Source organism: the organism of the source record quoted next, unplaced genomic scaffold, assembly GCF_019419815.1.
Source record: "Pyrus x bretschneideri cultivar Hongxiangsu unplaced genomic scaffold, Pyrus_bretschneideri_v1 Contig55, whole genome shotgun sequence".
NCBI lineage: Eukaryota > Viridiplantae > Streptophyta > Magnoliopsida > Rosales > Rosaceae > Pyrus > Pyrus x bretschneideri.
In genome coordinates, this window is record NW_025999793.1 from 447,921 (window position 1) to 503,267 (window position 55,347).

The 55,347-nt window shown below is 38.8% G+C and overlaps 4 protein-coding genes across 4 annotated transcripts; 1 reads left to right on the plus strand and 3 right to left on the minus strand.

The window, feature by feature from the left end:
- Positions 1-4,301: 4,301 nt before the first annotated feature.
- Positions 4,302-8,646, minus strand: LOC103927779 (receptor protein kinase-like protein At4g34220). The gene is made up of 3 exons (XM_009336726.3): positions 7,055-8,646; positions 5,826-6,284; positions 4,302-5,194 (listed from the first exon to the last, which is right to left on the minus strand). Exons 1-3 carry the CDS (start codon positions 8,247-8,249, stop codon positions 4,509-4,511), a joined length of 2,340 nt encoding a protein of 779 aa, XP_009335001.2. The 5' UTR covers positions 8,250-8,646; the 3' UTR covers positions 4,302-4,508.
- Positions 8,647-21,221: 12,575 nt separating this feature from the next.
- LOC125470987 (protein TIC 21, chloroplastic-like) lies at positions 21,222-23,275 on the plus strand. Its single transcript, XM_048570839.1, has 4 exons — positions 21,222-21,539; positions 21,750-22,007; positions 22,622-22,822; positions 22,939-23,275. The coding sequence occupies exons 1-4, from the start codon at positions 21,237-21,239 to the stop codon at positions 23,044-23,046; spliced, it is 870 nt and encodes a 289-aa protein (XP_048426796.1). The 5' UTR covers positions 21,222-21,236; the 3' UTR covers positions 23,047-23,275.
- A 344-nt stretch (positions 23,276-23,619) lies between these two features.
- On the minus strand, positions 23,620-27,007 carry LOC103928515 (reticulon-like protein B11). Its single transcript, XM_048570840.1, has 6 exons — positions 26,848-27,007; positions 26,403-26,583; positions 25,944-26,085; positions 25,754-25,823; positions 25,484-25,653; positions 23,620-23,918 (listed from the first exon to the last, which is right to left on the minus strand). Exons 1-5 carry the CDS (start codon positions 26,906-26,908, stop codon positions 25,484-25,486), a joined length of 624 nt encoding a protein of 207 aa, XP_048426797.1. The 5' UTR covers positions 26,909-27,007; the 3' UTR covers positions 23,620-23,918.
- A 2,304-nt stretch (positions 27,008-29,311) lies between these two features.
- On the minus strand, positions 29,312-31,647 carry LOC125470924 (PRKR-interacting protein 1-like). The gene is made up of 2 exons (XM_048570730.1): positions 31,172-31,647; positions 29,312-29,829 (listed from the first exon to the last, which is right to left on the minus strand). Exons 1-2 carry the CDS (start codon positions 31,442-31,444, stop codon positions 29,545-29,547), a joined length of 558 nt encoding a protein of 185 aa, XP_048426687.1. The 5' UTR covers positions 31,445-31,647; the 3' UTR covers positions 29,312-29,544.
- Positions 31,648-55,347: the final 23,700 nt, after the last annotated feature.

Below are 55,347 nucleotides of genomic sequence, written 5' to 3' on the forward strand. Positions count from 1 at the left end.
GAAACAAAAAACCATAAAGCCAAGATCTCTATAAAGCGAGGGAAAGAATACAGATGTACAGTAGAGAAGGAAGAAAGATGAATGATATGAGAGCTTAGATGGAATATGAACGAAGGATTGAAGCATCTGACTAGACTCGGGAAATAAATACCGAAAGAGCTTACCAGATGCACCATCGACCTCAGACAACTCGGTTAAGAAAATCCTGAATATGTTGACCTGAGTGCAATAAACGAACTTATATACTCTTTCCTCCCCTCTATTCCCCTTACATAAAAGGTGAGTAACAAAACCACTAACATTTGAGGGACGTACGAAACGTATACTGTCTCAAACGAATCTCTCTCTTAACATAACACCATTGGCTTTATTTCTGTCTGACTCGCAGAAAGAAAAAGTACACTAACTAGCGCGCTAGAACTAGCATCGCCTCAAACAACCACCCCGTCCTTTTTTGGTGGCTCTGCAGCCTGTGCCTGCCTCCATGAGCTCCAATTGCTTACAAAGCAACACCTAAAAACAATTAATATTTTTCTCACACCCAATGCTAAGAAACACATGGTCTAATTGGATTATCAGTCTCTGTGCTGATAGGGTGTTGGAAGATAGCTCATATGGTTAAAAAATTATGATTTAAGCCTATGTGATGAAATCTATTAGGATTTAGACCCAAAATTGAAAATTTTGTCACCTCTCCGTTAATTATTATATCTTCCGACTACCCTATCATCACGGGAACTAATAATCCAATTAAGCCAGAAAACATTGATATTCGAAGTCTCATGCAAGAAGTTCATTTTTATTTGGCGGGAAATTATGGTTAAAATTGTTAACAATCGTTCTTTATAAATGTGGAGCACATGTACTAAAGTTGTGAACATTTCCTAAAAACTTAATTTTACTGGGTTTGAAAATATTAAGTATTGGATTTTCAAATAATGATCCTCTCCCTGTGAGAGACTTTCTCACTGTTTGAGAGGTGTTCTCATCGATTGTGTGAGTTTTGCGTTCCTTTAGCCACCGGCCCTCGGTGTGGCCAAGGTCGGTGGTAGCAAACTTTCTTTTTCTCTTGCCTATCTTCTCTCTTCTATACGCTTGGCTCTTTTCTTGTTCTCTGACCCTTTTTTCTCTGTAATCCAACCCATATTGCTTCTGATCCAACTGTTCTTAGGCCTCAATTGGAAAGGCCTAATTCATACCTTCTTTTTTCCCTTTCTCCCTTCAGTTTTTTTCCATCCATGCCTTGACTCAATCTGTTTTCTACCTATCTCCAGTTCCAACCTCCCTCTATCTTATAATTTTTTAGATCTGTGATCAATTCTTTTCACCATGTTTCGTGGCCTTGTCGGAAGTTGTGTAGAGCTCTAGCTCCTGCTTGGTGCTCGGGTGGTCACACCACCACCTTCCATTTGTGTGTTATTGGCACTGTTGACGGTGGGAAGTATTTTCCATATTTTCCTTGCTCATTGCGGATTTGGGGTTTGTGGGGCTTGGTGGTGGAGGGTGGAACATTCTTCTTTTCCAATTTAGAGGCTTTGGTTAGACCTCTGGTGGCCACATATGGTGATGGTTCGTGGTCAACGACGGTAGAGTTACTGGCGTTTTTGGTTTATGTTTTGTCTACTTTGGGCTTAAACTTTCGGTTGGGCTCTTTTTTGGTGGTGCTTTGGGGTAAATTTTTAAGTTTTGTATTTTCATTGTAACTGGACATCAACCTGTGCATTTTTATTTTTAGGAGTTTCAACGAAAAAATCACGATGTTGTTCACTTTAACGAAAAATCATATTTTTACATTAAAAAGTCAATCTTAGTACTATTCACTTCATCCTTTATTTTGTCTTTATCATTAAAACTCAAAGTTTTCTAGCCCTTTTCATTAATTTTTTTTTTTAAATGAAATTTACCTTTGACAAAAAAAAACAAAAAGAATGACAACACTTGGAACCTGATTATTAAAATATTTAATGACTCCTAAGATTAATTTTTTGTAGCCAAACGACCAATTATCATTTTCATTCATGACATTTCCAATTCAACTAAGCAAATATATCGTAGGCTTATAAATGGTCGGTAGTGATGTTGCACTCCCAATTTATAAATGGTCGGTAGTGATGTTGCACTCCCAATTTAAGTTTTGACCGTTCAAATAGGACATTTTTATAATTTTTTTTTATGCTCACAAAAACAATTTTAAAAGTAAGAACGAAAATTTGATAATCATTAATTCAAACCACTGTTTTAAAAATCTTTGCCTAGAGCCATCTATGTCTCGTTAGGTGTTAGGTGGTTGGTCACCGCCCCAATTAGTCCCTACACATTTGAAAATTAAGAAAGTGTATCTAGATCCGCTTAGGCGCCCGCTTAGCCTGCCTAAACACGCCTAGGCACCCGACTGGGTAGTAACTCTCACTTAAATCGAAAATCGATTTATTTCATTTTGCATTTTATTTTTTCAATAAAATGTAAATTGAGTACTTGGAAAAACACTCACTATATGTTTGTTCCCCATGTTTTCATTATGTTCTAATATTTTATAATCTATAGGTCACTTTATTTTGTAATTTGTATACCATTGTGTGTTTTTTAAGTATAAATAGGCACTTATTTACACAACATACAATAAATTTACTTAAATTTGCCTAGTCCACCTAGGCCCCTACCTAAGCCCCGCCTAGCCACCTAGGTGTTAAGCCCCAGTCCGCCACCCGACTAGCGCCTAGCATCATTTAGAACCTTGATTTAAACTACCTATTAACAAAAAAATTCTATCACGAAATAAACTCATGGACAGTAATATAATTTTGCACAAGCTAAATTTTGTTTTTTTTTGTTTTTAACATCACCCATGTAACGTAGTGTGTGTGCTTCGTCTAGTATCAATTATGAAAGTCAGAACAATGAAGTATAATTTATGGGCTTTAGCTCTACTTTGGCTCAAAATGTGATCCATCCAAAACGATAGAACTTACTGGCAAAGACCATAACCTAACGTAGTGGCGAAGCCAGGATTTGCCAAGGGAAGGGGTGAAATTCAAAAGAGTGTAAGGTTCAATCGAAGCGATTACTTTCACATTGGAGAGTGCAAAGTTTTGAGTCAATATTCATAATAGAAAACAGTTTGTCCACCAAAACAGTTGTAAGCGGTAATATCAAAGCCATGTAAGAAGCTTAAATTGGTTAAGATTAGATTCTAAAAAAATGTTAGGCACTAGTCAGACAACGGATTAGGGCCTAGCAACTAGGCGCCTAGGCGAGATTTAGGCAGAAGCCTAGATGGATTTAAATGAATTTCTTTTATCGTAAAATAAGCATTAAACAATATTTACATTATTTTTTAAAAATTAATACAATATTTATAGATAATGTGAGAGTTTAAGATAAATACGCTGGGGGTCTTAAAAAGAGGGAAAAATACAAAAAAAGAAAAAGAAAAAGAAAAGAGAGAAATGGGTTAACAAGCCACAAAAAAGTGGGCTCTAAAGAGGAAAAAAGAGGTGGGAGGCGGGGAATGGGTAAACAAAGTGGGGCAGAAGGATCGGAAGAGAAGTGGTGGGTCAATATAGTCAGTTTTTAAGAGAGATAAAAGTAAACAAACGGTCAGCATTGCCAAACGACACCGTTTGGTATAGGGAATATCAAACTGATAAGCCTTCATCTTCTTCACAAGTTTTGCCGATCTGCAACTACTTTTTTTGTTTTTTGTTTTTTTTTTTTCAAATTTTGTTCTCCAAAATCTTAAAAAAAAAAAAATCCATCTCAACCAAATCACCGGAGCTGGAATTCTCATTTTCGACGAGAGCGGATGGATTGAACTAGCGCTCCTAGGCATGTTTTCTGGCGAAGGGAGGGGCGGCCGCCACTCCTCGCCCTCACGTAGCTTCGCCACTGACCTAACGTGTTGTTTCCTCTCCATTCACGATAGGCTATTTAGTACCACGGTCTAGGAGTATTCCTCTTCATTTGTAAATGAGAGGTCTTAAACTCTTATGTTTGATTCTCGCCAAATGTGAATTTGAACCATATTATTGCTAGCCCATTGTGTGGCTAAACCCACCGTCTTCCCTTTAGTGTAAGATAACATTGTTTGTTCAAAAAAGAAAAGAAATTGACCACCTTAAAAAGAGAGGAACAACAAAATTGAACAAGATGAAAAAGACATCTCTTGATTGCTGCTTGCTACTTACTGAGGAGAATGAACAATTGTACAAGTATTCAAAATTTATTTTTTTCCTGGAAACTTCTACAAGTATTCAATTTGACAAGCAAACAAGAATTCCGTCATCATCGTAGAACAAAGAACAAAACGTTAAACGATTTCAAATTACATTTATAAATTACATTGTGAATTACAATACTAGAAGAAATTTCGACGGAAACTTGGTACTTATTAAACTATCAACAATATTTCTAATGCTTTTCGTGCAACGTTCAACTCAACGGAAACAAACTAAAAGCAAAACGCATGCTTTAACATAACCAAAGCCACTTTTGTAGGACTCGATACATCATTAGTTTGAAGATGTGGAACAAGGACGAGTAGTTTTGTCTAGGGTTTGGAAGGCTTCTTTCATGGTTGGTCTTTTTAGTGGACTAAAACTAGCACAACTAAACCCTAATTTCAAACAAGCCAGCAAGGCATCTTCTCTCCCCTCCACCTCAGCCCTAATCGCCACGTCAACCATTACTAAAATCTGAATTTTCTCTTCCGTCAGCGAACCGGGTGTCCATTGGGCAATCAACTCTCGTTCTGAAGGTATCCTTCCCATGAGAAGCTCAAGCAAGACTATACCAAATGAATACACATCCCACTTGGGGTTTGGCTTCAAGTTCTTTAGGGACTCCGGCGCTTTATAAGGCGAAGATGCATTCCCCGCGGATGGCATTGCCACGGGGCTGCTGCCTATTGGGAGCGCGTCATGCCTACCTTCACAAGTGGCCGTGGATTTTAGGCTTCCAAAGTACCCCCGAGCTGACCCGCTAGCTTTATGACCAATCATGTTGCCTAACATCAGCTTATCAAGGCCGAAATCACTAATTATGGGCTCCATATCAGGATTTAAAAGAATGTTGCTGGGTTTGATGTTTCCATGCACAAGTTTCTTCTCATGGATGTAAGCAAGCCCCTTCGCAACCCCTCTTGCGATCTTCATCCGAGTTTCGACAGGTAGATGACACGGCGACAACCCTGCTCTTCCTACAAAATTTTCAAACATGTTTGAGATCAATGACACTTATATAAGAATTGACACACCGAAAACACAAGGCATAAGTAACACTAATTAAGCAAAGTTCCACACCGGAAACATATAACAATTGTACTATTGACTACATATACATAAATTTTTCAGTGTGACCATAAGACGTGAGTAATTGCTGCATTATCCACCTTGTATATAGTATGGTCCCTCTGGGCTCTACTAGTTCAACACTTTGTAGCAGGATTTCCATGAATCTTTGTATATCATGGTTCACTAATTTGGAAGTTGGAACTTGTGATTAAACAGAGTGTATGGTGATTAAGAAACTGATAACAGAGATTGATACAATTTTTTTTACTTTATTTTAATGAAATATTAGCTAATAAAGCTAGAAAATGGACATTGGATTTACATAAAACACCACAAAACAAGTTGATTAGTTTAGGAAAACAGAGGTACAACACAACAAAGAATCATGACAATTTATTTATATAAAATTGTTCTTATAAAACATTAAGTTGTGGCTTAATTTTCAATTAAACTTGGAAGGCAACTTGCTAGCTCCTAGCAAAACAATATATAATTTAACTAACATACGCCAAAAAACAGAGAGGAAACAGAGCTTACTGTTGGTGGTAGTGGCAAGGCTGCCATTGGAGACATAGTCATAGATAACAAGCTTCTCATCGTCACCCCAGTAAAACCCACGAACCCTAACCACATTCGGATGTCTCACCTTCGCAATGGCACGCACTTGGCTCTCGAAATCCCTCATCTTCAAAACCCTGCACTTTCCTATCCTCCTCACTGCAAGCTCAGTCTTGTTCTCCAGCACTGCCTTGTACACAATGCTTGGGCCGCTGGCTCCCAATATATAAGCTGATGCTTTCAGCAGTGTCTCGAGTTCCAGCTCCGGTTGGTCCCCGCCTTCTATGGTCACTAAGATGCCACTTTTCTGAGACTCCCCGTTCTGATTCTGCAGACAACCCATTTGTTCATTTTTATCATCATGGTCACTGTCTGAGCTTGTTGCCTCTGATGTTTCTTCCCCTTTGATTGTTAGGCATGACCATGCTGCGGATTTTGCTGCATTGTGTCAAACGTATTATGTAGCGGTGTTCACAGAACTATCGAGAGTTCGAAAATACAGAACTACACACAATATTGATTTGGAGAAAAATTAAAGGAAAATTTTGTGTAAAATGTACTAGATTGTATCCAAAATCGTATATTTCCATGTCAACAGAAATATCGACTATTTGAAGGGTTATGATATTCATATTATGTTTTTGTAACACATTTTCATATCATCTAAGGTGGCATTTGATGTGGACAACCACATCATTTAAATTAATCAGATTTTTAAACTTAGTTTATTATTTAATAAACTAATAATTAAGAAAAATTAGTTAATTAAATGATGATTGTGCTATACGATGAGTCTTTCTCCTTCATTTTCCTTAGGTTTTGCAAATTTTTCAAATGACGTGACTGTCTATTTCAGATGCCTCCTAAGATAGTATAAAAATGTGATATAAAAATATAATATCCTGTCTGAAAATACAAAAATGCGCAAAATATTGAAATGCACCAAATTATATCTAATATCGTAAATATTGATGTGAGGGGAAGGGAAGTGATTTTCGCACTGCTTTTTCTGCTCATGGTTTTTTTTTTTTTATCCTAGGCTTAATTTTCATAAATTAAAGGAGAAACCAAGAGTGTGACAATCACTACGCCTAACAAAAATATACAATATATCAAATATTGAGAGAAATCATATGAGAATATTGAGTAAAATGTACTAAATTAAATTGTATCTATCTAATATCAATTCCAAAACTGAAAGTGCATACCTTTTTCATCTGGGTCTAGTTTTGTGACAATTTCTGGCTTCTTTTCCAGGTCTTTGGCACTACCATCTTTTGACTTGAGACTTTTTCTCTTCCTGACTTGGTAGACATAGAGAATCACCAATCCTAGTACAGCTATTCCGGCCAAGTCTCCGACGGCAATGCCGGCGATCGTGCCAGGTTTCAACCCGCTCTGCGACTGATTCCGATTCCCATCTGCTCCCCCAGAAGTGTTCGTTTCCGGGCCGGTATCAAACGTTCTGGGAATGGCAGCAATCGCCGGAGAAGAACTGGTACTAGTTGTCATATTCGGCGGTGTGGACAGAGTAGAAGGAATGGGACAGAGGGTCTTCAATGGCTTCCCACAAAGCTCACTGTTTCCTGCAAACTGCTCTGTTTTCTGACTGAGCAGAGCCCGCGAGTCCGGTATCGGTCCGGTCAAATTGTTGAAGGAGAGATCAATAGTGGAGTTCTCCGAAACCCTTTTCGCGAAACCAACTGGAAATTTCCCAGAGATTTTGTTGTAGGAGAGGTTCAAGTAGCGCAAGTTTTCACCGCCGAAGTCGAGAGGTAGAGTCCCGTTGAGGAGGTTGGAGGAGAGATCCAAAACCTCAACGGACTTAAAACCAGTGGGTAGATTCCCAGAAAAGTAGTTACTCCTCAGAGAAATTACAGTGAGGTTTTGTAAAGAAGTGAGTGTTTCTGGGATTCTTCCGGCCAATGCATTGTCGGAGACGTTGAGAAACTGGAGGCCTTTGAGGCCGGAGACCAACTGATCCGGCAGGTCGCCGGAGATCACATTGCTGGAGAGAGAGAGGACCTGAAGCTCCGAGGCATTGAAGAAGGCGACAGGCAGAGACCCATTGAAGAAATTGTTGGAAAGATCGAGTCTTTGAAGGTGTTGGAGTGAACCCAGCTCGGGTGAGATTGAACCCAGCAGGTGGCTGTTGGGGAGGACTAAGCTGGTGACTCTGAACATGTCTGGGGTACCTGGGCTTCCCAGCTGGGTGCACGTGACGCCAGTCCAGGAACATGGGGTTTCGTCTTCGTAGTTCCAGGAGTCGAGGACTGAGAGCGGATCGCTGAGGATTGAGTATTTGAAGGAAAGCAGAAGAACCCCATCTGAGTTGAGAGCAAATGTTGCAGGAAGAAGAAGAAGAAGAAGAAGAAACTCGAAGGCAACCCTCCACCAGGTCATGATTGATTCTTGAGCTGGGTGAAGACGAGATGCTGGGTTTACAGGTTCATGGGGTAGAAAAAGGTTTAGAGAGAGAGAGAGAGATGGTGACCAACTACAGATTGTTGTTTTGGTGAACAAATCTAAAGGGAGTAATTAAGGAAGCTCAGAAGTTGGGTGTTTGAGAAGAAGAGACGGTTGCTTTCTGCCAACTCTGACTGAGGAGTTTAGGTGGAGTTCATGAAAATTGGAAATAATTAGGAAGGGAAAGGAGGGAGGGGGAATATTGTTTCTGGTAATTATGGGAGTGTGTAGGGCAGAGGACAAGGAAGTGAGTTGGAGCCCATAACGTGTTTTGCAGAGGCGTTAATTTCTACCATCCTGTTTGGGCATTCACATGGAAATTTGATCCGTCTGTACTGGCTTCCCACTTTTTAACTGAGAGAGGGATATCGAGAATAACTTATACGAAACGAGAATATTAAAGTGTTGTATTGTATTCACAACCAATCAGGTAAGTATTTTTTTTAAGAAATTTAAATTACATAATATCGTGTTATCAGTACAAAATGTCATGATGTTATCATAGTGCCGTCTAGTAAAGGAAAACGATAGCTACATCTGTTTAATTATGTCCATTGTTCTATTTAATTGTTTCAATACCAAAAATAAAAAAATTACGTCCGATGAGGAGAAAAATTGTGTGCGGTTATCATATCCGGTTAATAAATCCTTTTTGTGGGAAACTGATTTTATTGGGATTTCTTTTTTTTTTTTTTCTCTCTTTCTTGACCCTTTTTCTTTGTCTAGTTGTATTATTTTTGCAGTGTAGACTACTCTTGCAGTCTGGCTTGTCTGGTGACTTACCAAAAGCTTGTTGCACAATTTACGCACACTACATAAAAATCCATGAGTGACCACAGGGTACAACTTTAATATGACAGATGCTCAATGAATTATAAACTGTACTATTGAGGTCCGGTGTAGAACGAGAGAAAATCAGTTCTATCACCATATGTAACATTCATAAATCTCATCACATGATGAGAGAGATAAACTTATGAACATACACATTAGCGTATACAACGTGTAACATCAAATAATCTCTGGCAAAATTGACAAGAGGACAATTATTCACTATGAGAATGGACCCATATCACTGTTTTTTTTTAATTGGAGGGGATTGGTAGTAGCTAAGCTTTAAAAATGAGACTTGAGCCACTGCAACAAACCTTTGTTCTCACCAGAGATGTAGCATCCCAATCCCAATAGCTAATCCACTGCTCCCAACTTTTCCCTTTATTGACTGATCTACTCCTCTCATTCTCCAAGTTCCCTTTTAATAATAGGCTCACCTCACCTCATGTTTCCCCATTATTCTAATTATACATTGTTATTGGAAAAAGGTATATTTTTCGTACTTAATTCTAAATTAAACATAACAATGTACTTAATCCTAAAAAATCAGGCCAGACTGATCTGGTTTGTTGCTTTGTTGGGTCATATGACCTTGAAGCAAATCCTCTCCGGATCTATACGTTCGGAGTCTAATGATCAAATAATTATGATCTTAAAAATTTGATCTCACGGTCAAAAGTAGAGAATTTACTAAAAATTTTTGAAAGCTAGAATAATTTTTTACCATAACATTAAATTTTAAGGGCTAGAATTATTTGATCCTTGGGGTTCAGATGTTACTCATATGAGTCTGATATGACCTCTAAACTTATGTTACTCATATGCTCTTTTCATATACGCTTATATTAATTAAATAAATTATGAGGAAAGGCAGAAGAGACTCAATGTATTTATTTATTAATTAAAGAGTTTCTTATAGGGATGTTGTTTAAGAGGGAATAGTTAGTCAAACAAGGTCAGAAGGTGGCTCCTGCAAGTGTTTATGAAGTATTTTAGTTTCTCAAACAAAAAAAAAAAACAGTTTCATGTCACGCGTTAGAATAAGAGCATTCAATCTAAAATTAATTGATAATAGTAGAATATATGCTTAACATGATGCATGAGCTTCAATAGAGGATTGTAAACGAACCGAGTATAAAAAAAGTACACATAATTCTCTAAAAGAAAAATTTCAAACATGAATTTTCATTTCAAGCGAATAGAATCTAATTAGAGTTGTCTCGTGAAAAAATACCAACATGCAAGATTGGTTGTTTCTTTCATGAACCCTAACCCAACTGAACACAAGTTTTAATTGTTTTGAGCCGACTTACAATCCTGGGTTTTTGTTTTATATATACAAAAAATAGGCAAGCCGGGGATGCACCACTAAATGCATAGAGCGTTATAGTATAAGTGTTGAAGCGACTTAAGGAGCATACTCTATCAACCTAACAGAAAAACAAATATTCTCATAACTGTGAAAGCGCTTTCTAAATTTAGAACCACTAAACGCATTAGAGGCTAGAGATAACAAACATGGAACACAACGCGTTGGATGGTAATAGGGTTGTGAGATGATTGAATGGTCTTAGTTTTATAAACAATCTCAGTTGGCAACATATCATAACTGAAATAATAGATTGTTTATGCTTGTGCTGGCCCCAAACTTGTAGGACTCGCCGCACCACTCAGAGGCAGTTGTCCTTCCTTCTCCCTGTCAGCGTCAGATCCATGCATTGATCAATACACCATATGTAATGTTCAAAAGTTAGTTGGACTATTGGAAGTTGATTGATCAAACTCATGAGAGGTACACAAGAATATATGGGGCCATTGCAAATACTCTCAGGAGGGGACCCTAAACTTCAATTGTAATGCTTCCAGGAGCCAAAACAAGATACGTTCAAGGTAGTGTCAAATTTGATCCACCCAAACTGCTACTTGTTTCCCATTTTTGTTGTTTGCCTATTTATCTTGGGAATTTTAACCAAACACTCCCGATACTGTTCATTTTTAACGAAAATGACATTTTTACTCTAAAAAGTCATTCCTGGTACTATTCACTTACAACACATTTTTGTCATTTTGATTAAAACTCAAAGTTTTTAAACATTTTTCATTAGTTTTCCTATTTATTTATCTTAATAGTTTTTTACTCACTATTCCATATCAATCCACGCGTACATAACTTTGAAGACCTTGCAGAATAAGCCATCCATCCTTAAAATCATTCAGATTGATTACGAAAATAAAATTTATACGCATATGTCCGTCTGCAAGAAAGATAACTCGTTACATATGTGAGGAAGTATTTTCGAGAAAGAACTCAGAACCCCTCACCAGAAAAAGAGATGAAAAGAAAATGTCTAATAAAATGCTGATTGCCATTGCACTTTGTATTCCTTTTCCTCATATATCTTCTTTGTCAAAAGAATGGTCAGAGAGAAGTTGTAGAGTGAATCTACCTTTATACTATGAGAGTTCCACCTTATTCTCATTCGCGTTTCTCTTTAATTAAGCAAGCTTTCCTTTTGATTTACTTTATGAGTTCTGATGTTGATACCTTTGACAGATCCAACAAATAGGGGAAACTTATAACAAGACCATCAAGTTAATTAACCTGGTTTAGCTTAATTCAGTCTCATGTTTGGTATTGATCTCACCATAATCCCATGACCATGTGCCTTTTTTATTTCTAGTAAGAAAAAGTTGAGATACTTAATCCTACACATGGTGGAATCAACGTAGAGTTGAGTAAGACTAGAATACATGATGTTTCATGTTGTTGTAAAATTTTACAAATAGCATGATTGAACATCCTTACTCAAGTTTTCCCCTCATTCTCAAGATATGGTTGCTGAGAATAAAAACATGGTAGATTAGGTTTCAAGATTTCGAGATTATGATAGATTGAAAAAAAAGTTACATATGGAATTAAGCTCTACTCAGAAAAGCTGCACAGAGAATGCCATGCAATCCCTTTCAACCATGCGGGTAAGCATTAATCACTACTGTTCTGCGTGGGTGGGAGACTAAGGGTAAAACGGGCCCTCAACTCGCCGGTCGGGGCAAGTTCATGCACTAAGGGGCGGGTACATGGTGGGTCTAAAAATTCTAAACACAAAATGGGACGAGCGGGGCGGGTCCACTAAAATAGCGAGGCAGGGCAGTTCCAAAAATATGCGGACCATTTTCACCGTTGATTTAGTCTCACCTCCACATTTGAATCCCACTTGTATCACGCACTCTTTGTCCCTCTCTCTCTCTTAGTCTCAGACTCGCATCACATTTGCAGCGATGTAGCCAACTTCGTGTTCGTGACTTCATCAATCATTTCTCTCGCTCTGAAGTCCCAACTCAATCGAGCTACTTCCTTCATCTCCGTCTCTCCCAATCCCAAATAGATGTCTCTCTCTCGACTCCGACCACCACCATCTCCTCTCAATTCGAGGTCCCTCCCACCATCTTTGTCTCTATCCCAACTTAAGGTAATTTACTAACTTTTAAGGTATGCTAAACAGTCCATCTTCAGTTTTAGGGATTTATGAATGAAGAAAAAAAATTAGGGGTTTCTTTAGAGCAGTTCCACCGGAGGTGGACCTGCCCAGCACCAAGTCTAAAAAACAGGCCGGCACCCTGTCCAAAACCTCCAGCCCGCAAAACAGCCTAGCACCCAGCCCAAGCCAGGCAGCAGGCCAGCCCATTTCGGACAGACCCAGAAGCCGGTCCAAAAGGCTGGCGCGTGCACAACACTCGCGACTGGGCGCGAGTAGGCGACAGTGTTGCAGGCGGTGGGGACCGCGTTCAGGCCAACTTGCCTTCGAACAGCTAAGGGCTACGTGGCCCTCCTCAGAGTCGTTAGATTTCCAACGGCTAGTTTTTGTAGGCCGTTGGATTTCCAACGGTAAAAAAAATTTAAATTTGACTTTTAAATTGGATCGTCCGATCACAGATCAACGGTCCACGTTTTTTTCACCAAAAATAAAATTAAAAAAAAAAAAGGCCCAATGGTCAGAAATTTAACCGTTGGCTACATGGCAGCTGGTTGGCTGTTGGATTTGATTATTTTTCAAATCCAACGGTTCAGATTAATTACAACATTAAAATTTATTAAAAATTAATTAAAAATTGTGAAAATTTTTAAAAAAATACAGAAAAATTTTAAAAAATTAATTTTTTTTTCCTATAAATACCTAACCCTCATCTTCCACCTTACACCACATTTCAATATTTTCTGCACTTTCTACACTTTCTACATTTGAATATTTTGTACACTTTGAGAGAAAAAAAATGACTTCGTGGAAGCTCATTGAAGATGTTACGTTGTGTGAATATTGGGTTCGCACTACTCACCAAATAAACATTTAAAAAAAAAACACCAAATAAAATTACATAACCTCACCATTTAAACTTAAAAAAAAAAAAAAAAAACACTACATAAGATTACTTAAAAAACAATACACTTTATTCTTCAACCACAAGCCTTATTTTAATTATCTTCGCCTTCGTGCAATCTCCACTGATGGTCAATCAAGTCATTCTGGCGGGTTATGTGCTAGTATGGCTCTTGCAATGAAGTGTACCGTTGAACGATCAATTCATTGTAACGTCCATCCCGTTCCAACGACTCGTGTTGCACGGGATCTTCGGTCCGGTCATGAGCATAGTAGATTTGTGTTTTTGAGTTGTTCATCGGATTCGGCTCGTATTCATTGACGACATCATAATCATACTCGTCTTCAACAATCATGTTATGGAGAATAATACATGTCATCATGATGGATCGAAGAGCCTCGACATCAAACATTCTAGTTGCAGCCTTGACAATGGCCCAACGAGCTTGCAGGATACCAAAACAACGCTCGACATCCTTCCTACACCCTTCTTGACACTTTGCGAAGTGTTTCTCTTTTTCACTCTGCGGATGTGGCACTGTTTTGACAAATGTTGACCACTTTGGGTAAATACCATCTGCAAGGTAGTATGGTCCCTCGTATTTATTACCATTAACCCAATATGTGCATCTCGGCCCATTTCCTTGTAGCAGTTCGTCAAACACTGGAGATTGGGCAAAGACATTTAGGTCATTCTGAGCTCCTAGAACACCAAAAAAAGCATGCCAAATCCATGTATCAAAAGAAGCCACCGCTTCCAAAATGATGTTTTTGGCTTCTTTTCTGTCGCCATAAGCTCATTGCCACGCACTTGGACAGTTTTTCCATGTCCAGTGCATGCAGTCGATGCTTCCAATCATGCCAGGGAAGCCTCGCATCTCACCCTTCCTCAGAAGCCTTCGCATGTCCTTTGGCGTGGGTTGCCGAAAGTACTCATTGGTGTAGAGGGCTTTAATTGCAGAGCAAAACCGCATCAGGGACTCCAGAACTGTTGTTTTTCCCATCCTTGCGATCTCATCCACTTGATCTGCAGATGCTCCATATGCAAGCATTCGCAAGGCAGCCGTAATTTTTTGCTCAGGAAGAAGACCTAGAACATGAAAAACATCTTCTTTTTGCACAAAATATGGATCATGGTTGCAAACATCACTCATGATTTTATCGAACAAACTTCGTTGCATTCTAAAACGACGTCTAAAAACATGATCAGGGAAAACGCTGTTGGGAATAAAATAATATTCCAAGAGATCTTTACCTCGTCTTTCCCTTCTTCTATCGATGTTTGCCGCACGTTTGGGTTTGGCTATCTGACCCATAGCTTCCATGATACGGCGGGAATGTGAGGCCCTCCGCCTTCTATGGTGATAATCTTCATCCTCCTCCATTGCGAATGCCTCATCTCCACCTCCACCTTGGTCAAGATTGACCAATTCTTCCTGTTGTGCCAACAACCTTTTCTGCTTCTCTTGCAACTGTTTATACGCTCTACTTGAAGAAGACATTGTAAGAACTCAAGATTTGAAAATGATAAAGAAGAATTCTGAGCTAAAAAAAGGATTGAGTTTAGTGTGAGGATGAATGTAGGGATCTAGGGTTTATATGGACAAAAAATGAGAAGATGAGGTTCTGGACAATGCCACGTGGCACTACGTGATTGGTTGAAAATCTTATCGAAATCTTGGCTAAATTATTGTAAACAGGAAGTGACACGTGGGTTGTCGGGATTGGTTGAAAATCTTAGTGGAAATCTATTCAAAAAATAGTACGTTCGGATAATGACACGTGGCGTGACGAGATTGGTAAAAAATCCTATCCGAAATTAAAACTATTTTTTTTATTTATTATTTTATAAAAAAATTATTTAATATTTTAAATGGACTGGGTGCCAGCGCATTTTGTAGGGGTGGAGATCGTTTGTGCCAGCGCATTTTTAGACTGGGTGCCATCACATTTTTTTTGGGGTGGAGATGCTTTGGCCTATTACTGTTCATTAGGGTCTATTACTGTTCACTGAAGTGGATAAATGGGCTGGGTGCTGACGCAAAGTCTTTAGGGATGGAGTTGCTCTTAGGGATTAAGTTTTTTTTAGATTTAGATATTTATGGCGCGTTTACGTAATCGTAATCAAAATAGAGAAATTGGATTGAGGAGGAATTAAATTGTGGAGGAATTGGATTGAGAATGAGTTAGAATTGGATTCCTGTTGAAGCTGTTTACTTAAATGTTTTGGAATCGAAGTAAAAATGAAATGAAATTCATATCAGTTGTTTACTAATTCACCTGAATCGGAATAGAAATCAATATAATTACTAAAATGCCCTTAGTGCTTTATTTTTATTTCATCTATATTTATTTTTAATCACATTTTCATTAGTTACTTTAAAATGGACTCAGATCCAACGGCCAAATTATTTTCACCTCTTTCTCTCTCTCTCTCTCCCCGCTCAACTTTTCTCTTTCTCCCTCACTTGGAAGCACCCACCACCGCCTTCTCAATCTTCTTCAACCTCAGCCCACCCCAATTCAATTCCTTGTTTATTTTGTATTTCTTATCTTCGAATCTTTAATTTTTGTTGTATGTTTAGTGATATTTTTGTAGGTCCTTTGAATTGGGACTTTATTCAACACGAAGAGGAAGAATTTGCAGCATGGAAGGTTGGGGTGGGAGAGAGCCGAAAAAGGGTTGCTGGGTTGTGTAAGACGTGGAACTACAGTGGGAGGATGTCCAGAAAAAGATTTTGAAGTATTTATACATCTATTGGAGATTAACTTTAGAATTGGCTAAAATGGCTATTTCTTTAAGGGCTTGTAGAAGGATCCAACACTCGGTGGAAGACCATAGTCACGATCAGAATAAAAATGGAAGTTTTCTGGGGAAGTCTGGGATGCTAGTTCAAATTCATCTTCCCAGTTCCAACACTCGACGGTGCTGCGTCTGTCGAAGCATCTGCAAAGCCTCTTGATAAGAGGGCATAATAGGAAAGAAGAAATGCATTCCCATTCCTTCACCATCTCGGAATCCAAATACCTCACCCATGGAGGGAGTCCAATTCCTCCAATTTCAGGAATTGAATTCCATTTTATGTGTGGGTCCCACACACTGTTGATTCCTCTAAATTGTAGTAAACACAAGAGTTATCTGTAATCGGAATCAGATTCCTTATTTTCATTTCTATTACGGGTGCATAAACACACGCTTAGTGAATTTCTAGGAACCTTATTTTTCATTTCCGTCTTTTTTCTCTCATTTCCTTGTTTCTCGACTCCAGCGATCTTCAATCATTTATGACGATCTCTCCAAATAAGCACAAGTGTATCATGTCTCTCCTATTACAGAGACTCCTGGGCCTCGGAGCTTATCCGAGAGATGTTTTCTATTTACATTCACACCTTTTGGAAAAAGCCGCTAAATCAAGTTCTTGTTTAGGTGAAGGAAGTATGACTGCTTTACCAATAGTTAAGACCCAGTCAGAAAATGTTTCAGCTTATATTTCTACTAATATAATTTCCATTACAAATGGACAAATATTCTTATCTGCCGATTTATTCAATTTTGGAATCAGATCGGCCATCAATGTGGGTATTTCGGTTTGAAGAGTAGGATCCGCAGCTTCAATTAAAGCCATAAACCAAGTAGTTGGCAAATGGATTTTGGACAGCGAGACCTTCTCGATGCCCTGAACCTATATCTAAGGTTCGTTTGTTGAAACTCGATGCGATGATTTTGTTATTTAATTTTTAAGATAATTATACTGCCACTCATTTTTTGTAATTAAAAACAATCTGACCGTTGGATCCTTGTGCACTTTTGTTTGCGTGATAGTTATTGATTGTCGGACCTTTGAGAGCTTGTGGAGCGAAAAACTTCATTTGTATCTTCCGAATTGAAGAATCTAGTGTTGTTGACCTTAGTGGGGCTACTTTGACTGACGGTTGATTTTTTAGTCAACGTGCCTCGAATTGTTCTGGTGTCTCATAATTTATTGGATTCTAAAATACGACTTGTGTATTTTCATAGGTGTTGATCATGTCTAAGTACTTCGATCTTTGTGCTAGTTCATAGTAGTCTGGAAGGGCTAGTATGTATGTAAAGTTTGCAAATTGAAAGAAGCTCTTGTTGGATCCAATCCAGAAGAAATGGGTATGGATTTTGATCTCGATCTGGTCTACTGGTGCAATATTCACTTAGTCAACTCATGGTAGTGCTACTGATGTCGGTGTTGGACCCGGAATAGCTGCTAAACCAAGTTAATCGACAGGATCTACCCCTTCCAAATGGAATTGGTAGGAATGCTCGTTCCAACGGAATCGGAACAGTGACTCGCTTCAACTAGGACAACTAGTAGAGGACCATTACGTTGGAATACTTCTTTCTCGTTTCATGTGTAGATATGAATTTCTTTGAGTACTTCCTTTCTTTTTTATTCCATGGAGTGAGTCTAGAATCCTACTTCCTATATTTCTGTATCATTTCTATCTAATTCCATGATTGCGTCTAGAATGCAGAACATTGTACTTTGTGTTAGCCTACTAGCTATACTATTTTATTATATATGAAAGAGATGATTAAATGCATGTGTGGATTCAATTAAGTTTTGTGATTCAGGTTCTCTTTTATATGCAAAGGATTTGTGAAATGTTTTATAGATGAGATGGACTGACTTTATTAAATCACATATGTCGTATTATTGTCTCTCACGAGCTTCGCATCTTCTTTGGGTTTTTGTTTTGCTCAGTGCAACATTCTCTCGGTGTGGGACAATTTCTTGCATAGTACAGTTAGCGGTTAGAGAAGAGGATTTCAAGTGATTTAGCTGGTGTGGGCAGTACACTCAAGAGAGTAGGGTTGCCTACTTTTATTGTAATATTATTTCCACTGAACGTCTGAGCTATATTATGTATGATTGGAACGTTGACACATGTCAATTTTAGGTGTATCTAGGGCTCAGGGTGTGACAGGAGAATTTGGAGGGCACCATATTTCTTTACAGGAGAAGAAAAGTGATTAGGTGTGGTTACTTTGATTAATGGAGTCGACCCTCTCATTAATATTATGCTGTGGAAAGTACTTGGTACTAAACCAAATTATAATCATGGGTAAAGTACAAAAAACTACCTCAACTTTTGGTGTCACGACACTTTCATACCTCATCTTTTTAAATTGACAATGTCATACCTCATCTTTAGAATTTGTGCCAATGTTATACATTCTGTTAGCTTGGCCGTTTATTTTTCAGTTAAATACTGACGTGGCTTGATTCGGAGCCCACTTTCTATTAAAAAAATTAATAAAAATTTATTAAAAACTAAAAAAAAAATTATTTAATATTTTTTAAATATTAAAACAAAAGTTAAAAAAAAAAAAAAAAAAAAAAGCCCTCACTTTGTCCCTTCCCCTCCTCTCTCTCTCTCTCTCTCTCTCCTCTCTCTCTCTCTCTCTCTCTTCCTTCTCCCCCATCTTCATCTTCCTGCTTAATCTTCAACAAAAAAAAAAAAAAAAAATTGAAAACCCATCAACACCCCCCCCCCCCACCCGAAGAAGAAGAAGAAGAAAAGAAGGAAAAAAAAAATACGCAACCCAAAAAGAAGAAGAATAGGAAGAAGGAAAAAAAAAATCCCAAACCAAACACAGTTCGTCCCCCCCCCCCATCCCCAACAAACCCAACCCCTTGCAACCTAGAAAGAAGGAGGAAGAAGAAGGAAGGAAGAAAAAAAAAAAAAAAAAAAACCCAAACCAAACCCCTTGGCCGTTTATTGTTAACCAAATAATATTATATGGGTAATTGTACAGTTAACCATTTTTGTTTCTGCTAATAAATTGTTATAAAAACAGCCATTATTCGTCGGGACTTGTTTGTCCTGAATATGTTGGGAGAGATTAAAAAGAATCAAGTTTTTCATAGGACCAAAAATTAGACTCAAGTCAGTGGGAGCATTTTGTTTTGAAGTGACACGAGAGTTTGGACATTTCTTATGAGGACAAAACTTCTTTTGAGTGAATAAAAAGGTCGGCATTTCAAGTGCGGATTTGATTATTGGGGTTGCATGTGTGTCATGCGTCTTGTCCAAATAAAACTTTCCCGTGATTCAGTTACTGGAGCTGACTTGATTTGATTTTATTTTATAGTTTAAGCGATATTAGAGGACGAGGAAATTAAAAGCATAAGTAAATTCTTAATTACTTAAGCTCTTTTTTTTTTTTTGAACGCCTAATTACTTAAGTTCTTTGATAATTACTTGGCCACAAAATCTCGAGTTATTAAAAAATGAACTAACAATATATATCAAGCTAACATGTTGCCCAATCTTGAACGTAAAGAGACACGTTTAAAGTGCAACGGATTAAGTTCAGTTCTACCTTGTGTAAAATACCTGAAAGTATGTGAGGATGAGCATTTTGACCACATGATATCTTTGAATCAAAGACTCTGATAACATATTAATAAGATAAACACTAAATATTAAAAACTTAACACATGTTAGAGAGAGAATTACCTATCACACAAGTATATTTTCATGCCTATCTCACTCCTCCCTCGACGAGTGAAGCGCGCGCGCACACATTTATGCGAGGATATTTGCAGATGGAGTTTTTCCCTTTCCTTTAAGCGAACCCCCAATAAATCAATCACATTTGGTACACAGTTAGAAACTCATGATTGCTAGAAATCCATGCTCAACCTGCAGGCTCCTTAAATCTTAATATTATATATGCTCATGTTTCCTCCTGGTTCACAACATATATACACTTTAAAACGATCATTACAACTCCAGCGTTGTCTTTTATTATCATTCATGGCCACTTTTGTTATAATGCAAACTTCATTTTCATTTTACTTCACAGGATAATGTAAGAAATTTACAAGGGTAAGGTGGATCGTATATATATAACTATCTTATATTTCGGGTACATATGACGTATCAAGTGAATATCTACATTTCATTTGTTTAGTTTGGTTTGATTCTTTGAACCAAATAAAGTCTGTTTAGAACACAAAACCAAAGTGTTATGATGGACGAAAACCTTGTTTACCTGAGTTTACTTTTCCCTAAACCAATGTGTTTGTTCTTTAAACAGACCTTGTTTTAGCTTGATTTTCTTCAGCTTTGATTTGATTTATTGACATGATTGATTGCTTTAGGGTGTAAAATCATCATTTAGAACTTAATGTTTATTATCCTGGTCTCAAATTGGTTAATGAAGCTCTAAAGGGATATATGTACTCTAAATATTCAGTCAAGTCAATAAACATGATCAAAGTCGAACAAATTAATTATAAGTGAAATTTTCTTAAACGCTTGTCCTTCAACAACAAATATCGAAAGTCTGTGGAGCATCGTATATATTGAGGAGTAGAGTGCATGAGTTGCTAACTAAAGTACACTTTACCAAAAACTCTGGATAAATAACCACGATTACATGTCCGTCTTAACCGGAGGCCATAGCCTTCAACATAATTTCTTGTCTAATTATTGAGCTGAGCAATCCATCAACCTTGTTCAACATTTTCAACTTTTGGGCTCTTCTGCCCAAAGTTTTCGAAATTAGGATGTCAAATATTTATGGCCCAACACATGCCCCTTCAAGCCCAACAGAAAAGCCCATGACCATTAGTAGCCTCACTAGCAAGTAGCTCCCCAAACCAAAAGCTACCAGGTCACCAACGGAGCAAAAGTCACTTCCTCTCCCACTCTTTCTACTAACTGTTTAATTATGCAAACTTTACTATCGCCTGCGGCTCGCGCCGGCTACTTCACGGCGGCGCCACCTCCAGCTGTCACGACTCGGCCCCTAGCTTATCACCTTCCTCTTCGGTCAATCTCCGACCGCCACGTGCCCAGCCTCCCTCTTTCTTCTTCTTCTTCTTCGTTTTCTTCTCCGTCTCTTTCCTCTTACGCTGCTCCCACCCACAGAGGATCAAAGCTCTCCTTCAGCACCATAAGGGCTTCTTCCACTCCAATTTCTCAGACCTTCACCTCCCCAAACGACGACACCGAAAAGGCCAAGCTCCTTCAGGTTCTCCTTCAACTTTGCCCAATTTATTCTATTTTCTGTTTGGTTACCGAGAAAATGTAGGAAAATGTAAGAGCATGAATTGAAATTACAGCAATTGTTACTAAATTGACCCCAATTTGAATCCATTGATTTTGAAATTTCGAATTTTGCATTGCATTGTTGATGATTTGATTGAAAAGTGAAGTGCTTTGGGTGGTTTGTGCTGTGTAGGTAGCCAAAAGGTTAGAGAGCACAGCGAGGTATTTCAAGAGGTTGGGTAGTTTAGGCTTTTGGGGGCAGCTGGTGAGCACTGTTGTGGCGGCAGTGATTCTTTCGTTTTCTGTTGTTATCACCGGCAAGGTTTCGTCACCGCCTACTTTTTATGCCACTGCCGGTGGTATTGTGGCGGGTTTCGTCTCCGTGTTTTGGTCATTTGGGTACATTCGCCTCTCGGATAAGCTTCGAAGAACTGCAAGTGACCCTGCAAAGGTATTGTGAAATTTTGAATTTTGGAAAAGCTAATGTGTTTGTGATTGAATTGTACGTGCTTCTTGAAATTGATTCCATATAAGCGATTTTACTGTCTTCGGACAAATGATGTTGCCTGGACTTTGTGCTCGATGTGAAGTTCCATGGGATGTTGATATGCTCAACTTTTAACACAATGCTTGACTGATTCCAATGAGTGTTTTCGTCTTTCCCATTATCCCGTATCAAATCAATTATCTACACTTTGATAGTAAATTACGAGGAAAAGTCAGGCGCAACTTATTTCAAATGTTGTATTAAGTGTTTCCTTCACCAGGATAAGATAACAATGCAGTTGCCTGCCAGTCACCCAAAGAAATTGTACTTCCAGTCGCATTTCAATGAATTGGAATCCTTGTAACTATAATTGCCTGTGAGCACTTAATCTGTTTTCATTTTCCTTATCTTCTTCCGTCATTAGCATCCCGTTGTGGGGCATCTTATTGAAATTAGCTTAGATTCTACTCGAATGCTTTGAAAGATGTGTTCGCATCTGATAATTGTCTGCGATTCTCCTCCGATGGCACCTTTTATTTTACCTATAACATCTGTGTTTCACTGCTTATAATAAACAGGCTCCTCCGCGCGCTGATGTTATAAAAAGCTTAAAGAATGGCATCATTCTGAACCTTTTGGGTATGGGTGCTGCTGTTCTTGGCATGCAAGCAACGGTGGGACTGTTGGTTGCTAAGGCTCTTACTACCTCTGCGAATCCATATCAGGGTCTCACTCCTGGTTACAGTCCTGTTCTTGCCTTGGATGTATTCTTGGTTCAGGTATGTTCATATATCTCGCTTTAGTTCTCATTCTATTCTGGAACTCTCTAGATTACTGTTTTCTAGAAAAGAATCTGTAATTCAGAGAAAACTGACGTTTCGCGTTTCTGTTGCAGGCATCGGCGAACACTATCCTTTCTCACTTCTTGGGACTTGTTTTCTCGCTAGAGCTGTTGCGCTCAGTAACATTGCCACCTTCAGAAGGCATTCCCAGATTCGCATAAGTTTCATCTCTACCGTTGGTGTATCTTGTTGAAGACGCTTTGAAGCCGCAGTTTTGCAAGTGTTTTTCTCATCTCCGGGATGTTATAGGACAAACGCGTTTCTGTATTATTTTCGTAGGTTTTGCTGCCTCTTTCCAAATGCGTGTTTGCGTACAAGAATTATGGTAGGGCATCGGGTGTTAGCACTGAATACAAATAAAATGATATCGCACGGTCAACATTCAGTCCAGAGCATCGACTGTAGCAAGTGCCACAAGTTTTGGATTTGGATCCTTGCCGGATCCCCTCCTTGGAGATTCTAAGAATCAACAAACATGAACCGTTGATAAAAAATCGTGCGATCTCAATTAAATGCTTTTTATATTTTTAAAAGTAAAGCACCATTGTTTTGTGGGAAAAATATAAAAAAGGAAAAAATTGTGACCGCACGATTTTTGATTAACCGTTTATGTTCTTTGATCCCTAGGATCCCTAGGAAGGGGATCCGGCAAGGATCCAAATCCACAAGTTTTGCAATTTCCGCAACGAAAATAATGAAAAGAAATTTCACGCACCAACAATGAAACATATAGGTTGGCAAGGCAGGCAAAAACATTCTATATTTCATTATAAGGATTAAGTTTCTCTCTTTCATCCCACAGATATGAACGCGTAAAGTTTTAACCACCAAGATCCACCCAACAATATTATAAGGTCCAGAGCCAAAAACAATGTAGACACTCACAGGATCCACCCAAATCTTGTCAACTATGCCGGTTCACTGTCAATACGTATAGCCGCAGCATGTCAACAAAAATATAACCCAAGCACGGGAATGTTCGAAACCCATCTATAAAAGGCTGTTATCACACTTTTCGTCGCTCCATAATACCCTGCATCGTATATACATGTGTTCTAGTAAAAATCAGCAGCAACTAATAGAATCGAACGCAGGTAACATCTGGATTCAGATGATTTGAGTAAAGCGCAAAAATCAACCAAAACTACACCAATTTGGATTCCAGTGTACACAGATAGACAGTGAAGAAAATGAACGGGTAATCCATTCAAAGAGAAACCAGAAAACTTTAGAGAGAGGAATAATGCCATACGAAATCAGACTGATCGGCATAAGAAAAGCTAAGCTGTTTAGACCCTGGTATATATTAGATAATGCAATATGTAAGAAATTACATTCATTAAATTTAAATGAACTGATTTTGTTGCCACCAAATACATTTTAAAGGCAATATCCTATGAATGAATAACACAGATTTCGTTATAGGTATCCAGAGACTATCAAACCAAAATTTATGGTTAAAGTATTTCATACGCAGATGCATGTCATACAATCAATACCACAGCTAAAAAATCATCTCAGTTTTCTCGAACAATAGAGATTTCGTGCTTTCTAAATCAATACCATAGGTAAGAAGCTTTCTCATACAACGGAGATTTCATACTTCAAAATGAGTTTCACTTTATTCATCAAAGTGAAAACAAACTAAAACAATAATACTCTGTTTGAAATACGTACAGTTTACTAATTACCCAAAACTAATCCAAGTGAAAGCATGGTATCTAAAATAATTCTTTTGTGCGAGATAGTCTTCTTCTTTTTTAGATAGACAGGTGCAATTTTTTATTTTAGAAAGATTTACAAAAGGATAGAGAGCCAGAATGACAATGAGAGAAAAGGAAGTATTATTTAATCTTCACCGGAAAAAAAAGGGCTAATTTAAATGTCTTAAAGGTGTAAATAAATGTCAGAAATTATTATGGAGTAAAGGTTTCCCCAGGCAATGGCCCAAGAAATGTCTGGGTTCGGCCTTTGTGTCTATTCAGACTTTCATTAGACAAAATTTTCAATCAAAACAATACAGTTTCTAAAAACAGATGCCACAACATAAGACACGTATTCGTTCAATCATCGCATCTAAATAAGACACCCATTCATTCGACACAAGCCCATACCCAGAAATCAATTATACATGCTCCACCCATTTTAAAGATTATCCTCCATTCCTCTCTAGCCACTTAAAGTTCTGTCCTTCCCAATTGGGAGGAACATCAAAAGAGTCAAGGCAGAGAGCACACTACTACACTCCTTTTCTTTACTAGTATGTTTCGCTTATAATTTCCTACCAAAGACCATAACAGTAAACTTGGTTACGCAATATTATAGCTTCATTTCTGAATACAAATAATGAACATCCTAAAGCATAATGAAGCAAGAGATTTTCACACTTCAATAGTTCACAAGATATTTAACTGAAAACACTAATCACATCCTTCAAATCCACTGTGCACATAGATTCAGCAAAACAGCATAAATAACAAATATGGCCTGAATTAATTCCACCAATGCCTTGATACTCTAGCTGTTAGGGATGGGGAAGAAGAAATAATATGAATAGATAAACAGAAGTATATTGTAGGCGAAAATCGTCACACTTACCTACTGTAGCTTCTTCTCCTTGTTTGATTGCAAAGGAATTTTCTTTAGGATGCTATCATCAATTTTCCTGTACTGTGCTTGTATTACCCTGTTTGCTACATGCAGCTTATCATCAATGTGGTCCTGATACTTATCATACAACACAGGCACTGAAAGACTTAGGAGAACCCCTGCATTAGAGTTAAAGAAATGTCCATGCATAAATATCGTAAATCTTTCAAGAACATGCACCCAAACATAAATAGATACAATGTGCAGTAAAGAGCTTACCAATGTAGACAAGAGTACGAAAGTTGAAGAAACTTCCGATGTAAGAAGCTAGCCACAAGCAGAAAGCGACCTGCAGAAGCAGATCAAAACTTCCAATTAGTAATATTAATAAAGTCCTGTTCTATGTATTCTACAAAACCTATTCACCTCATTCAAACCATAAACCTAGAATGAAGCAACTACATATTACCTGAAGAAAGAGTTTCCAATTTCTCCCAATAGCAATGTCTCGTGCAATAAACAGTCCACGATTAATCCCAGCATGCAGTGCATCAGCAGCCTTCACTACATTGGCCTCTGAGATTTCCATATCAGGGAGAGGAGGCAAAGGTCTGAATGACCGCATACGCCGTTTTTCATTAGAATCACCTCAAAACTAAAACCAATGTGCCAAACTGTATAACCATCACCAATCTTTCCCAGAAACATCAATTCTATTCTCCCAACCGATCTTGTGTTCTTACTTCTTAGTTACTTTGTTTGGAACGCATTTGGGAAAAAAAAAGTTCACTGATCAAATATAATATTTTCCAAGTAAATGTACTTCTAATCGAAGCTAAAAGAACCCGGATATTCTTGCTGGGATAACAAGATCAGTAAAAAGTATACAAGAAACGCAGCGAAAAATTGCCAAGAATTAGAGGGTTACCTGTTGAGAAGAGAAGCCGATTTGGCCCAGAGGAAGAGGATGACTACAAGTAGCAGTAGAACATTAGCCACAAAGGACAAGAGATTGTAGCCAGCTCGCTCAAACAGCAACCAAGACGCCGTCGTAGAGCTCAGCAGTAAAACTCCTCCACTCCATTTCTTCCACAGCAGCACATCGGCAACTACCATTAAATCCCAAAATTAACATAATTAATTACAAAATTAAGATCAAGAACAATGTAGTGATTATTCCATAATTCAAATCTACCGAATGTTAAAAACGAGATTATTGTTTAGCCGTCGACAATGGAAGTAGAATCGATCCATACCACATCGGAATCGCAAATAATTCTATGGAATTATAAATCAATCTGTGTTAAGTATGTGTGTGCATGCGTGTGTGTGTGTGTGTGTGTGTATGAGAGAGAGAGAGAGAGAGAGAGTACCATGGCCACCTCCGAGAGCTTGATGAACGGAAATGCGACGAGGAGGCATAGATTCTCCCATGGAGATTTAGGGTTTCAGAGAGAAGAGAGATGGAATTTGATAGGGAGGGAGATGGGAATTACAAAATGAAATGAAATATTAACAATAAGAGGAAATGGCAATGACTCCCTTAATTTTTTTTGTACTGTAATTAACTCGTACTAAGACAAAAGCCCAAAATTGCTAATCTGGGTCTATCTTTGTATTTTATTACCTGCCCTCCCATAAAATAATGCACTTTAATTTAAGGCTCATTTTTTCGTATGAATCCGAATCCTTTTTGTGAGGATCCTAGAGATTCGTAAATTATATTCGTTTATCGTATATCATCCGGTCAGAAATCATTTAATATATTTTTATTTAAAATTAAATACAAACAGTACTTGACAAAAACTGATTGCATAATGAACGATGAACATACACGATTTACAAACTCCAGGATCCTCACCAAAATGATTCGGAGGATCCTGTTGGTTTTCGTATGCACCTAGAACTTGAATTTATTTTTATTTTTTAAATAAAATACTGTCATTTTGTACTTAAAACTCAATATTCACTCTACTTTGCTAATATTCTTGAAAAAAATGCTAAAGTGGAAGGAATTTTGCTAGTGTCATTGTTCACCTGTCATAAGGGAGGGAGAAGGGTATAATGATCAAATCAGTAAGTTGCCTTCCTTCTTGTAAGGACTCACGTACATGAAAACAAGAGTAAATTGTACCAATAGTCCCTCAATTTTAATCAAATTAGAGCAATGGTCACTCAACTAAAAACTCATTATCATTACTCCCTCAACTTATAAAAGCATGTAATTATGATCTTTTTTGTCAACTTCGTCAGAATTTTGTCAATATGAGTTAAGTTGGAATGACCATTGCTACAATTGAGTTAAAGTTGAGGGACCATTGTTTCAATTGGGTTAAAGTTAAGGGACTATTTTTCTAGTTGGATTAAAGTTGAGGGACCATTGATATAATTTTTCTTATCTAATTTCCATATTTGCTCCTTGATTTAGCGTCATGTGCATGACACATGACTCATTTTGACTGAAGTTCTAACGAAGTTGACGAAAAGAACCATAGCTGCACGTTTTGATGAGTTGAGGGACCAATGATAATAGATTTTTAGTTGAGGGACCATTGCTCCAATTGAACTAAAGTTAAGGGGCCATTGCTCTAATTGAGTTAAAGTTGAGGGACCACTGCTACAATTTACTCTGAAAACAAAATACCAATACCATTGAATTAGACATCTCTGCCCTTAGTCGACAATTAGGTTCATACAAGGACTAAAGAAGAACTAAAGCCTCGTTTGGTGGGCTGGATATGATAAGTTGTGATCAATCAAAATGGACTTGAGTCTAATCCTTTTTTTGTGTCAAAATGTGAGATGTGTATGACTAGATATAATAGGTTATGAATTCAAAATAAAGTAGGTTATCTAACATATCCTTACAAGTCATGTCGTATAAGTCTTTGCCAATCCAATTCTATCTCTAAGGCTCAATCCCATTCAGCCCACAAAATGTTACCTTGAAAGATTATAGCTTAAAGGATTTAGGAACTTTGTGTTCAAAGGGTCTAATTTCGACTCCAACACAAAAAGAAGTGGAATCTGTTAAGTATTGAGTTTCATGGTGCAAAATGACACATCTTTGTTCCAGAAGAGAAAGTGGAATTAAGTTCAAGTTTTAGGATATACCAAAAACTAAGCCTTAATTCAATTGTCCTTTACAAGTAAATAATTATCCTCCTCCTAACCAATTTTGTTGAGGGCGACATGTGGTCTTAACTCTCAACTCTAATCTTACCTACTTATCATAAAGAGGGGTTTCCAAATAAGTTGGATAAGTTCAATACGCTATTGATCATGATTTTTTTCTTTCTTTTTTTAGAAGCAACTATTTTGAAATTGTTTTCTATTTTTTGTAGTTTTTCATTTCATTCACCATGTCATAAGCATTTCTTGCGCATCTCTTTGGCTATTGTTGGAGAATGAATTCCACAATGATGAAAATGACTTTGCATGGGTTTATAATAGAACCTCAACTTTTTTCATCTATTGTTCTGACGCCATTTGTTAATACCCTCCGACCCTATATTTCATTGCTCAATCCCCCTTAAATTTAACTACAAAAACAAAAAATTAAAAACGAAATGAATAACTCTAGAAAATGATGTTGACTATACAATCTTGCGGTTTATGTTTCCACTAGGATCTATGGCTTTGCAGTGCATTAGTTGAAACTTGAAATTCACAGGGTTATGTGATGTGGATCAACTGCCAAATTATCATACGTGGATTTTTTGGTGCAGTGCGTAGCCAACCCATTCACAAGCATGATGCAATTGCAAGCAAGCAAACAAATGCTACATGCCACTCTAGAGGAGAACAGAGCACCCGATCACGACGCATACTACATCGTTCTTGTTCAACATTGCATTTTTATATCAAGAAAATAGTTGAACTAAATCAAAATTTAATTTGTTCTAATCCCTTGGGTGGTTACATCTCGGATTATATACAATCGAACTTAGGTCGCAAACATGACAAAGTCTAGAATTCAAAAAAATAAAATCCCAATTAAGTTGGTCCATACTTGCTCCTTGACTTTGCAATGCCCATGGATACCAGGCTTTGAGCCGATGCATCAAGAATTAAAACTTGGTACAAGCCTGTTCAGTTTGATCATCAGAGTTCCCCTCATCGTCCGAGGGCTCTTCTTTCTGTTTTTCTTCGCCACCTGAATTTGTTTTCATCTTCTTCTCATTTTTCCTCTGCTTTTTCTTTTGACGTTTCAAACGCTTCTTTGCTGTCTTTTCTTCAGCCTGTCTCAGTCTTTCCTCCCTCCTCATATTGAACTCGGCCTCTTCTTTCCTTCTTTGATAGTCCACGTCCATCCTAGCAATCCTGTCTTGCTCTTTCCGTCTCATTTGCCGATACTGTGGATGTACAACTTGGGGTGAGAAAAAAGTTTACATGAAATTTAGCGGCCAGCTTAATGAGTCCAACAAATCATAACCAATCAAATATTCCAATGTCACTAAAGCAGGCGTAAGAAAAGGAAATTATATTTTTTAACATGTTCAGAACTTCAGATACTTATCTAATTGGTATTAACTATTTATCATTTAAGATTGATCCAAAATCAAACTCAAACTCAAGATCATAGAGAAAATAGCAGTTTCAGCTTGCACCTGGCTACACTGTATTGCAGTACGTAAAAATCCAGGAACTTTTTGTTTTTGTTGAGAAAGAGGCTATTTTATTGCAGCAAGAAAAACAAGACAATTCCAGGCATCTCTTGTCCCAAAGTTTAAACTTGAAGAGTGACAGCACTGCATTCTATTACATTGCTCAAGATCGAAGGTTTCTCTATCCTTATGCATATAATAAGCTACAGTTTTTCAAAGAATACTACATTGTTTAATCATAAATGAACCCCAAGTTCAAGCAGAAAACACTAATCCATGCAGAGAAAAGGACAGAGATTCATCCATAAGAGAACCAATTCTGTTAACTGAAGGATTAGTCAGTCAATATCTATTAAGTTCTGCTGTCCACATAATCTGTATAAAAGAGTTAACCATACTCCATATCCATTCGGCCAACATGGGTACCAAAATGTTCCCACCAATTCCAAAATAACACTAAATAAGAAAAATCGCTTTACGTCCTTGCAAAATCTCTCAAACCAAAAAGACGGGAACAACTCAGTTATAGTGCTTGACTCTTATTAACACATTCTTCTACTTTATGGTGCACAGTTGGACCTAACGTAGGCATACACAAATCGACTAACCCCCTCAACATTCTAGCAATCTAGCATTGAGTCTGACTAACAAAAGAAAAGACTTGTTCAACCCCAAACTTGAATATCCCTAATCCCCGGCAAGCTCATATACCACCTTATCGAAATGAATTCCTTTTTTTTTTTTCCAGCTAATTGTAAGTTATCGTTCTCTTGCTATGGGCATAGGTAAGTGTTTTAGTATTGGAATTATATGCCCAACAAGTAAATTCAAATTTAATAATTCATGTTCTTGTCGATCGAAACCAAGGGCCCCTAACTACTGTACTACTCATGTTCTACCCTCAGCTGTCTAAGTTCTGAATACCCTAATTTCTATAGACACCCTAAGATAATCAACCCTATATGGCTATATCCTCACTCAATCTACTCCAATTTATCCCGTAATTTACTCAAATACGCATCATTATCCAATAACTACAATCCCAAGAAAATCAGAGTCACCATTGTGATACTGCATCCAAATATAATACCTGATGGAAGTCGCCAGAGCCCGAACCGGCGGAGCTACCGGAGGTGTTACTGACGCGAACCGGTACATTTTCGAGAATCCTCCGGAGCTTGATTTCGAGGTCCTCTTCCTCCTCCTTGAACACCGGCGGCGTATACTCCACAAGCGCCGTCGAGCCGGCTGCCGTCGGTGGCCTTGGCGGTAGCATTAGTTTCCTGTCAGGCGGCTGGGCTAGTTTCCTCTCCGGCGCCGCCACCAGTTGCATGTCCCCGTCCTTGGGTCTTCCCGACGACATTTCGTGCAAGAGAAGCCCTAATTTCGGATTCGGAGGTATGAAGTGTGGTATCGGAATTTGTAGATTTGAGATTCGGAAAACCCTAATGGCGGAAACAGTGTTGAGATTTGGGGGTTTATTTTGCCCCAGTCGCAGATTCGAGGAGGATTTTATATTTCCTTCTACGAATAGTAAGATTTGGGCTGGGGCTTGGGCTCTACGGACAGTTTTTCACTTTTCTCTTTTGAGATTTAACCATGATCGTTCTGTTCCAAATGTGCAATTCTCTTATGCAATAGAGAAATCCTTCAACATAATTTTTTTTTTTTTTTTTTTTTTTTTTATAGATTTGAATACTTCTCGCTTATAAGTGAAAGTGAAATACTATTAAATCGTAAAATTGCTTTGAATTTTTTTTTATTGACAGAAGTGATAGAGTGTTTCATTACAATAATAATAAGTAAAAGAGGTGTCGAATGAGTATATATTTTCTAGTGACTAATTTCATGATCTGAAGATGATTTGCACAAAATGCCAATAATTTTAACCCCTATAAGGCTACCACAAAAGACCACTAGAACTAAGAGTATCCCGAAACAAATTTATCACAAAAGACGATAAACACAATAAACCTAGCATTGAGACTTTTATAAAAATCATTGTAAACATTAAGGCCACAACAGATCGCCTAGGCGACACAATCCCGACTTAGGCGGTACAAACACGAAACATAGAAACTAAACTAAATTAAAAAGCTAAAGCCGATGGCGGTTCCATGGAGGAGACCATGGGTATGTATTTGTGGAGGAGACCACCGGTGCAGAGGTGGCAGGAGGTGTGAGTAGCAGGGGAACGTGGGTTGTCAATTTTAACAAGAACAACGCACAGAGAGGTGGGTGGTAGGGGAAACCTAAGCTTGAGTCACCGCCATCGACCTAAATACAACGCTACCACCATGAACCATTAAGGCCTACCTAAAATTAAATTCTGTTGCACCATAAGCCATCGAGAGTTTTTGTTGGCTGATGTGGTTCGCATTTGTAGCAAGGATAAGAACAGTGGCATGCATGGTAGAGGGGTTGCCAAGCCAAAGCCGTTGACGATGTTGTATTGCTGTTGTCTGCCACCACTACGAACCCATAAGCAAAAGACTTAATGATAGCTTCCAAGGGGAAGCCCCATGGTAGCCCAAGCCGCTGAGAGGAAGTTTCGACATCAAATTGTTATGACCCTGATTAGCCTAATCATAGTTAGGCATTGAATTAGTTAGTCAAATGAGACTATTTCAAGTAATTAGGAAAGTTTGTTATATTTTGCTAGCCGGCAGTGGGTTTGGGAGTACTATAAATAGTCCAATGTGTAATGGCTTTGCCCAGTGGTTAATTTGATAAAAAGAAATATAAACAAAAAGACATTTCAGAGCTCTTCTCTCTTTCCTCCATCCTTTTCCCTCTCTATCCTCTGTGTTACTTGCAGGTTGATTAAGGGCTTAAAGATTTGGATCTTATCAATGGTATCATCCTTCTCGAATCCTGGTTTCCCTCCTGTGCACACCCACGCACCTACGTTTTCTGCCATGGTTGCTGCGAATAAGGATTCGCTTCGCAAGACCTTGGATGCTCTATTCGCACCCTTCCTTACTAAGATCCACCGTGCCCGTAAGTTGGCTCTCAGCGAGGTAGACTCCACTTCAACCCCTATGTTTGCTATTAGCGATGAGGGATTTTCGGATCCAGCCCCGATGATTTCCGACGACACTGAATCAATCGATCTTAGTTATCTCGGACTTCAAGGAGACGACAATCCGCCGAGGCTTCCATTGCCAATCGAAGTCCATTTTGGTCCGCCATTGTTTTCATCATCATCATTGTTGCGCGAAATCGTAGCTCTATCCCTTAAGCCACAGTCGAAATCGAACGCTTCAATGGTAGCCCACTTCAACAATAGCAAACCATTTTTGAGCAACCAGGAAGCTTCAACAAGTGTGTAGGGTCTGGGTTTTACTCCAATCCCGATGTCTGCTATCAATGCTACGGGCGACGAGGAAGGCAGCCCACCGTGAATTCAATGTCCGCAATGGATTGAATTCCCTTGATTCTCTATCGATGATGATTCGTTTTCCTGGATCTCCAGGGCGGAGCAATTTTTTGCCCACTTCAACACTCCTGCATCTCAGAAGGTCGAAATTGCCTCATCTCATCTAGACAATGAAGCTTTGCAGAGGTTTTGTTGGCGTAATCGCATTCACACTACATCACGTTGGGAGGAATTTACAAGAGCTTTTTGTCGAGATTTTGGCCCCTCCAAAAGTGAAAACAGTGATGAAGCTTTGTTTCAGTTACCCCAAACTAGGGATATTCTTGCAGCTACAACGGATGGTTTGGCGCCTGGGGCAGTTCATTCCTGCGAGCCACACTCGATCACCCAAGTCCATTATGTTCCACCGTTGCTTTCTTCTTCACCATTGTTGCAAGCAATGGCAATTCCTCTTGTCAAGGCACATTTGAACTATTCGTTGGCATCGACAATTCACACCAGCGTGCAGGGTTTTGTTTCTCCTCTGAGGAACACAAGAACCACCAAAATTGCAGTCCCCTTTCCACTTGCAGACCAACACGTCAGTGATTCCATCAACCTTGAGGAGTATAGAGATTACGTGAGCACCCAAGTCCATTATGTTCCACCGATGTTCTATTCTTCACCATTGTTGAGAGCAATGACAAATTTTCCCAGCCAACCATTACACTCAAATGATTTTGTAGCATGAACAATTCATTTGCGGAATGTTGAGAAAACCGGGCCCGTTGCGATGGTGACCATAATGCCGCCGCTATTTTCGATTTCAGCAACCTTTAGGACTGATTCATCCTACGCTCGCAGTCATAAACCTGTTTTGAGCACCAAGGAAGCTACAACAATGGCGCATGTTTTGGGTTTCCCTCTCAGGAACGCAGGAGTTACTAAATCTGTAGGTCTCTCTCATACGAACACCACGAAACGTCGACATGAGTTATTGAGATCCTTGATTTACACATCCAAAATTGGGAAAGCCAAATGGCAAGTTGGGGATGAATGATGTTTATCTGAATGAGATTAATGGGTGGGTCAGCATGTAAGAGGTTGGTAAATTGGTGATGGTTTTGAATGCAGAGAAAGTGTTTGAGGAAATAGCTAAGAGACAAAGCGAGGATGCTACAGGAAACCCCTTCGATCGAATGACCCCTCTTTTTCATAATATGGTTGCATGCTCTCAGTTTTGCATAACTATAGGTGAATTCTGGAATTGATGGGTTCCGGGAGGGGGATTAGCTAAAATTCTAGGTGTGTTGCTCTGTTCCAAGCACTAGGAAAACTGTTGTGACAAGTACCCTCAATTTTTTATCCAAAAGCTACACTTCATTAAGCATACAATGTATTTTACTTGTCTACTACAAGTGATGCAATGTGAGGAAGCTACTGCTACATGTGAAGGTGTTTTTGATATTTCAGGTGATCGCATGCCCTTTATTGATGCCGGCAAGACTGAGGAACTATTTCTACCATCAAGGGATGATGAAAAATTGTGTACCAATATATGTGTTAGCAAGAGAAGCTTTGGTATGGATGCAGCTTGTGTTGTTGCACCAATCTTGTTGTTTATCAAAGGTCTATTGCAAGAAATCAACCTTTCAGATTTTACTGCAGGAAGGTCAGAAGAAGAGGCTCTTGAAGTCATGCACGTATTCTCTTCGTTCTTGGACGGATGTGTTTTGAGGTATCTTAACCTTTTAGACAACGCCATGGGCGATAATGGTGTCAATGCATTTGGGTCAATTCTTAGTTCACAAAAAAAAATTGGAAGAGCTTTATTTGATGAATATGGCAAGGCTCAATAAGTGTCATAACACAAAGGAGTGGCATTGCGATGTGATTAGGAAGATCAAACGGCTGAATGAGAAAGAGATTTCTATTATGATCATTACCGAAGGACAAGCAAACTATGAAGATTTTTCTGATTATGTCAAAAATGGTGATGAGCTAACGTTTGAGTTGTTGCTCTACTTCAAAGCTATCAAGGCAGAGTGGCTTAACAGGGTTACAAAAATAACCAAGTTTGGTAGTTTTATGGTACAATTGGATAGAAGTGTTGAAGCTTTGAATAAAGGCAAAAAGCAAAAAGCTGGAGAGGGTGGATATAGTGATGCGATGAAGAGTTTGCATGAATTAAGCGTGAACAAGGCTGTGGATATGGCGACTGGGTTCGAAAGAGCATTGGCAGGACATGTTGTTAACAATATAATTTGTAGTACCATTGTAAGATTGGAGAGACTTCACTCAGAGGGGATTCATAGATTGCCAGAAGGGTGGTGTTCTGCGATATATCAGCTGCTGATGATTGGTAAATCCATCATATTTAGTTCAAACAAAACTCAGGAAGCAAATGGGATGTCGTTTTGGGAGCTGGTGATCTGAGTTTACTAGTTGAGAACACTTCAGTTGAGCGGCTTGGTGTGGTTATAAGGGTGACAATCTTTAAGGACTCCACTACTATTATTGGTGATGCATCATCAAAAGATGGGTTGCAAGTCTATGGTGGGTCTCCAATTGACATTATGGGCAGAAATCTTTTATGGGAGAAACAACTACAAAGGCGGCAAATAGGAGCATGCTACGCAGAAGCAAGCAATTGAGAAGTATAACCAGTTCTTCATTTTAACCTTGAGGACAAGGTTGTTCTTAAGGGGTAGGCAATGTTATGACCCTGATTAGCCTAATCATAGTTAGGCATTGAATTAGTTAGTCAAATGGGACTATTACAAGTAATTAGGAAAGCTTGTTAGATTCTGTTAGCTTCCAGTGGGTTTGGGAGTACTATAAATAGTCCCAAGTGTAATGGCTTTGCCCAGTGGTTAATTTGATAAAAAGAAAAATAAACAAAAAACATTTCAGAGCTCTTCTCTCTCTCCTCCTTCCCTCTCCCTCTCTATCCTCTGTGTTACTTGCAGGTTGATTAAGGGCTTAAAGATTTGGATCTTATTACAAATATGCACATCAAACCACCTCGAGCACCCAATCGAACCATCAATGGGAAAACCCCATGGCAACACCTTCGATAGTTTAGGAGCAACAAAAATTAGCCCATTATCATTAAGAATGATGATGACTAGACTCAGCTAAAGAAAAGTGTTTGAGACACCTGTAGACCGGGGAAAGAGAAAATGGGTAGTGAGGGAGTGGCGGCAAGAAAGCTGAAAGGGGATAGAGGAAACAGAAGGGGTGGAGCAATGGAGGGGAGGACAAAAGGAGACTAGGAGGAAGGTGGGAAGGGCAACCATTGGCCCCAAGCTGAAGCAAGGGATCGATGGTTGTGAAATTTCTGAGGAGGGTGTAGTCAAATTAGGATTTGATAGGACTTGATAGTATTTTAAAGGAGTTTAAAATATGGGTGTAGTCAATTAGATTTTAAAAGATTTTGAAATCATGGTATAGTCAAATTATGATTTTAAAAAATACATCCAAATCTATGGGTAGTCGATTAGGATTTTAAAAAGTCCACAAGAATCTAAGTGTAGTGAAAATATTAAAGATTTTCTAGGATTTTCTTGAACTAGGGATTTTGATGGATTTGAGGGTGGGTGATATAAATACCAAACACCTTAAACAATCCAACCTCCACCCCTAGGATTTCTTTTCTTCTCTAGAAAGGAAGACGAACCATCTCTCAAAGAAAAAAAGAGGACGAACCATCTCTCAAGAAAAGAAGATAGACATACAAAGTTCCTTTATTTGTTAAAAATATATCCACCAATCCGAAATGTCACCACAAATTCAACCCCCACAAAATCTCCATTCCCTATTCTGCTATGTGTATATTACTTCTCTACCTTTTTTTTGTTGCTATTTGTTTAGTTGTGTGTTTTAACTCTGTTTGGTAGCCTAGAATATGTCGGAAACTATGGGAAAATGGAGGGGTTGGAGGGATTGGAGTATGGGATGTTGGGGTTTTGAGTAAATTGGGTGCTGAAGTGAAAAAATGGTTTTCAGGAAGTAGACAGGGGCTTAGAGGTGTGGCTTTGAAGATTAACGAGGGCCCAAATGTGTTCTTGAAAATTATCCTTACCCATGCATTGTCACGCCCCGAACCCAAGGTCGGTGAAAAAAGGACCTAGTGCCCAGTGAGCCAGTAAAAATAAAAATAAATATGAAAAATCAAACTTCTCTTATAAAAATAACTCGAAAATCTTTAAAGGTGTACAAAAATAAATAAAAACTCTTAAAATCCCTCGTCTAACACAACCTCAGCTCTTCTACCCTTCGTTAATCTCGTACCAAACTTAGTCTAAAATGTACAGGGTGAGCGAAACCATAGCTTAGTAGGGACATAAATCTTATCAAAGATAATTGTCAAGACTAAACCAACTGTCATGCCACATGTAGTCCATTGTAATATGTTATCATTAATCACTATTTAATTGATAAGCCGTGAATGCAACTTAACTTCAATTACCCTAACCCGTTAATCTATATAATAAAACACCCGGATTTGCACGTTCCATACCATGCATCTTACCACTGTAGCAGTGGTCCAAACAACGATGGTGTGAATGCTCTATTATACAAACTAACCCTCGTAACTCAATCACCCCAATTCCCATTTTGTTGGTCATCTTGTTCTTCTCACGGTCGCAAAGTCTCCACTACTTCGTACCATTCCTATAATTTCACTTTTGTCATCCTTGCTGGTCCTTACAAGAGTCGAACTCAACCATACAAAAGATAGTTCCATTTCCATATCCCAATCTCAAATAAACCAACAGAATCCTTTGACTTCAGTATACAATGATATATGCATATAATCATCATTGTCACAATATCCACATTATCAAAAATAACAATAATATATATATCATTTCCAAAATAGACAATTATATCAATTCTAGAGATATATATCAAGTATAACACATATTTCACAAAGTTCAAATATTCTAAGGGTGACGAGTTCCAAAGAAACCCCCTGCCTCAAATCCGAACCTAGAATCTTCGTATTCCAACCCAAATTCCAAGCTATATGAAGTTGATCACAACCAGCACTACGTATAATTCCACTCTTATTTTTTCTTTATCAATAAACATATATAAGTCCACTCTTATTTTTACTACACACACACACACACACACTACGTGAGCTCCAAAGAGCATGCACTGCATGCTAGCTCATGTTGGTTACTACACACACACACACACACACACACACACACTACGTGAGCTCCAAAGAGCACTACGTGAGCTCCAAAGAGCATGCACTGCATGCTAGCTCATGTTGGTTACTACACACACACACACACACACTACGTGAGCTCCAAAGAGCATGCACTGCATGCTAGCTCATGTTGGAAACTAAATGGAGCTTAGCTCCTATTTATAGGGACATAAAGCAGGCATAACTAGTGTTTTAAGTCAGCTAATATGAGATGAGAATGCATTTGATGAGTGATATGTTGACAAATGGCTTCCAGGTGTCATTGTGCATGAGATAAATAACTTGGGTTTAATAAGTGGCTTTGTAAACGATGGTGGAAGGTGTAGGTGTCAACTTATAGAGTTAAGGGACTAATAACATGACAGCTGAATTGGTGATAATGCATATAGTTAAGCTTGAGGTATCATAATATTAGGAAATAGTGGTAGCAAGGATCTCTTCTAATAGTGATCATGCAAAAATACTTTTATAATAAATGTATTAATAAATCTAGCTAGAAGTAGTATAAATATTAATATACTAAACAAAGCTTAAGCTGATATGTAGATAAGATTAAAATACGGGTTCTCACATGCATGGACGAGCCTTCTACATGGGTCTCAATTTTCCTTTCACATTTTCCACATCACTACACTCTATGGCTTCGTCACCTTCCAAGTGTCACCCAGCACATCCCGGTTCAGGTGTCTACGTTGATACTCTGGATCGGGGTGTGTCAAGGATAATTTTCAAGATCGTACTATGAAATAAAAAAAAAGAAGTCATTTTCATCAAAGACATAGAAAAGATTAAAATATCATTAATAACCTCATTCTCTTATTATATTCTTTTATTTTTAACTTAAATTTTCATGTTGAATAATAAGAAATAGGATAAAAGAGTATTTTTATTGTATAGAAAACATGGAGACTTTGGATGCGGTCTTTAACCACTAATACTCATTAATTAAAACCTTTGTAGTTTTTAATTTTTGATCAAAGTTCTTTGACTTAATTTGTACACCTCAACATATGAATATTAATATATTTCCATGTCAACAATAAAACTTGAGATTTTATGCTATTTAAAATCTCACATCTAATGAGCTATAATAAAAAACGGCCAACAAAAAATATGGAAATCTTTTCAAAATTTTTATTGAATAAAAAATCAATATATTTCTCTTTGAAAATGTATATTAATAGATGTCATGACACACCCCGACCCGGAAGGTCCATTTGGACTCCAAATCGAGTTATACTAGCCGACACTTGGAGGGTGACGAAGCCAGAAAGTGTAGTGTAGTGGAAAAAGGATGTGAATAAATTTAAACCTAAAAGTACTTAATCAAAAGAGTGCGCGGGATTGAACCCATTTCACATGTGATGTCAGAGTATAAAATAGTATAGTAAATAGGATGAGGGTTATACCACTAAAGATAACCATCTCTTGAGATTTGCCAGAATCCTCGTTTACACGAATGCACAACTACTAAACCTAGAGGGGCGAAAAACAAAGTTAGTGGGTTAGCAAAACAACGTTTGTAAGAAAACCTTTATTTTTGAACATAGTAACCCCTCGTTGTAAAACAAGTATAGTTTCTGTAAAACATACTACATAAGTATGTAACAAAAGTACAACAGCAATATAACCAGAAGTATGCCAAGTCATGATATATCAAATGTCGCAGTAATATAATCATGTGATAATCAAGTATAACTAAGTGCTTATCCATCTAAACTGACACATAAGTTCGTACAGATAATTTCTAACACGAACAGGACTGGGTGTAATCAGTGCACTCTAGTACTACGATTACGTGAAGGTTGGTGCGGAAGCACGGCCATATACGAGTTGCAATTGCCTAATGCAGTCTGAACGACAGGACTGGCACCTAACTTGGATCCAAAGCAAGCGAACGGTGCAAATGTGAACACACACGTGAAAGACTGGCCCTGGCCTTGGGGCGAGTACTAACACCGGGGTGCAACAAGATAAGCATGTACAAATATGTATGAATATCATAACAGTAATATCTCAACCATATAGCAGCATTTATGACAATTAATATCACAATAACGATACTTGGCAATATAAGCGTAAAAATGAAGTAAATACGCATTTATGAAAACTATAACTATATATAGGTATAAAAACAAATTGACCACTCACAGATACGCAGTCAAAACGAAGCCTCTGAGCCTTGTCTAGCCTCGTACGTCCTCGGGATACGTTTCCCCTAAATGTGAAATTACTAATTTAATTAGATTAATAACACATAAACGGAAACTTAAATAAAACCCCCCATAGTTTGCTCGAACCTAGGGTTTAAATATATGAAATCGATCTACTCGAGATCACGAACCTACACAAATTTTCAGAAAAAATTTTGGACGTTGGACTGGCCGGCAATGGCACGGCCACAAGCATAGGCAAAGCTGACGGAGGCCTAACGGCTGTTAGGAATATTCCGTTAAATCCTTAACAGAAGTTAACAGCGTTACCTGATGCTGTTAGAATATTCCGTCAACTTCGACGAAATATTCTGTCATCTTCTGTGGTCTTCGCTAGTCGCCGCCGTCTGGTTCACCGGAGTCTGGAAAAATGTCATCGGAAACTGGGTAATTTTTCAAACCTTCATATCTTTTTCATTTCTGAACCATTTTTTCACAAAATTTATATAGAAATGAAGCTTATGAAGTGTAGAATCACGTTATACCTTTCAAGGGTCCAAAAAGTGGACGGAGGTGGCCCAAAGATGAAAGGTACGGTCAAACTGGAACTTCTCGAACCTTTGTGTTTTTGACGTCAACTCTCCACCAAAACTAGTCTAGGATCTTTAAGGAGTTGAGTAGTAGCTTCGCCGAGTCCTAAACGCCGTGATTGTGAAGCCAAAAATAATCAAGAGGCGACACATGGATTTTTGGGCAAAAAGGACAAAATTATCCTTGAGGAGCACTGGAATTCCTACGTGCGAGCAGTGGACAAACATCCCACAATCAAGTCAAAAGTGCCCAAATAGGTATTTATTTTTAAACCTATTTCATCCATCCTCATCAAATCCTCTCCACAAGGTAACCTTCAAAACATTTCTTTCAAATTATGTTAATTGGCTAATTAATAGATTTATTACCTACTTAATTTATTAATAGCCAATTAAACCACCAATTATACCCAAAAAATACATAAAAGGCCAGTCACTTTCTCTCCCAAAGGGACCAGCCATGCATTATATATTCAACCTCATTTCCTCTAAAAACCTAGGTCTTGACTCTTGCTAAACACTCAAAAATTCCCTAAATACTTTTCTCTCAAAATTCTAACTTTGGCATCGGAGGTTCTTTGGCCAAAGCCGGGGCCTAAATTTATCGTGGGCACGTGAGGCTCTTGGCCTTTACCAAATGTGTTATTTGTTTTGTAGGTGCAATTTTGTCCAAGATCAAGGAGGAAGAAATTTACATCTACAAATTGGTGCTTTCATTGAGAGTTGAGTTCCACACTCGTAGAAGACTCTCGCATCCAAGGTTTTCTATTTTCTTGTCCAATTGTAGATTTTTCATACGTTCTTATTTTTAGAATTTTTTATTTGCAAAAATTCTTTGATAAAATGTAAAAGAGAAGTACAATGGCTAGAAATTTAGAAAATTCAACAAATGAAAATTCCAATATTTAAGAGATGGGACCACGGCGATCTACAAGGCTAAATATGACAATAAGTGGAGTGGCATCACCACCATGAGTTTCCGCCATAGGAACCACCGCGATGGCCACCATGGTAGTCACCCGCGACGAGGCCTATGGTGTCACCACCACGACCTAAGCCATGCCATCCAAGGCTCACAGCACCAAGGCCATGTCACTCCAATCCCAATGCGAGCCCAACGCATTGCTAGGCCGAGCCCAAGCCTCACACCCACGTGTGCCACACACTGAGTAGCCTACTCCCGCCGAGCAGCCCACTTTTGTGGCCCAGCCTGCTCCTGTGGCCAAGCCTGCTTCCGCAGCCTAGCCCGCTTCCGCAGCCCAGTCTGCTCCCGTGGCCTTCCAACAACCTAAATCGATCCAAGATTAGTTCAATCATCCCGACTCCAAATTTCTGGATCGACAATAGAACTAGGAGCATTTTCACCACATTTTTCTGCGGATTTGACATTTCCTAACTAAAATCTCGCGCCCGAAGTCTACCATACTTCCACTGCTCAAGGAGACGCATTCCTTCCAAGCTATTCCAACCCAGATGGAGAACAACACTTGTCTCGACAAGTCATAAAGTTGATGAGTGCCCTCGCACAGCAGACGACCTTGGTGAACCAACTCTTGCAGCGTATCGAGATGCAACGTGCCCCAGATGAGGTGTCTCGAAGTAGGACAAGGGCAGACAAAGAACCTCTCTAGCAGCGTCCCGGCAATCAGCCACTCAACCAACCACGAATCGAGCAATCGGGCAATGTACATTCCTAATTGGGCCCCCGAGATAACGTATACTCTTATCTTAGCATGTAGAGGAGCGTGCACTCTCGATTAGGCCCACGGACTAGCGTACATTCACAGTTAGGGTCACACTTTGATAGTCAACATGGGCAACCTTCCAAGCGAAGTGTTCATTCGCCGCTAAGCCCGCAAGGAGCATCTTCCTCCTCACATAAGAGTAGGCAACACAACGGACGGAGAGAAGAAGTAACTCAATCCGGCTCAAGTTCAACCAGCAGTTTGTGAAGAACTCGCTTGCCTGCTAGGAACGCACCACACGCATCACATCCGCGGCATAGATAAGCCAAACACATGGAAGAGCAACCTAGACTAGCAAGTCACGGCTAGGGGTAGCCGATAGCTCCGCTACCCCAACAAAAGAAAATTCAGGAAGAAGTAGAGAGACTTTTGACTAAACGATTGCGTAATTTCCAACGTAATAAGGTCGCCAACGAGCCACTACGACGGAACATAACCAACATAAGCAGGTCACCCTTCACAGACGAGATCGAGCAGGCAGAGCCTCTACGCGAGTTTAGCATACCACATTTCACATCTTTTAAAGGGGATGAAGACCCGGAAATACACTTAAAGCACTACCAAAATGCAATGATGCTCTATTAAAACAACGACGATCTCATGTGTAAGATATTCGCCACCACTTTACAAGGCGAGGCGCAAGATTGGTTCTACACCCTGCTGTCACAATCTATCCGGAGTTTCGACGAACTTTCTTTGGTTTTCACCAAAGAATATTCATCCTATCACCCGATCAAAAAGAAGTCTGACCATTTGTTCAACGTCAAGAAGAACCCCAAATAATTGTTTCGTGACTATGTGAAAAGGTTCAAAGTAGAGAAGGTAAGGATAATCGGATGCAACGACTCGATAGCTAAAGCAGCCTTCCAAAAATGACTTCCAGCAAACCACCCGCTATTCAAAAAATTGATCATGAAAAAAAATCTAACTTTAGCAGACTCTTTCACTCTAGCAGAGAAGCATGGACTTTAGGACGAGGCTCACTAATGCACATTCAAGAACTTGAAGAAGTACCCGACATCACCTCCATAATATCCAAACCGGAAGTAATGGATGACTTATTCACATGTTTGACGGTATTTGAAGCAACAATAAGCTTTATCATTATACGAGAAGAGCTGGGGGCTCGACTACCTGTATTCCACAGTTCAAAAGCTCTCATCGATGCTACCAGAAATTCAAAAGCTAACTTTGGTGATAGTTGTTGCAACCCAGAAGCTCAAGTTTTACCTTCAGACTCACGCAGTCATCCTTATGATGCACTATTTTGCCCAATATAGACACACGACAATTCAAAATTTTCTAACGAACGCAATAACTTGACCCAAAAGAAATGCCAAGGGGAAACGAACACTGGAGGGACACACTCAGAAGCAAGTTTTGTCCTCGTCGCCCCAAAAAATTCTACATAAGAGCAACATGTACCGGCAGTTGAGCATCTCCTGATACGTGTAGCATGGCCCTAGCTCCACAATTCTCTACCACGCATTCATAATGCAACATAGTGGCCTAATGATGCCCCGGAGGTAGCCGAGCACTCCCTAGCCTGCCTGCTCCACCCGATAGAGACTTCTGGCATTTACATGTCGACGGTGCATCCAACTACAAAGGTTTGAGAGTATGCGCAGTCCTTGTCACCCTAGATGATTTGATACCCGAATAGGCAATCACTTTAGGATTCAAAGCATCTAACAATGAAGCAGAGAACGAGACCCTACAAGTAAGCTTCCTAATGGAAAAAGACTTAACAGTGAAAAAGCTTGCAATTCATTTTGATTCCTAGCTAATCACTAGCCAACCTAGGCTCCGCCTTCGACCACCAACTCAAACGCTCTATTCCGGTGGAGTATCTAGACGAGCCAAACATAGAGGCGAAACCAGCAGCCGAGGTGTCACAGATTAGTACAACTCAAAATTGACAAGATTCCATTGTAGACTATATGGTCAATGACACATTCCCCAAGGAAAGATTGGAGTCTAGGAAGCTCCAAATCAAGGCAGCACGCTACTACATGTGGAACGACATTCTCATCCGAAAATCCTACACCTGACCACATCTCCGCTGCCTAACGTATTCCGATGACTTGAAGGTTCTAAGCTCAATCCACAAAGGCGTTTGTGGAAATCACTCCGGAGGTCGATCATTAGCACAGAAGGCTTTTAACGTAGGCTACTGCTGGCCTACCATGCACCGAGATGCTAAGGAGTTAGTACAAAAGGATGACTATTGCTAACACTACAAGCCAGTACCAACATTGCTTGTTAGCGAGCTAGACCTGCAAAAAAATCCTTTGTCTTTCATGCAGTTAGCAATCGACGTGGTAAGACCTATGTCATCTGCTATTGAGGGCAGAAGTATGATGATCGTGGCAACCGACTACTTCACCAAATGGGTAGAAGCAGAGCCCAAGACGACAACGACTTAGACGGACATATAGCAATTCATATGGAGGAACATCATTCGCCAATTTGGCATCCCTTAGTCCATTGTCACCAACAACGGTCTGCAATTTGTGGGCAAAGATGTGGCGAAGTTCTTTTAAAAGTATGGCATTAAGCAGCACATGTCCGCGCCGAGATATCTTCAAGGTAATAGGCGGGCCGAAGCATCCAACAAGATGATCCTCGACTGCCTCAAGAAATCCCTCACCAACAAGAAGGGAAAATGGCCAGACAAACTCCCCAGATGTCTATAGGCATATCGTATCACCAAAAAACGAGCAACCGGTGAAACTTCTTTCTCTTTGGCATTTGGCTCAGAAGTTATCATTAATCTCAATGTCATCAAGCTAAGTATCATCGCTTTACTACCAAGCATTAAGCATAACAGTAAGGAGATGGCCACAAGCTTAGATATGGTGGAGGAGAAGCACGACAGACCATCATTCGCATCGCAGCCTACCAGCAGCAGCTCATCTCCAGCTACAACAAAAAGGCCCAAGATCCAGCAGTTCCAGCCCAAAGATTTAGTCCTAAGAAAAGCCTTCATCATTGTCCGCAGAAAATGCTCCAAAAAGATGGATCCCATCTGGGAATGTCGGTACAAGATTAGCAGAGTAGGCGGCAAGAGTAATTACACCCTCACCACCATGAAACGAAAAAAAGATCAAAAAGTAGTGGAGTGCCTATAATCTGAGGAAGTACCATGCGTGACCTCTCACTACATTAAAGCCCGAAGACTCAAGTAGCTTGACGTGCACCACATCACAAGCCGATGACTATCCAATTGTTATGCAGTTCCTACCTTACAGCTAAGTTCTTGTTCATTTCACTTGTCTTTTATTAAGGAATTCAGAAATAATCACAACTTAGCTTGACTGCATGATTACAACAACTGATCACTTATGCACTTCAAAAAAAAGACTGCGCCATTCTTAGGGACTCATCGCAGGAATTGCGCCCCTTGAGGGACCAACCATGTTCTCTAGTGCGAGAGGGTAAACCAATTCCTCGACACCCACATGGGTTAGCTCTCTAAGACAGGAGGATAAACTCTACACTCTGAATATCTAGACGTGGATGAGCCTAGCTGCCCTAGTATAACTAGATGCACGATGGCTTGCTTTAGAAGTAGCCACAATGGTCTTTTTCAAGGCTTAGCTAACTGAAGGATTTTGGGTCTCTTGGCCTAATCTGTGAGGAATCGGGCCCTAGAGATAGAGGGTGCACATTACGCAGTACATCTGATGGACGACTGCCCTGGAACCCTAAAGCTGCTACCGAGTGCACTAAGGTAGCCTACGGTTTCCAGAAGATTACCTACGGTTTGCCTTTCGAGCAGTAAAGCCACACTAGACTTATAGAACCGCACATTCTTATGAAGGTTAAACAAGCTAGCTATACGAAGCTTTATCTACTGATGAAATGATATGTAGTCAATAAGCTTCACCTTTGCCAAGCACGGAACAACTTACACTAAGTCCTAAAGTGTTGTGATACTTGCTATACAACCTACGAAATTGGAGAAAGCCAAGGCTAATAGCCTAGTGGTTACGCAGACTTGTCTGCTTCTTTATGTAAGGCATTCGGCTGTCAACCCTATGGCTAACAACTTTGCAAAGTTCTACACCAATACATACGGCTGCATTCTACGCGGGCATGTCTGCTTATAGAAAAGTAGCATGTCTGCTGCTGGTCTATAAAGTCTAAAGGTTAGGGTATGAACAAAAGAAGTGAAGACGAAGAAAAACGAAGGAAGCATGTTTATAAACAACTAGCAAAGGCCGAAGGAGTTCAAGAAAAACAAAAGTTACAAGAAAAAACAAAGAAAATCCTAAAGGCTACCTAGAAGACTACACTTCAGCAGCTTGGACATTCCACGACTACTCGATCGCCATACCTTCAACAGCTGCGACGCCGTTAGCAGTAGCATCATCCAGCGTTTCACCCCTCGGCTGCCCTAGCCTGGGCACCAACTTCTTCAACTACTTCACCAATGGAATCCTCAAAAGCAAAAGCAACCAAGTCTTCCGGAGAAAGAAATAAGGTCTCGAAACCTCGAGCCCATCCTTTTCACCCTTCAGCTGCTCATTCTCTTCGAGCAGCTCAACACGGACACGTTGCAGGCCATCCACTTCATTCTTCAGACTTTCGTTGATCTTTAGTACACCTTGAAGTTCCAACACTTGGGATTCAAGCCTATCAACGATTCTTTTGAAGTGGTCACTTGATTATAAGTAGCAATCAACTCTTCATCCTTTGCATAAGCAACGAAACAAAGCTCAGAAACTGCAAACTCAAGATCTTGAATCTGAGGTATGTAATATCCAATCTCCTTCTCTGCACTTTTATACTTAACTTGGATTGCGTCAAGCCTAGTCTTCAAGTCAACAATCTCTTGGTGAACGGTCTTAAGCTGCAGAGAAGTGAGGTAGAAATATTAGACCCATTCAAAGCAACGAGCTTAGAATCCAACCTCTTGATCCCCTCGGCCGAGGAATAAGTTTTAGCTACCATAGTCTTCGCCACCTCCTTGGCAGCCTTGCTATATCTACATCATAACAAGCAAAGTAATCTTTCTATATTGGGTCGTATGCTTCGCAAAGGAACTTGGGCAAGCGTCCATGTCTTTAACAAACTTGGCAAAGGAACTTGGGCAAGCGTCCATGTCTTTAACAAACTTGGCAAAGGAACTTGGGCAAGCGTCCATTAACAAACTTGGCACAAGCGTCCATGTCTTTAAGTAGATCTGGTTTCAAGAGCACACAGATCTCAACAGCCTCTGCAGAAGCAGGCTTAGTGAATTTCTCACAACTGCCCACACGAGCAGTTTTCTTCTTCCCAGTAAGCGAATCAGTCTCAGCAGCAGAGGGAGTGGGCCTTAGCGCCTTTATCCTCTTTAACTTCTCACTTGGGAGCAATCCACAATTCTCCTTGTAAAGAGAATTAAGCAGCCAACACTATTCACAGTACTCATCAGATGAACTTAACCCATACTGGTTTTTTCCTCATTTTTTTTCTCTCAAAACAATAGGCAAAAGGCTTGCATGCCCAACATTCCAGCAGCCCATGAGGCCCGCTACTTCCTCATCTTGCTAAATCGTCAGCCTGGCCCCCATCAGGTCCAAGAGCCCAAAGGACATAAACCTTGCCTAACACTGTGCCCCAGTGCCTCAATCCGCGGCCCCAATCGCGAAAGCTGCCCTTGGCTCTAGCCAAGCCGAGCAACCCAAGCAGTGGTCCCTGCCACAACACATCCTCGGTCCATGCCGAGCTGACTCCTGGCCCCTGCCAACCGACGTGCTGCACCACCTCGATAGCTCCTTTATGACAACACTATCCAAGAAGAAGACAAGGAAATATAATTTTTCTTACCTCGGTGCGACACGGAGAAGACGAAGAAAGCAACGAAAGGCGATTCTTTGCACGGGAAAGATGTAAAAGATTGCTAGAAGAAGGGGAACAAATATCCTCTAAGCTCTTTCTCTTGTAGGGTAGAATAAATCGTTCTCCAAAGTTGATTTAATAACCCACTTAAGGTGGACTTAAATAGGCTTTGAGATAAATTTATTTCCCTTTTCTAGAATGATCTAATTTCTTATTAAAGAGGGATTCAACATCAAAATAGGAAACAATCATACGTTTCTTAAAGCAAGAAAATCTCTACACCTATTGCTTTCCTACAAGCAGCCCAACATGTGTAGGGGCATTTGTGGAGCCAAAAATAATCAAGAGGTGACACGTGGATTTTTGGGCAAAAGGATAAAATTACCCTTGAGGAGCATCGGAATTCCTATGCGCGAGCAGTGGACAAACATCCCACAATCAAGTCAAAAGTGCCTAAATAGGTATTTATTTTTAAACCTATTTCATCCATCCTCATCAAATCCTCTCCACAAGGTAACCCCCAAAACATTTCTTTTTAAATTATGTTAATTGGCTAATTAATGGATTTATTACCTAATTAATCTATTAATGGCCAAGTAAACCACCAATTACACCCAAAAAATACACAAAAGGCTGGTCACCTTCTCTCCCAAAAGGACCGGCCATGCACTATATATTCAACCTCATTTCCTCTAAAAACCTAGGTCTTGACTCTTGCTAAACACTGAAAATTTCCCTAAACACTTTTCTCTCAAAATTCTAACTTTGGCATCAAAGGTTCTTCGGCCAAAGACCCCCCTTCATCGTGGGCGCGTGAGGCTTTTGGCCTTGACCAAAGGTGTTATTTGCTTTGTAGGTGCAATTTTGTCTAAGATCAAGGAGGAAGAAATTTGCATCCACAGTGACTCAGTCTGAAAATCGTCAATCCAGAACTCACCAAGTCGGAGCTTCCGAGTTGGTGAGTCAAGCCTCAACCAAATCGAGATCTGGCTACATAGTTGTGCTCATAGGGTTGATGGGAGTTCAAAGTGTAGGTTACAAGTCACGTTTGGGTGGTTTGGACATAGATTAAGAGAGTTGCAGAGAGAGAGAGTTTTCGGGGAAATGGAGAAGAGAGAGAGTGTGTGTGAGGTTGGGTGTTTTGATTGGTGATTGAGTCTGTGGAGGGTGCTCACTGATTGGGTGCAAAGTTCAGGGAAATGACTTGATTGGTAGAGAGGATTTTGGGGAAAGTTAATTGGTGGTTTGGGTGAAGAAATGGGGACAAGAATCCACCAATCAAGGAATGGGTGGATGAATTTTGTACAATTTTTTAAATGTACAAAATCTATCCTTTTGATAGTGTTCCGACTAGAGGTGGGCAAACGGGCCCTGGGCCTGAGAGTAGGGGTGGGTCCATATTGTTTTATATACAAAACGGGGCGGGGTGGGTCAAGTCCAAGTAAACAGCAGGGCAAGGCGGATCCAGTATTCTGAAAACACGAGCCCTTGGCCCGAACCGTAGCCAATAAACAAGCCCAGCCCAGTGCCATGCCACTTTAATCTCACACACACTCTCAAATCTCACACTCAAATCTAACCCTGTCACTTTCTCGAATACTCTCCCAGACTCTCCTCAGTCCTCCATTTCGATTTCTCTCTCCTATAGTCTTCCCTCTCGATCTCTCTCTCCCATTCTTAGTCTCTCAGTCTCTCTCTCTGTCAAACTTTTATCCCTCTCGATTCTTAGTCTCTCAATCTTTTTCTCTATCGAACTTGAGGGGATGAACAACGAAGTCGAACAACTCGAACTGATGAATCAGTCATCTCCTTCGTCTAACTCAGATTTGCATGGAAGCCGAGCTCTGCTGACGGTCGCACGGCCAAGATGATCAAGAAGGACAAAGACAACACCACCTCCCTCGACGGCATCATGGAGAATGAGATCGGCATCTTCCATTGGTGTTATCTCTCTAGTTTATTTCTTGATTTCAAGCTGTTTATGGGAGATTCTAAGTAATTAAAAAAAAGGGATCCGGAGAAGGAATTTGTTATTTTGTCTAATGCATGCAATCACTGCTTGCAGCCAAAGCTGTGGTAAATTGTCGAATTTTGGATTTTGATCAAATGGGTTATATTGTAATGCAATCATAGGAAATTAGTCATCTGGGATTCTGGGTTGTCTAAAATTCTTTTTTTTTTTTTAATTAAAGTTTGTTGCTTTGAAGGTTTTTCCCGAGGAGATCAACTGGGTGTGTAAACTATGATTGAATTTTGAGATTTTTGGTGAATGGTTGTACTGGGAAATTTGATAGGGAAGGAATTGGAAATGTACCCATGAGGTCCTGAGGAATTGGCCCGTTTCAAACTGGCCGGATTAGGTCCGGTTCCTATTTCAATTTTGCAGGATCCGCCTTGCCCAGCCCCGTTGTATTTTCAAGCAGGTCTGGTCCGGTCCCTTCAATTTTGGGCCCGGCCCATGCCCACCCCTAGTTCCAACACTGTAAATTTGTACGCCCGTGTACAAAAATACCCGTAATTAACGTACTTTAACGGAGAGCAATTTTTTCGTTACAGATCCGATTTGAGTCTAACATGCGCTCACCCTTTCGTAGTGACGAGTACTAATTTAGTACGAAACCAGGAAAATGAAACTGAAGGCCGAAAACCACGTCCACGTCAGATCCCACTTTTGTCCAAAAAGGGGTAAAATTGTCAACTCACACCAACGGAAAAGAAATTACAGTGAAATATAGGGACGGGTCGTCACATGTCAAGTACATGTACGCATATATATGTATCAATCAATTGGAAACAATGTTAACAAAAGTGCCAAAAGAATGTATCCCACATTGTTAAGAATTTGACCAAAAGAAAACATTGTTATGAATGACAAAATAGTTGTCACATGTCAATAAAATGTATATGTACATTTACCATATATAATTAGCTATGGGGTACAATTTCAAAATTGTTCCAAAAATTAAATGTTTTAATATGTAACCCATAAAAATGTTTAAAAAGAATGTACCCGTATAATTATCTGAGTACAATGGTGCACGTAATATAAATTTAAAAAATGTGGGTACATTTTATACAAAAAATGGATAAGTTTTATATAAAAAAATGCGTACATTATATAGAAAACACTGTACATTTTATATGAACATCAATGGATACATTTTAGATTAAAAAAAAATAAATAGATTTTAAATTAAAAAATGGGTACATTTTACATATAGCAAGTGGTGCATTTTTAACAAAACATGGGTACATTATAATAAATTATGGGTACAAATAAAAGGGGAAAAATTATGAGTACAATAAAAATTTTAAAAATATGGGAATAAAAAAAAAAAATATATGGGTACATATTAAAATTGTAAAGAAAATTGGTACAAATTAAAAAAAGGTTGTCAAATTAAAAATGGGTACAAACTAAAAGTAGAAATATATGATACAAAGTTTAGTCATATATATAAATATACCAAATGTAACGTTTCTAACACTAAATGAATATATTTAGTAATAAAATTTAATTATCTTGACACGTAAATGTTTATTATTGAAATAATGGCATTCATTAAAACCTAAGGACCTTGATCAAAAGTTGAAAATGAATATGGTTTTAATCAATGGAGTAGGAAAAAAAAGAATGAGAACCTAATTTCTCCAAAACTTAAACTACCATTACACAAAAGTATAAATAATAAGTTATATTAAGTCAGGTCATATTATTATCAAATCGGATCAACCTCAACACATATCTGGATCTATTTATAATCGGATTATCGGAGTAAGATCTTCTTCGGATAATCGGATTGAAAGTCATGATCCGTATCCTGTTAGTTACACCAGATCCGGGTCAAAATTCAATCCATCAACAGGTCTATTGCACGCGCGCACGCGTGCACACACACACTCTCTCTCTCTCTCTCTCTCTCTCTCTCTCTCTCTCTCTCTCTCTCTCTCTCTCTCTCTCTCTCTCTCTCTCTCTCTCTCTCTCTCTCTCTCTCTCTCTCTCATGTTTATCTCTATACGATAATTCCTTCTTGCTTTAAATTTATTATGCCAAAATGCCAAAATGAATAGGGTGTCCATGAGGAAAAAATGAAACTAGTGGGAAAATCATCTCTCATTTTCGTGCAAATATGCACCTGTTAATAAACGACCTAAAAACAAAGTGAAGAATGCAAATGTACAAAACAAGAGTGTGAAAGCAACGATTCGAAAAAGGAGAAAACATAGCACAATTCAAAACTATTTGCATTAAGTTATCAAAAGAAGGAGAATATTGTGCAGACCATTTTCAGATGGGGGTTGGATCTATCAGCTAGTTGAACATTAAAATAATGCAGCAAAAACCCTTTTTTAAAATATTTTCTCGCATATCAATGGAATATTAGGTCATAAATTAACTAAAAACTTTGGCTAAATATTTAAGCATTATTTTGTCCCTTTGGAGGTGCAGACTGCAGAGCATATTAAAGGAAACATCCTGGAGTCTTCCAACCACGTGCAAATCGTTGTTGAAATATAAAATAACACATGCTTAAATGCAAAGTTGCAAACCCATAATAATCCAAAGCTAATATAAAAATCATGAAAAATTATACCTAATTAACATGTTTTCTGCCAAAGGATATGGTCTGGTCTGCTGGTTCAGACCTTATAGCCCATTAAAAAAAAAGGGCAGAGTTTGATTTTGATTTTGATTTTCGTTACTCTTTCTCTTAGTCATCTGCATATCAAACATTTATTATTACTTGATATTAAGTTTAATATTCTGGTTTTTTTTTTTCTTTTCATTATGGTGAACATTATGATTTACTTGTCAATAGTAGTAATCAAGAATTTCTTCACTGCTAAAAATGAGAGACCATGTATTCGTTAATCATCTGATGACTAGGCAAACATAATTAAATATATTAAATGAAAATACGGCAAGTAAAGGAAATTGGTGGTGATCATGCATTGTGTTGGATAATCAAGGCAATCATGTGCAATGCCTGGGAAAAGCAGCATTCATTTCACTGTTCATGATGCACTTACCTCAGACGAAACATCCTCGATTGCCCACAAAGATTTCAAACCACATGTACCGATCTTGGACATCAACTTTCCCTTTATTAAATTCTATTTACTTTGCCTTCCCTTAATTTATATAAATGATCATTTAAAGGTGGTTAAATATCAAAAGATCTGATCTATCAACTTGTGTGTCGGACAATCTTTGGCCGGTACAGTGGTACTACTCATGCTTAAAGCTGACTATTAATTTACAAGTTATTCCATCAAAGTAATATTCATGTACCGTAGGTTTTATGTTCAAATATCAAAAGGTTCATCTTTGTTAAAATTGTAAAAATAAAACTGAACAATGTCACCTATTCGACTTGATTTGGTTTGTTTTGATTGTTTCTATTTGATTTTTTTTAGGCTTGTCTCATCAATCACTTGCAGCCCAAGCTTAAATCCAACCCCTCTTGCAGGAATTCATCAACGAATCAAAGAGAAATATTAAGAAGATAATGATGGAAAAAAATAAATGAAAAAAGGACCATATTAATCAAGTTGAAATACATCATTTTAGTCACCGTCATCAACCTCAATGTACTTATAAAAATTCTAATTACTTTATATAATTCAGACTTACTTTGCCTTCCTTTTAGTGTATTTATATAAATGATCACTTCAAGGTGGGCAAATATCAAAATATCTAATCTATCAGCTCGAGCGTCGGACAGTCTTTAACTAGTACCTCTCATGCTTAAAGCTAATTATTAACTCACAAGTTGTTTCAACGAGTAATATTCATATATCATAAGTTCTATGTTCAAATATCAAAATGTTCGTTTTTGTTGAAATTGAAATATAAAGCCGAACAATGTCACTGGTTCGACTTGATTTGATTCATTTTGATTTTTTAGGCTTGTCTCATCAATCACTTGAAGCCCAAAGCTTAAATCCAAACCCTCTTGCACGAATTCATCAACGAATTCAAACAGAAATATTAAGAAGATAATGATGGAAAAAAAAAATTGAAAAAAGGACCAAATTAATCAAGTTGAAATACTTATTCTCTTTTTAGTCAAAGCCATATATATACTTGTTTCCATTTTTCTTCAACATTAAACTATTATTTTTATACACAAGATCAACCAAACTTCAACATATAGTTTATCATAATGATTTCCCCATTTTTTGGCAACAAGTATTTTATTTTGAATATGCTAAATTATTTTAATTTAACATTAATGTAGATAGACACACATAAACCGAATGATTCTTTTCTTAAACAATTTAAGAAATGAGAAAGCGAGTGTGTAATAAGCTTGCATCTAGGGGTGGACATAAAACGATAAAATAAACTGTAAAAAACTGTGTTGAC

Bases quoted from the DNA above. Each gene is read 5' to 3' on its own strand.
- LOC103927779 (XM_009336726.3), bottom strand. From the start codon at position 8,249: ATGACCTGGTGGAGGGTTGCCTTCGAGTTTCTTCTTCTTCTTCTTCTT. The intron at 6,285-7,054 runs GTATGCACTTTC...GACACAATGCAG, and splicing joins ACTAGACCCAGATGAAAAAG to CAAAATCCGCAGCATGGTCA. The intron at 5,195-5,825 runs GTAAGCTCTGTT...AAAATTTTGTAG, and splicing joins CCTTGCCACTACCACCAACA to GAAGAGCAGGGTTGTCGCCG.
- LOC125470987 (XM_048570839.1), top strand. From the start codon at position 21,237: ATGCAAACTTTACTATCGCCTGCGGCTCGCGCCGGCTACTTCACGGCG. The intron at 22,008-22,621 runs GTATTGTGAAAT...TATAATAAACAG, and splicing joins CTGCAAGTGACCCTGCAAAG to GCTCCTCCGCGCGCTGATGT. The intron at 22,823-22,938 runs GTATGTTCATAT...TTTCTGTTGCAG, and splicing joins TGGATGTATTCTTGGTTCAG to GCATCGGCGAACACTATCCT.
- LOC103928515 (XM_048570840.1), bottom strand. From the start codon at position 26,908: ATGGGAGAATCTATGCCTCCTCGTCGCATTTCCGTTCATCAAGCTCTC. The intron at 26,086-26,402 runs GTAACCCTCTAA...GCGGTCATTCAG, and splicing joins TCGGCTTCTCTTCTCAACAG to ACCTTTGCCTCCTCTCCCTG. The intron at 25,824-25,943 runs GTAATATGTAGT...CTGCTTCTGCAG, and splicing joins ATTGGAAACTCTTTCTTCAG to GTCGCTTTCTGCTTGTGGCT.
- LOC125470924 (XM_048570730.1), bottom strand. From the start codon at position 31,444: ATGTCGTCGGGAAGACCCAAGGACGGGGACATGCAACTGGTGGCGGCG. The intron at 29,830-31,171 runs GTATTATATTTG...GTACATCCACAG, and splicing joins GCTCTGGCGACTTCCATCAG to TATCGGCAAATGAGACGGAA.